At 36.3% G+C, this 72089-nt stretch overlaps 1 protein-coding gene across 8 annotated transcripts; it reads right to left on the bottom strand.

Annotated features, from left to right (window-relative positions):
- Window positions 1–15217: 15217 nt before the first annotated feature.
- Window positions 15218–53102, bottom strand: ITPRID2 (ITPR interacting domain containing 2). Of its 8 annotated transcripts, none has more exons than XM_026492395.4 (18): window positions 52586–53102; window positions 52178–52223; window positions 49182–49231; window positions 48303–48359; window positions 45787–45826; window positions 45602–45700; window positions 44211–44419; window positions 42642–43339; window positions 35707–35779; window positions 31437–31525; window positions 28846–30054; window positions 26302–26379; window positions 26096–26223; window positions 25544–25694; window positions 24386–24451; window positions 23219–23683; window positions 17130–17247; window positions 15218–16361 (listed from the first exon to the last, which is right to left on the bottom strand). In XM_026492395.4, exons 1-17 carry the CDS (start codon window positions 52794–52796, stop codon window positions 17143–17145), a joined length of 3774 nt encoding a protein of 1257 aa, XP_026348180.2. In that variant the 5' UTR covers window positions 52797–53102; the 3' UTR covers window positions 15218–16361; window positions 17130–17142. The 8 variants fall into 8 exon arrangements, with proteins under 8 accessions (XP_026348180.2, XP_026348181.2, XP_026348182.2 ...); XM_026492396.4 differs by having other exon boundaries at window positions 15218–16356; XM_026492397.4 differs by having other exon boundaries at window positions 24398–24451.
- Window positions 53103–72089: the final 18987 nt, after the last annotated feature.

Raw genomic sequence — 72089 nt, 5'->3', positions numbered from 1 at the left:
GAGGTTTTTGTTGTTGTTTTTTTTCATTAGAAGCCATGTTCTATATAAGTCATCAGAGTTGAAGAACAGTGGTGTCTGGTCTGAGAATACCCAGCCTGCACCATACCCACTTCTCCAGGGACCCTGCTGTAGAAGAGTTGTAGTTGCTGTCTTGTGTTGGTGGTGTCTTTTCTCCAAAGCAGTCCAAAAAATAAGAGCCAAAATGGAGTCCTCTTAAGAGCAGAATCCATGATAGCAAGCTCTCCTCCTTTAGTGTTGGAGAATCAGCCCTGCATCACAACCCTCAAGCAAGGGATTATAAATCTTGGCTACTGTCTTCTAACTGGAGTGAGAAGAATACTAAAGAAATATGCATAAATTAATAGGAAAACAGTCTGTCGGAGTAAATCAGGAATAAAGATCTGACAGACAATGACTGTTAAGCCATAAAAAACTGGACTAATCAACTAACAACTAAAAAATGAGATTCCACCATTACTCACCATTGAGTCTTGAATTAATAATTTGATCAAATTGGGTTTGTTTCTTTGTAAGTAAATGACTTTGGATCCAGAAAAAGTGACTAGTTGTTCAAACAGTAGAAAGCCATTTGTATAGAACTTGCATAGAAATGCCAACTGACTGGGCCAAATTCTGTATATGTCTCTATGAAACTGGGCAAACACAAATGAGGGAAGCTCATTCACATTTTTAGATTTTCATAAACAAGGATGGCAGAGAAAAGGATGAGCAACTGATGCTTTTCCATTTCATCTTGTGAACATTTCATTCTGGAAATTATCACCAGGGCTAAGGTCTTTGAGTTTGCCATAATTAGATTGCTTTACAAGGAATGCAGCTCAACTGGTACTTAGCTACTGTTGACATTGCAAATGCATGCTGCACAGGGAAGGACATACTTCACAGAGGGTCTGAGACAATTCCAAATATGTACCTGCTGAGACACTGGCTTTCAGTGCCAAAATGCCAAATGCAAAGGGAAGTATTTCAGATATATTTAAACTTGAGTTCACCTCCATAAACTTAACATAAGTGAAATGAATGAAAGGAAAAACATGGAATAATCTTTTCTCACTATTTAAACAGGATTCTGCCAATATTTACTATTTCTATGGACTACATTTGAGGTGATATTTGCTTCCTACTTTATTTCCCATAATCCATGAATTGCTTCTCATAGAGGCAGTTGACAACGCAATCTTCTTGCTCGGGGATTTATGGCTAAATATGTTTAAGAAAATTTTCAATCACACCAGATTTAATAAGACAATATTATCTCCATGATCACCGAGAAGAGTATTGTGGTAAAAAAAAAAAAAAAAAGATACAACCTTGTCCTTTGACAAAAGCAGCATGTCATCTGCTCTGAAACATTAAGTATAGTTCTGGCCAATATACTTAAAGACAGAGAAAAGGCAGAAAATAGGTAAAAGGGAAACATAAACTTTTGAAGCAATGTAGATGGTGGGTAGTAGGTGGGAGGAAGCTACATTATGAGACAAAAATCAAATTCTAGTGTTTTTCAATCTTAAACTCTGTGTGACAGTTTATTCGAAGCCTCCAAAACTTATTAAATTAATAGAGTAGGGACAACATCTTGTTCTTCAGATTCCAGCAATATTAGAGATAAGAAAATGTCTTTTGAAATATGAAAATTTAAGACATGTAAAAGAAAATAATACATCACCCAAGCAAGGCAATGGATAATCTGGTGTAGCAAAAAGGTAGTGTGAATTAAAAAGGCCTGCCCCCTGCCTCTAAGTTTGGGGCTTGAAAGCCCTCTTTATTTTATATTGTTTTCAGTGGAAGGTGGTATAATTCTTAAAAAATCCTTATAGGTTTCTCAAGTATTCATTTATAACCAATTTCATTAGACAAAAGCCAAATTCACAAAGCTCTTCAAGATAAAGTTGTGTAGTTAGGCCTCTTTAGAGACTGATGTGAGAGAACACCATTAAGAATCTTAGAAGCCCTATTATTTAACTGAAACGATGTGGCCAGGCAGGCATTAAGATCCTGAAAGGATTCATTACTTGCATAAAACACCCAGTGCACTATGCAATACGTGCCCTCCTCAACACCCATCACCAGTCCATCCCATTCCCCCACCCCCTCCCCTCTGAAGCCCTCAGTTTGTTTCCCAGAGTCCACAGTCTCATGGTTCATTCAACCTTCTGTTCACCCCCCTTTTCTTCTTCCCCTTCTTCTCCTACCGATCTTCCTACTTCTTTTGTTCCATAAATGAGTGAAACCATATGATAATTGTCTTTCTCTGCTTGACTTATTTTGCTTAGCATTATCTCCTCCAGTCCCGTCCATGTTGCAGCAAATGTTGAGAAATCGTTCTTTTTGATGGCTAATATTCCATTGTGTATATGGACCACATCTTCTTAATCTAGTCATCTGTTTAAGGGCATCTTGGCTCCTTCCATGATTAGCTATTGTGGACAATGTTGCTATGAACATTGGTGTGCATATGGCCCTTCTCTTCACTACATCTGTATCTTTGGGGTAAATACCCAGTAGTGCAATTGCTGGATCGTGGGGTAGCTCAATTTTTAACTTTTTAAGGGACCTCCACACTGTTTTCCAAAGTGGCTGTACCAACTTGCATTCCCACCAACAATGTAGGAGGGATCCCCTTTCTCCACAAACTAGGGATGTACTGTATGGTGACTAACATAATATAATTTAAAAATATTATAAAATTGAAAAAAAAAAGAGTCCAAATCTAATCTTAATCTTCTACAATTGTCTTATCTTAGGCACATTAGTTACATAAAGTTTAGAATTGTCATGTCACTGACCCTTCTCCTGTGTGTATCAGTCAACATGTGTTTTGTGATGATACCTTTAGCATACTCCCTATTGGTACATTTTCCAAAATTTGCTTGCATGTTTTGTTTTTACTGTACTTATTCTTATTTGCTTAGTTCCTGTTTTGTATCTGAGTCTCTTTAGTAAATATTTTTGTATGTATTCCATGGATTTGAGAGAAAGGAAGAGAGAAGAGAAGAAAAGATTGGGAAAGAAAGAGAGAGAATAGGAATTTTTTAAACAGCAGTCTATTTTTGGTGATACCCCAAAATGCATTAATCCTTTTTATACTGTTCATTGATGTCTTTATAAACTACTTTACTAATATAACAATTCAAACTTAATTATGCATTTTTTTAAGATAAAAAAAAATAAGATCCTGAAAGGAGGGGCAGCTGGGTGGTTCAGTCCTTTAAGTATCTGCCTTCTGCTCAAGGCTCAGGTCGTGATCTCAGGGTCTTGGGATCAAGCCCCTCCCAGGGCTGTCCACTCAGCAGGGAGTCTGCTTCTCCCTCTCCCTCTGCCCCTGCTCGTGTGCTGGCTCACTCTCCCTCTCTCTCTCTCTCTCTCAAATGAATAAATAAAATCTTAAAAAAAAAAAAAAGATCCTGAAAGGACCTTTCCTCTGTTTGAAATGTTCTATGAGTAACTGTCTTAAATCCTTCTGAAATATTAACAAAGATCTTACAGGCTTATACTGGATTTGATCTTTTCCGGAAGCCATTGTTTTCAACTTGTTTTTAAAGAAACTGGATATAAGAAACAACTTTATTTCAAATCCAGCAAGTTCTGGCTCTTTTATATTTAATAATTTATTCTTTAGCTCATTTCTTCTCACATTTTGTCATAGGCAATGAAAAAAAAAATCAGATGGCATTTTGAATATTCTGCCTGGAAATCTCCTAGCTCGATCTTTGAGTTTATTAAAGGTACATTTACTTTTTGCCACATTATCACAAATGATTATGTTGGCAAACTCTCTGGGATCACCTAACAAGGGTTACCCTTCCTTCAGCTTCCAATAATTTTTCCTCTGTTTCCTTTAAAGTTTTGCTTCAAGGCCTTTTAGGCTTCCACTAACACTCTACTTGAGACCCTTTGAATTTCACTAACAGCCTCCTCAACAGCATTTCAACTTCTTCTCACAGTACAAGTCCAAAGTCAGTGCCACATTTTAGGTTTTTGTTACAGCAGCACCCCACTTCTAGGCTCCAAACTTAGTAGCAGTTACCTGTTGATGCATGAACTATCCCTAAAATTAGTGGTTTAAAGCAACATCTATTATTTATTTTGTTCATGAATCTACGATTTGAACAAGCTTAGCAGGGACCATTTGTCTCAACTCTATATGACATCATCTGCGTTGGCATGACTGGCAACTAGAGAATTTGCTGTCAAGGTAACTCATTCACGTGGTTGGCAATTTGGTGCTGTTAGCTGGGAGTTCAGCCAAGACCAAAGGCCGGAGTTTCTGTTCTTTACATCGGCCTCTTCCTAGATGTTTTGGCCTTCTTACCAGCATGGTGGCTGGGTCTGAAGAGCAAGCATCCTGAGAGAACCAAGTGTCAGTGCATGGCATTTTTTATGTCCTGACCTTGAAAGTCATAGGTCACTTCTACTATACTCTGGAGTTCAAAGCAGTCTTAAAGTTTCAGCCAGTTGCAAAAGGAAGTGATATAGACTCCAGCTCTCGATGGGGAAGTGGCAAAGTTTTAGAAGAGTATATGGAACAGGATGATATTATTGGCCCCATCTTTAGAAAATATGATCTGCTACACCAAGTAAAAAATGATTGCATAAGGAATTAATATGGGGGGGTAATGTCTCTTATCACTGATACCAGAATTATGGAGAAGAATTAAACATTTTATAATATAGCTCTTGTTTCTCTGACAGTAAACAATATCTGTTGAGCTGGATTATAGATCTAACCCAGTTTGGGAATCTTTTAATGTTCATCTAAAATAGGCATATCCTTGTAAAATATTACTATCCTAAAAAATTAAATAATTTGCATGTTTCAATAAAAATAACTTAGTTTTATGGTAACAATAAAAAATGATCAATATTTTCCTCCCAGTTAAGTTCCATTTAATAAGTATGTATTGAACAACTACATGCCAAGCACTGTTCTAGGTATACTATGGCAAGTAAGGCATGTTCCTGTCTTAATGTAGTTTGAAAGACATACACTAAATAGTTAATTACACCATAGTAAGATAAATGAAAAATTAACAAAGGTCTGTACTATATCTCCATGAAAATTAATGAAGTTGGATCCCTACCTCACATATATAAAAATTGAAACTCAAAATCCATAAAAATCTAAATGTAAGAACTTGAAGTATAAAATGCCTGAAAGACAACAGTAAATCTCCATGACTTTGGATTAGGCAATGATTTTATTCAAATCAAAAACTTTTGTGCTTCAGGAACATCATCAAGAAAGTGAAAAGAAAAGACAGGACACAGAATAGGAGGAAAATTTTGCAAATCATATATAAATCGTATATCTGATAAAGGACTCATCTAGAATATAAAAAGAACTCTTACAACTCAATAATAGAAAAGTGACCCAATTTTTAAAATGGCCAAAGGATCTGAATAGACATTTCTCCAAAGAAGATATATAAATGGTTAATAAGCACCTGAAAAGATGCTCAGTATCATTCAGAAAAAGATTCTTCAAAACCACAAAGAGATACTACCATCCACCCATTAGGATGGCTAGAATAATAATAATAATAGTAATAAAAGACATGTGGAGGATGTGGCGAAATTGTAACCCTCATACACTGCTAGTAGGGATGTAAAGCAGTCATATAATAACTCTATTTAATCTTTGTTAACTCTATGTTTGACTAGCTACTTTGGAAAATAGCCTAGCAGTTCCTCAGAAGGTTAAACATATGGTTACCATATGCCCCAGAAATCCACTTCTACCTAAGATAAATAAAAATACATGTCCATACAAAAACTTGCACATGAAAGTACTTAGCAGCATTATTCATAATAGACAAAAAGTGAAAACAGCCCAATGTCCTTCAAATGATGAATGAATAAACAAAATGTGGTACATTCATACAATGGAATATAATTCAGCAGTAAAAAGGAATGAAGTACTGATATATGCTACCTGGATGAATTTTGAAAATATTGTTGTGAAAGAAGTCGGTCACACAAGGTTACATATTATATTATTCCATTTCTGTGAGATGCCCAGAATAAGCAAATCTTTGTTTATTTTTTAAGAAAGAGAGGTGGGGGAGGGGCACAGAGAGAGGGAAAAAGAGAATCTTACGCAGGCTCCATGCCCAGCATGAAGCCTGACTTGGGGATGGATCTCACAATCCTGAGATCATGACCAAAACTGAAATCAAGAGTTGGGCACTAAACCGACTGAACCACACACATCACCCCAGAATAAGCAAATCTATAGAGATAGGAAGTAAATCGTAGTTGCCTAGGATGGGGGTGAGTCAAAGAAGAATGGGGAGTGACTGCTAATAGGTACTGGGTGTTTTGGGGGTGATAAAAGTGTTCTAAAATTAACTCTGATGATGGTTGCACAACTTTGTGGATATATTAAAAACCATGGAATTTACACATTAAATAGGTGAACTGTATGGTGTATGAATCATATTTCAATAAAGCTGATACACACACACACACACACACACACACACACACTCAAACATAAAGTTATGTACTCTGTAGAGTGGAGGCATAGACCAAATGGTGATCTCTGCTGGGTAGATCACAGAGGGTTTCCTAGAGGAAGAGATGCTTAAAATGGGCGACATTGGAGAAGAGGGAAAGGACTTCCCAAGCAGAGAACAGAACATGCAAATACAGGGAAGGATGGAGCAGCAAAGTTGAGAATGGCTGAGGCACAGCTGCATATCATGGGCTTTCAAGAAATAGGCTTGAAGATGCAAAAAGGGATGCATTTGGACTTTCACTCAATCACTGTAATCATATGGAGGAATATAGGCAGCAGATGAACTACTGTAGGCAGAAAGGCCAAGGTGGCACATAGTGCCATAATTGCAAAAGGGCCTAAGACGCAAGAGGGCCTGAACTAAGGTATTAGCAGTGGAGATGACTGGATATGCAGGACTTAGGTGCTCAGGACTTGTGAAGAAGCAAGGTACCCGAAAAACAAAGACAATTCATATTTTGTAAGTGGAACTGGAACTTGGTGGGCCTACTTCGCTATTTCAACAAAGGGAAAATATAAGAAGTAATCTGAGACGCTAAGGCTTCACATATAATATTTTCTTGAAGGGAAAGAAATGACGTATGGCACAATCTACAAATGGATTTTTATGTGCTTAGAATCTGTAAATGTGGGCTTGAGTATTTAAAACCACTTATACATTTCTTCCCAAGAACAAACAACAAAAATATGCATTTTAATAACTATATAACCAGGGACTTAAAATACTGGGAAGTTCTTTTATAGTTATTTTTGTAGATCATCATTGTTAATTAGAAGTCCCATAATCTTTGAGAAATAATTATGGTATTTTGTCCCAACAACCATAAAAATAGGTGGGCGGGGAAGAAGCACCTGCTGCATGTGCTGTGTTTTTCTAGTATTGTACCAGAATCTAAGTGTTCCTTGTTTAAAGAAGAAACCAGGAAGTTGGCAGGAGCCATAACTTCTCAAAAGTGCCTCTTCTTTTTCTTGACTGTCATGAGATATCAAGGTCATGAAATACTGATGTGCACACTTCCTGATCTTTAGTCTCTAAGATATACAAGTCATGGTGAAGTAACTAACTGTTCCTCCCTTAGCAATCCTTGTGACCCAGAGCTGTAAATTCTCCCGTCTAGATAGGAAAGGTCAACTCTTCCATTGTAGTGACTTTAAAATTGTCAAAATTGTTTGCAGTTTCTACCAGTTGAATATTTTTTAAAGTTTTAATTGTATGTCCTTCAGAATTATATCAATTTGAAAATCTCTTAGCTATTATATATCAGTTAGAATTATAATATTCTGAATAGTAGAACTCAAAAGTGAATCATCATAATGCACTCTGGGTGTAGTACATCTTATTTGTAATATTCCTAATTGAAAATAAATTAGCTTAATTTGCTAGTTTTTCTCATCTTTTTAAAACCCATACCCCACCCTTTCAGAAGATTTTAGAAGGTTGTGTTTTCTGTAGCTTGTATTTCAAAGGAATATTTCTCCAAATACAAAATTATAAAACAATAAAAACATCATGCCCATGCATATGTGCATAAATGCACACGCACACGCGCGCGCGCACACACACACACACACACACACATATTCTGTAATTACTCTTGCCCCGCTGAGAATTGCTATGCTTAGAGGGTTTTTAAAAGCTTAACTCAGTTGTTCATTGATTCATTTTAGAAAAAATGAAAGAAAAGAAACAGGAGGTTTATGCTAAGAAAAAGTTGTTGTCAAGGGCATTCATAAGAAAACAATAAAGGGCTATCAATAGCCAAAACTAAGGATTCCAATTTTCCGAAGCTCCAAATCCTTTAAATAAATAATACAGGGTAAAGCATCTCACCATTGGCAATTATCCTAATTGATCTTTTATTGCAGTGCCAACTGTATTAAAAATAACAGAAAAGATAAACTTGTGACAAATATATCTAACACTGAGCTTTTCTTGAATTAAATAAAACTTAGGCATGACAAATCACACAATGTTTGTGGTGGTTTATTTAACGTAAAGTTAGAATAACTTCAGCTGTATTTTCACTCCGTTGATTAAGATAATACAGTATATTATCTTGGTATCTTAATACACTGGTATGTTTTTACTTTCTTTTCTATTATTATCATTACTACCTCTTGCTAATAGTAACTATTTTTTGAGCTCTTACCATATGCTAGGGAGTATACTAAATATCCTTATGTTATTGTACCTTATTAATCTCCCATAATAAACCAAAGAGGTAGGTACTGATGTCATTTTCAGGAGAGTGAGGCTAAAACAAGTAAGAAAGTGGCAGAGCTAAGCCAGGAACTGAGGCCTGTCTGCCTCTAGGTTGGACCTCTTAACGCTTACTTATGTTCCTCTACTCACTTCAGTTGTGTATGTTTTTAGCAATATTTTCTTGAAAAATAAATGAATATACATGTCTGTGATTTTTAGCAAATTCAGTACAGACTCAAACATGCAGGACAGATCACATGAAGACTTAACTTGCTTTATACAACCTGAAGTCTCAAACTCAGTGTTCAGACTAGAATGATACTGAAAGGGACACTTGTTGGCAAAATGTGATATTTAATCCAGTTCTATCAACTACTATAATGCACAGATTTGAAGAAGAAAACAATGTTCTCAGAGCAGAAAAGTAGGGTTCAAGAAATCTCTCAGTAAGGAAATAATCTCTAGGTCTTGAAGGGAAAGAGGTGAAAAAAGAAGAAAAAAGCAGAAAGAAATGCTGAAATTGAGAACATACTATAAAAGAAATCTGTATTGCTCAATAGGTGTCTGTGGTTAGGATTTTTCCATCATAGAGGTATTTCCTCACCAAATGACTTAATCCAGGCAATTCCTAATTCCCCCAACTGTCTCTTCCTCTGTTCCCTTTATTTTTATTAGTTGGAGAGTATAAAGAAATTTGCTTTGTTGCTGGCTTTGCTATAATTCAGCTAATTCATAAACCAAGCGTAGATAGACTGTTGTCAGTTTTGCTGATGTTCCATATTGCGTTCCAGATTGGTTTTAATGAAGCCAGGCATTCTGTTACTTGGATTTCTTAAAAAAAAAAAAAAAAAAAATAATAATAATAATAATAATAGTAATAGGGATAATTTATTTAGGAGCAGACACAAATCCAGAACCCTTGGAAGGTTAAACCTATTTTGAAAAACTGTCCCCAGGGGCGCCTGGGTGGCTCAGTCGTTAAGCGTCTACCTTCGGCTCAGGGCATGATCCCGGAGTTCTGGGATCGAGCCCCACATCAGGCTCTTCCGCTGGGAGCCTGCTTCTTCCTCTCCCACTCCCCCTGCTTGTGTTCCCTCTCTCGCTGGCTGTCTCTCTCTCTCTGTCAAATAAATAAATAAAATCTTAAAAAAAAAAAAAAAACATTCACAGGAAATTCTTTTGAGAAGGCTGGGTTATGGCAGTGCTGCTTTGCTGCCAACGGAGTAAGCAATGATCTAGCAAGAGAGAGGCTCTCGCCCCTCCTCTGTGCAGCATGACATCATCACGGCTTTGGTCAGTTGAGGACCCCAATAGCAAGGGAGCACTGTAGCCTCCAGTAAAGAAAAAAGATCGACTATTGTGAAGATATATGAATAGCTCTTGAGGACTTTCCAAATAAACACTCTTCTAGGAAGACGATATTCTTCAGCAGTCCTGAGGAGGTGATTGGAAAAGATAAAAGAAAAAAAAAGTCTATCATCATTAATATAATCCCATTTATCCTCATAGACTGAGGAGGCCTGGGTAATACATATAATTAATATAATATGATATGATATAATATAATTGATTTGCAAAACCTTAAGGAATTTTTTTTTAACCTCAGGACTTGAGAAATAATAAAAGGAATTACTTGAGATGTACCAAACAAAACCGTAATCATCTGCGGATGAATATACTAAACAACTCAGAAACATGAATAACATATTACAATGTGTTTGACACAGTTGTGATTGTTTTTATTCACTAATCCCTTCCCAAAAGGAATGGTAGATTTCTCCAAACACCACCGAATGGAACAAATACCACACTTTAGAGCTCATGTCCTCTTTCTACGGTAGCATCTCCAGAGCTAGTTCATTCCTTTTCGGGTCTCATCCTTGCTCTTGAGTGGCAGAGTTCAGGAGCACTCAGACTATCTGCATTTGCTCAATGTCCAGTCAACATAGTATAAAGACTTATCACCTGCTATCATTAACAGCAGAATAGCTCTCTGCTTATGCTGTTAATGTTGCCAACAGGCCGGTCTTGACAATTGTGCATTTGCACGTGGCCTTAGGTAGTTCCCCTCATAGTTTCCTCCTTATGTGCTGTGGTTATCTTTGTTCTCAATTTTGAACTTTGGGCTGTAATGAAAAGTTTCCTGAAGGGAGCCTCTAAAGTGACATCTCCTTGGAGATAAAAAGTCCTTTTCCTGCTTATCAAATTTCTCCCTTCAAAGCATTTGGCATACAGGCAGTAAGACCTACTAATCTAAATCTTTGCTATTAAAAGTACAGTTCATAGACTAGCAGCATCAATCTCACCTTGGGAACTTCTAGAAACACAAAAATTTGGACCCCAGAAATAGGACCAAGGCCTACTCCATCAGAACCTTCATATCTACAAGATCTGTGGTGATTTGATTTCTATGCATATGAAAGTTTGCAAAGCATTGCTCTAAGTGGTAGTCCCTGAGCAAAAATTTTTGCCCCAAAGAACAAAATGTCTTTTGTATTGTTTTGAACACAATAATGTTCACCCTTCGCAAAGTAGGAGAATCAAGGGTCTTTTGTCAATCCCTGGTTCTACTGCTTGAAAGATGATGAAGATGAAAAATTCGGGCCCAGATCTATAAATTCATGTTCTCTCTTCCAAATAAAGCATAATTTGCCAAACCTCATTACCTGTCACCCTATTTCTACCCATCGTGACCACCATCACCACCACCACAAACCTTATTGAGCTGTGCCAAGCACCGTGCTAAGTGCATTTACATTTGTCTAACAATTCTTTAAAGAGGCACTAGTATCACCTTATTGAGCTGTGCCAAGCACCGTGCTAAGTGCATTTACATTTGTCTAACAATTCTTTAAAGAGGCACTAGTATCACCTTATTGAGCTGTGCCAAGCACCGTGCTAAGTGCATTTACATTTGTCTAACAACTCTTTAAAGAGGCACTAGTATCACCATCACAGTTCTATGTAGCAGAGATTTAAGGCCAGCTTGAGTCTTAACCACTAGAAAGGTATACATCCTTGTCAAGTCACTGATGACTTGAATCTCACATATTCTAAATCGTCTTGCTTAAAATATTTTGTTACCTTTTAATCTAGTAACTTGTTTTCTGAGGAAGTGCCTGTAGAAATATAATGTTTAACCTTTTATTTCACAAAAACACTCCTTATGACTAGCTGTAAGCTTAATTACACTGGAAGAAAATAGGTGTTTTATTAATATGTGCATTTGTTTTGAAAAAAGAGTAGCATTTACATTCCTATATCACATGAAGCAAAATATATGACATTTAGCACTATTTTTAAATGCAGAAAATCATAAAAAGGTTAACTTTGTAAAGTGTGTTACACTGCTAAATTGCTTTCTTAGGAAAACTAAGATTTATGCACATCAGAATTAAGAACAGAAAATTTAGCATAAAACATGAACCTCTGTTTTAAAACATTATCATCGTTAATGATGCTAAGCCTACCATTTGAGTGTCCAAGTTGAGTACACTTGTCATTCGATACTATTTTTATTGATTCCATAAAAGTATATTTATGACACCAAGATTGATTCAAGGAACATTTTTATAAATCTAAACCAATATGGGCATCATAACAACAGAATGTAGGTTTTCCAAAAACCACAAGAACATACAAGTATTTACAAAGTGCATGCTTTCTCTGTAGTTGTCTGGCCCTCACGTAAGTAGTATAGTTAAAGTAACGTCTCAAGTTTCCTTTAATTTTTCTCCTTAGCTTACAGATAAACCACTTATTTTCCTTAAAATATTTCATCACTAATTCAAATATTTTTATTTCTAAAATAAAGCAACATTCTTTTCTCAGTTCTAGTTCTAAGTCGTTCTGAAGTCTACTCTTCAAAATTCATTTTTCATATTATTCCAACTCACATTACCTACAATATCCTTAATATGTTTTTCTATCCATTTGAAGAACCCACTGGATTTTTAAAAAATGGACAAAAAGGAGACAATCTAATTCCTAAATGTATTGATTCCTTCAAAGGTCTAAACAATGTACTTGTTTACTTGTCTTTAGAATGTGCTTTTATTCATTCTTTATATATCCATCTTCATAAGCTCAGAGCCTTGTAAAGGGTGGGTATCCAGCAAACTTTTTTTTTTCCAATATTTTATTTTGAGAGAGCGAGAGCATGCGTGAGAGTGCATGAGTCAGGGGAGGCACCAAGGGAAAGGGAAAGGAAGAAGCAGACTCCCCGCTGAGCATGGAGCCCAACAGACTTCAGGGCAATCCCAGGACCCCCGAGATCATGACCTAAGCCGAAGTCAGATGCTTAACCCACTGAACCACCCAGGCGCCCCTCCAGCAAACTATTATAAAGTGAGTCAACCCTCTAAGTAAGCAAATCATTGTTCACAAGATTTAGTCTCCTTTGGGGTACCTGAAAAGACCCTTGTGAGGGAAATGGACACTGTTTGTTTGATATGTTTCTTTGAGTACATTTCTAATTTATAGCTAAGCACACTGACATTCTGTATGTAAGCTATTACTCAGTGAGAAAGAGCATCATTTGTCAAAATGAGAACAAAGTGAATAAGGTAAAGGACTGGATTTAACAGTAATAAACAAATAAAAAAAACATAGAAGAAGAGCTATTAATTAGATATGACATCTTAACTTTCTCCATTTAGAATGCAGCCAGGATAAGTGCAGATTAAATGATTTCAACATTTATAAAAGATTCAATAATCAGTCATACGTAACTTATTACAACTTAGATCCTCAGCTTTAATTACAAGATAGAATATTTCCTCTTGCCACTTCTTGGAAGCTATCAATTCTTCTTTTCCAGGAGAGGAAAACAGAAAAAAGGAGCGCCTGTTTTGGTTTTGTATTCTTCTTTCACTAGCAGCACATTCCCATGTGGACAAGTGAGGAGCATGGGCAGTGCACCATCTCTTCAGGAACCCCCAAACAGACTCTATTATTTTCCATGTACTTTACTGCATCCTTATTGTCCTCTAAAAAAGTTGAAGTGTGTTGTAAACCTAAACTGCTCTAAAAACATGAAGTGGTTTTTTTTAGAAGTCGAAGATGGCCAGCTGAACAAATAGTCTTAACTGATGTAATGCATATTTTAAATGTTACTGAAATTCAGTCAAACATTTGTAGAGGAACAGTATGTACTCAGGTCTGATCACCTGCCCAGTTTTGTCCATGGTATATCATTCATGGTGACTCTCACATTCCAAACCATCATTTCAAGATTTTTTTTTTCTTCCGTGCCTTCTTTCTTCAGGCTCTTAGCACATGTGCAAGCTACAGACAACTTGGGTACTTAAAAACAGTTCTTAATCATGCACATAGGAACTCAAACTCAATTTATACATTCTGAATAACCTTTACTAATATTCTTGATTATTTGAACCCCATATCCTTTCCACTTCCCATTTTTTAAGACTTTACACAAACCACATCTTCTTGGTAAAGACTTCTCTGACCACCCAGGCTACACTCTCTCAAATTCTTTTTATGATTCTTCTTCATATTTTTTCATTTGGTACTTGTAAACTTACCCATATAAAAAAAGATGCCTTGTTCTCTCTCTCATTCATTTCTACATAGCAGGAGCTAGCATGGTGGCTTTTAAACACAAAGGTTTAAAATGGAGAGAAGGATGAAACTCTAATACTGAAGTTCACTTTATTTCATTTATATACTCTCTAGTGTATAGTCCTCTAGTGTATAGTCTTCTCTAAATGATTTGCCCATTGACTTAGTCTATTACTGCAACTTTTTTTAAAGATTTTTTTTTTAATTTATTTATTTGACAGAGATAGAGACAGCCAGTGAGAGAGGGAACACAAGCAGGGGGAGTGGGAGAGGAAGAAGCAGGCTCATAGCGGAGGAGCCTGATGTGGGGCTCGATCCCATAACGCCGGGATCACGCCCTGAGCCGAAGGCAGACGCTTAACCTCTGTGCCACCCAGACGCCCCTATTACTGCAACTTTTAATCTCTAATTTTGATTATCAAACTCCGGGTATCTTGTATTGTTAGAAATGAACTGTTAAGTGGCTACAAAGCTGAACAGTTAAGATCATCGATGCCTGTATTACGTTTAACATGGGGTCACTGGTTTACAACATGTATCATTACTATTATTAGAATCAACTAAATTGAATAATTTGACCAGAGAATAAAATAATACTTTAATGTCTGTTCTTTGGAGTTTAATAGTACATTTTAAAGGAAAGTTTTATTCAGCTTCAGATGGTAATAATTAGGACCAAAAAACTAGATGAGACCAAGAGGAATCAGTACAAGCTCTTTCTCCAGGGTGGTCTGGTCTTAACTGTATTTTTCAAAGCATCATAGAAGCCTCTTCGGGAAAAGAGAATATCAACCTATTAGGTTATATCTAATTCTTTTGGACCTTATTTGTTACTTATCAAATCTAATCCAAATTCTTCACATTGTAGTTAAAGAAAAGAAACTATTAAAAAGATGTTAGGCAAAATAAATACTTTATTGTTTTATTTTTAGAAATCAGCCTTTGTGTGATAATTCAAACATTTATAAACCTTTTAGATATTCTTTCAAAGAATACTGTTAACATCTCAACCACTTTTGATTAAAATTTCACACAAAGAAATATAATAGCTGAAAATTATAAATGCTAAAGGAATAATTCTGATAAATTTGGTTGTTACTTTACACATTTATTTAATACATACAAAACCAAATAGGAAACCACCTTCCTTTTCTTTCCCCCCCTAAAAACAAACCGTTCTCACTGGTTAAAACTGAATTAAAACCATCTATTATGAGGAGAACAAATCTAAATTACTTCCATTTTGAAAAACAAAACCAGCTTACTCATTTCTATCCATTCAAGTCAGAGGTCCCATTATTTTGGCAATACTCTACTATTTAGTCTAAAAGAAGAAGAAACATCTCCTTATAAGAAGTCTGGACAATGCAAGAAGTATAGTGTTTAACATAAGGCATGTCTCCAAAAGAAAAATACTACATAAGCTATAATAAAATTACATTTGTCTTGGTAAAGTAGCAATGCTTACAGTGTAAGAACATTAAGTAGTTGTAGGTAACCTCATACAATTCTATCCTACTGCTATTAGTAACCTCCTCAAGAATTAAGAGCAATTTTTACAACAGAACAATTTTTCTCCTTGGAAGTGACACTAATTAACAGCAGTGGAGGGCAAATCATTGGTTGCTTCAAGCTCTCAAAAAATGAATCAGTTATTGCACAGTAAATACCTCATAGAGGTCAGTGTTTTAAGAAGTTAGTCTGAAGAAATGTTATTTATAAGTTGGTTAAGTCTGAAGTTTTCAAGTTTTAAAATTAATTCTACATAGGGAATCAATTGGAAAATATTGACATACAAATAAATATTAGGCTTTTCAAATGGCTACAGTTTTGGTAGTTTAGAAAAGAAAAAAAGTCAGCAAAGTGCCTAAATTTCTATGTACGTTTTTTAAAAAGATATGTATAGGAGAAATAAACATTGTACACTGTATACAGTAGCCCAGCTCAGCAGCAAGTATCTTCTGAAGCACAAGTAACACCTCCACCAGTGTATATCATGGATAACTCCAACATCGCACAGGCAATAGGATCCATGCTAAACTTAAAAAAGAAAGAGAAGTGAGCATTAAACATCTTTCAAATATTAGTGTTAAAAGTTCTTTAAAAGGAGGATAAGAATCTTCTCTAAAAATATATATATACAAATAACATCCTTTATATATTATGATATGATTAGATATGGACCTATGGAATACTTTATTTTTTTAAAGATTTTATTTATTTGAGAGGGAGGAAGAGAGAGCGAGCAAGGAAGTGAGAGCACAAGAACGGGGGAGATGGAGAAGCAGACTCCCCACTGAGCAGGGAGCCGGATGCAGGACTCAGTCCCAGGACACTGGGATCATGACCTGAGCCAAAGGTAGATGCTTAACTGATTGAGCCACCCAGGTGCCCCAGGATACTTTTCTTTAAAAGACAAAAAAATTAAGAAAGATACTAATAATTTGTGATTAATTCTCAATCTTGGTCCATAAGTCGTACATCTGAAACACCATTATAACCAATGGCATCAAAATAATGCTCAGGTTTACAAGCCTGATTTCTTCAATTCCAGTATTTATTTGCTATAATGAAATTTGAGTAAAATAACATACTATTGATAATCCCTTGGAGGTAAATATGAGATTTGACTTGCTTGCACTTCCAATGGGGCTGTGTGAGTTTTTCACACTGCAGGATAACCTATTATATACATTCTAAAAATCAAAAATTGGCCAGAGAAACAGTCCTGGGTACTACGAAAACAAAGCATTAAAAACCAAGTAGTTATTTATATTTAGCAAACCAAAAAAATTCAGAAAAATTTACCTATAAATTCCATTTAATGACCATCTTGCTTAGAAGTAGATGCTTTACTTGAAGATACTGCTGCCAAAAGTCCACTTACAATTTCCCGTCTGATTTCACCAACAATAGACTCTTTAATCTAGAATGGAAAAAGAGAAAAATAAGCATTTAACAAAATGACTATAATCTACTTTTTCTGTTTTCAGAAAAACAAAAACAGCATTTAATTCCTACAATCAGCTAATCCATAGAAAAACCCTCATGTAAACCCTCATGAAATATAGAGAGGTAGTGAGGAATCATGTCCTTCTGTCCTCAAACCCAGGTCAGTGTATGGTCTGGTGTAACTCAGATAATTCCATTATAAAATAACATCACAATTCTTAAGTTGAGAACATTAAAAATGTTATTTTAATAAAGACTAAAAAACTTCATTTGCTTCAGGACACAAAGTAACCCAGAAGAACTGATTAAATGTTAGATTTACTTTTATGTTTTTTATCAATGTCTATTTTTGTATGGTCATCGACAGTTTACTTAGTGTTCTTACTGTTAAGAAAACTCAGTAGGAGCAAAAGAATATATCAGTATACTGCCTCTTTATACCAACTGAAAACAAAGTATCTAAAGAAGTTATATATTATTCAAACCTAACATGCACATTTTAAGTGGAAAGAAAAAATAATTTGGTACAATTTATTTTAAAACATGAAAAATATCCTCTAAACAACCACAAAGTCTTAAGAAATGTTTTTCCTTAGTGGTACGGTAGAGGTTTGTAACCTGTCTGAAAATTTTGCTTCAGATAAGGATATACAATCTTATTTTATTGTTGGAAAAGGCAAAGACTTAGGGGCAATGATAATTCCATCAAGATTTTCTTTTCCAGATGCCCAGACACTACACATGCCTGTCCACGCCTTTTTCTCTCTAATGATACAGCATCACCTCCAAATAGCTCTTTGTGAAGGCTTTAAATGTGGATTTCCTGAAATAAACTGATAATGTCTTCCCAAATTAGAACTTGAGACACTTTCAACCAGCTTTTTAAAATTCTACATTTCCACAGTTTCCTGTCAGCCTGATCTATTTCCTAAAATTTTCCTAAGTACATCCTGAACACATCTCAATTGAAGTCTTTCCAAAAATGGCTCTGTATTAATCTGTCATGCAAAACTGGTACATAATACATAGATTTATACAGAAACAAATGCTCCTTAGCTACCAACCATCTGTATTGGAATATATTTAAATAAATACAAACTTCTCTTTTTATCTTGTACCAGTATTTCTAAATTTTAAACATCAGGAAAAGTTTTTGACTTTCATAGTACTTCAGATTTATTTTTAAATGAATATGTGTTGGATACAAATATTATGAGAGTCAGAATCTCTTAGCCACAGTGTATTACAAGTACAAACACAATGTGTTGAATCAGAACCTCTGCAAATCTGTATTTACAGAAGACAATGAGTAGTATAGTCTTCCCAGTCCTGTTATTCCATGAAATATGGCAATTTTATTAACTTTCATCATTCTTTATCATTCAAAAAATAAAACAGAAGCCAAAAAGTATTCTCTGCAAACCAAAACTGTGTGCCAACATTTTTTGAGGGAACAGACATTACTGGAATAAAGCATAAAAGAAGCGTGTCCAAGGAGGATGTTATAATCTAGATGGGCACAAAATGAATATTGTTTCATAAAATATTAAGAGGAAAAATAATGTATTAATTCAGTAAAACATAAGAAAGAGAATGAGAGACCAGTATGGGCTACAAGAGGAAAAAGTAAAAACTTCTCAGAGAATGACAGACCTTAAAATCGTAGGTCATGAAAAATAAGGGCAACTTCAGGTCACAGTGAGGAGAGAAAACTGCAGCAGGAGCACCTCAGATGAGAGGGGAGCAAGAAGGAGAGTCACTAACAGACTGTTCCCACCAGGGAAAAGGAGCCTGGAATAGGAAGGGTGAGGTCAAATGGGGTGTGCTGTGCTATGAGCTACTTCAGGGAGAAAACTGGGTCGCACTTATCAATGTATCCTGGCATAAAGTAAGTGCTTGATAAATGTCTGAACACAGTGCACTAATGAGAGAGAGAAGCGACACAGAGTGAAGGTATGAGAGGGAGAGAGACACAGTATCTGACACAGAAAGTAGAAAAACAAAAGATTATAGACAGACTAGCCTGAAAACAATAAAATGCCTTTAATAATTTATTGAAGGAATAAACGTATGGACAAATACATTAGCTTCCAAGTCTTGGATGCTACAGGGAGGATGGAAGGATCAGGAGTGAGAAAACTCTAATGGGATGGATGGGAAAACTGCCCTTACGAGCACATTTTCCAAAAAGTGGTAAGACTGAACACATACTTGAGTGAGATTAAGAAAAGAATGCTCATTGGCAATAGAAGCAGACTGTTGCAAGTCTGAAGTGTGGGGTAACAGGCATCTACTCGCTGATGACTTTGTGGCAGCCATTAGAGCAAGTGATCACTGAAAGAAATTGTAGTAAGAACACAGAGAAGCTATGTATTTACCAAAATACATGATTAAAGCATGTCAGATGGACTGTAATAAAAATACTAAAAGGCATGAATCAAGCCTAGGAAATTCATTAAACAAAAAAGAACCCTCTAAAAAAGAAAAGCAATCTATGTTTATTCTTTGATGTTTAATTCTGTTGATTTGCTTCTATGGCACATGCTCATTTACTCTATGAAGTAATCTTTTTAAGTAATTGTAAACAGGTTCAGGCCACTGATTACATGCATCACAGACCACCTGGACAAATTCTAAGAGTGTAATTTTTCCCCACTACAACATATACAATCTGTGCAAAAGTGCGTTACCGTTAATCTGACAAAAGCTTTGTTATGGAATGAGTATATTAAACATTTGTCTGAAAGGACTTTCAGAGTTCTCTTTCAAAAGAATTCTACTGTATTAACACATTATAATGACAGCATACTTTTTCAAAACTTCATAAACGGTGAAATGATGAGAACAAAAACCTGACAGACATCATTGTTTTCATGCACCCACGAGCGCAGTAAGAAAACTTCCCTGAACGTGTCTGCCAAACATGCTTAATCCTCACCTGCAAAACGTTCAACCAAGGCTTAAATCCTGCCATCCTGAGGAGTGGCTTTGTTAATGGTGTCAGGGGCACAGAATTTACTGGAAAGGCAGAGTCTAATTTAATTTTCTCAGTAACTGATATAATAGCTTTAACAAGCTATTCAGTACCATGTGTATTTAAGCAAAAAGATTATGGATTTGAAATGAATGGCATCAAGACTAATCTGAATTTTATATATTTTGTAAACAAAGTTTAACAGAACACCCTTATAACTGAGCTAAGATAGTATCAACACACTATTTTTTTCAATTATAAATGGCATTGGACTAACTTATCTAATAATGTATATTTTTTAAGTGCTTCAAAATAGTTTATTTTCTTAAGTACATCAAAATTCCTCTCAACACCTTGTTTCACCTGTATATTTTGCTTGCTAAGTCCTTATCTGTAAACAGCAAAAGGGTAAATGTTAGGCCCAACTTCCTCCAAACCATGCCAAATGTTGAATTAGGGAGTTTCTAATGAACAGGTTTAGTTACAAATTCAGAAAAATTCCTCAAACATCTGCCTTGCATGTCCATTTAAATGTCTTCAAAATTATAAAATCTTTCTTATTTTATGGGAGGTTCTATGTAAATGATCAAATACTTCTCTAGGACCAAGAAACAACCATCTTTTCTGTATGCTACGTTCTATCAGCCAAAGAATCAAAATGTTCTAGTCTAGGAATGCTTTACTCCTCGGAAATTACTCACAGCACAAATCAGGCCACCTATTAACAACTTTAAAAATGAGGACCTAAGTGTGCATTAAGGGAATATTTACGTCAAACAAGCAAAATTAAGTCGAGTTTTCAAGGGAAACTTTCAAACTACAGCAAGCTAAAGGGAGCAAAAATATCACATTTCTAGGGGAAGAAAATGTACCTTAAAACTTACTTCTTCATATAAAACTTCTTAATATATGGTGTGGAGAAAATTACTTAATTTCATGCAACAATTAATCTTTGATATGAAACATATAAATAAAAATGGGTTGTAATCATCTGCACCTAACTGAGCAAGACGGATGTACAGAGCCTGCTCCACATTAGCTGGCTACATACAATCAACTTAAAAAATTACATTTGTAGAACAAATAAATTTATAGAATTAAGACCTTTTAAACTTTAAACTGGTAATTCAAGTCATGAAAAGAAATTATAAACATGTAGTCTCTTTTGCTATAATGCTGGTTTTGAAAATGTAAATTTGTCTCAACATGACTGAAATATTAGGAAACAACTTGAGTATAATATAAATTTCACATCTGCTTATGTGCAGCTTCATCTATAAGAATTACTGGGTGAATGCAATTAACTGCATTCAGCTGAACCTAGGAGCACAGTACACAAAATATCTACCAGCTTTCTCAGTTCACTGTGTCACGAGCCACACCTACTCACATCTGGTATTAAAACTTTCTGCTGGATTTCATCTTTCTCTTCTCTGCTACCTTGCCATACTTCACAAGCTGCAACCCTTCCAAAGCCCAGTTCCACAAGCAAATTTCAGGTATTTTTCAAGGTCAAGTACCATATATACTGCAGTATTTATGTATTTCTTAACCATTTAACATGTGTAAGATTGTGTTATTTTTGTTAGGTTTCTATCCTCTTTTAAATATGTCGCTTACAAAGTTTTGGTTATGCTTCTAATCCTATTTCCCCCGTAAGCCCTGTGGTTATTACTGCACCAATGTGCACAGCACAACAATTTTTAGGAATGTGTATATATATATATATCATACCATAGTAAAACTGTATTTATTTTTACTGTACTTCTCAAGCTACTGTTATGCAGCTATGAATGACGGCACCTCCTACCATGAATTAATCTCTGGACCCAGAGGATCAATGGCCCTTTGAGAGAAGATTCTGGTCTGCTGCCACCATTCTTGATCTATAATCACTACAAATTTGTTCTATATTACTCACAAATTAATTTCAAAAATACATTAGGTTCATATAGCTGCATTTATTAGAAATATGCAGATTAAAAATAGGGAGCCACTAACCCTAATTTCTCTGGCCTATTTTGACCGTTTCAATTTCTAAATTCTTGAATACATTATACTGCATGTTTTTCTGTGTAATTTTTTGATTGTTTCCTGAATTAGTCTTATTTACCTTTCTACTAGTCTTTAAACTTAAGGATTTCATGTCTTATATGTATTTTTCTTTTATATCTTATAGAGCAACATACTCATTAAGACTCTTATGAAGTGACTTTTTTTTTTTTTTAATGTATAGGATATCCCTCTTTTTAACCAATGGAAAGATTCTTTCTCATCATGGGTTTTAGTGTCAGTGGGAAAGAGCTACAGATAATTATCATTCTTCCTTAGTTACTCTTAAGAGAATAGATTAAAAAAAAATTCAACATCCGTAATTTTTATCCTGTGCAATCTATTACATTTTGTACCCAGACACAGTGCAATTTGGGAAGAAAAGGAAAAAATTAAAAAGCTATCAAAAATTCTGATCTGTACTCTCACTTTGTAAAATATATTTATTCCTTCTTATTGCCTGATCTTAGTGTCCAAAACAGCTATTTTACTAATTTTCTCAATGAAATTTTGACCCGTGACTACTAATCTTCCTAATTTTTTGCAATCCTTTTGGTAACCTAGAACTATGGTTAAATGCTTCAGGTTTACACATTGCTATCACCCAAGGTAAACCTTTTTCTTATCTTTGAACAACTCATGTATCTTCCATTTATCTCCACCACCCATCAAGCCAAATAGATCAAATTCTTTAATACTTAATATTTCACACTGGAGTATAGAATCTGCAGAAATGCCATTAGAAACATATCTTAATAGACGTGAGCTAGATCAATGGGAAAGCTCTCTGAAAATTTAATTTAAAAGCTCTCTGAAAATTACTGAATACAGTGAATCAAAGGAATATCTTATAAATAACGTTCAAATAAAACCTCCTGCAACACATACTGCCAAATAAATAAGCATAGATTTTACTCACCTCCCGTATGACTTGCTGCAACTCATCTTGCTCCACATTTTTATGCATTTCCTCAGCAGCTGGCATTAATGGGATTTTTCCATTCCCTTCTTCCACTTGAGATTTAGGTCCTACAGCCTCCAAGCCTTCTTCGGCTGCTCCAACTTCCTCAGAACTTTCCACATCTGGAGGTGTCTGCACAGAGCCCATTCTAGAAGGAGCAGTGGGTGTTAGAGCCACTGATGCTCGGAATACTTTCCTGCTTGGTACCAGATGGGTCTTGGGTTTGCCCACTGAGTCACCAGAAGGTATTCCAGTTCTTCTATTAGCATGAGATGGACCAGAACATACAGAGGATGACTCTGATGTTGCTTGGGAGAAAACTGATTCTGAGCTTTCTCCAGGAGGAATTTCAAATCCCATTTCTCCAAGTCCCATGCCCAATTCAGACTTCAGATAGGACTGTTCCCGCATCAGTTCAGTGACCTGGAAGTCAGAAAAATTGCATTTCTTCTCTCTTGAAATTAAGACTAGTGGTTAAAAGATTAAAATTCTAGTTGTGATTACTGCCAAAAATCACTTAACTTGTAAAGACATGATTCTAATTCATTCATTTAATAACTACTCAATTTCATTTGCAAAAACATCGGAAAATGTAAATTCATGGTGAGACAAAGCCATAAAATACATAACTAGACTACATGGTTGGACGAAATTTTACTTGTTACTGCATGGGTGTCCAAATTACTTGTTAATGAACAGTAACTAGTGAAAAACAAAATAGCTAATCATAATGTTTTGGCACCAAAATTAACCAGTTTCTTTAAAATATAGTAAAAATCAGACTTTTGTTCAAAAAGTAGTCATCTTACAAATCCAACTACCTAAAGGACCTGGAAACAGACTGTGAAAGCACATTTCCTCTGCAGCATAAATGAAATACTTTTTATATTGTATTACACTTCCTTTACACCATAAAGATAAATCACCATTGCAATTAACTGGCTTTCTAGTGGCCTAAGATGGCAAAAGACTTTCAGAAATGCCAAACTCACTTCCAATCAATTTAGCTACCATCTAATTCTGTATTTAAAAACAAAAACATTTCATCTACACTGGGAAAACTGTGTGTTTATGAAATGTTATTATCATTCCCTTCCCCAGTGATTTGAAAGGAGAGAGGCTTACTGGTTCCATTACATTCAATGGAGAAGGGCATGACAAGTTATCAGCGCTTCTACTGCCACACATTCCCTGAAAAAATAAGAACAATATAGATGTATGTATGTATGTATAAATTACTTCTTCAAAATGCACGTGTTTCATAATAAAATGAATTGGCTAATTATTGCCCTGAAACATTCTTTTATGTCACAAAGGTCACTCTCAACTGTCATGGGATCCTTTAAAATGTGTTAATTCTGACTGAAGGTTCATAGCAGATGTTTTGATTCTCTGCTGTCACCAACACATATTTCTCAAAATAATGGACTGAAACAGTTTACAGAAAAAGATACTCACCAATGAAAACTGATAGTCTTATTCTATGCTACACACATATATGTGTGATACATATTCTTATTCTACTGATTGTACTCCATACGGGGGCACATATATGTGTGTATGGAGTCATCTACTGTTAACAAAATCAAGTATGTAGTTCAAGTAATAGCAAAGTTCACTATTTCAACATTTCAAAACAATTTATTTCACAACTGCAAAGATAATAGCAAAAATAATCAACTGCTGAGGTTTAAATTTCACTCAAAGAAACATCAGAAGTTTGAAAACTGATACAAAAGAAAGAGAAGGTATTTTATTCTCTTGGGTGTTTACATGTTTTCTGCCTTTAAAAAAGATCTCATTTGATTCCTTAAAAAATATAGACTGGCAAAGAATCCAAAGTAAAGGAAAAATTTAAAAGAAATAGTTATGTATTCAAAGGCAAGAAGGGGAAAAAAGACTGAGTAAAGTATATATTTACATTCTTGGCAGTTAGTTACAGGCAGTGATTAAAATCTAAATTAGTCACATATTAATCCACTATCATTTTTCCTTTAAAACTCCTAAAACTTTATATTTCTTTATTGTAAATATTTGTATTTCTCAATTTAAAAAAATATTATTAACATTTCTCAGTATATTTCTAAATATACTAAATATTTAAGAAAAGAATCACAACTTGCACATTCAACTGATCTGTGGGAGAGGTTCCTTATACATTCTGCTTGCCTCAATGCCATTAAAATAAGTTGTTTTAAAATTAAGGCATTGGTCCTAAATTATGTGGAACATGATACATGAAGTCCTAAGTGAAAACCGCTGACAAGCCCCCAGGTGCCGTACCATGAGGGCAGAGGAGCGGAAGGGAGAAGGCATGCGCACGGCGCGGAACTGCTCCTCCAGGGCCAGCAGGCGCTCCTCCAGCTGCAGTTCCAGGTCCTGAAGTTCCATGCGGACCGAATTTCTCAAACTCTGAAGCTGATCAACTTCATACCTATTGGTTCGATGACAGGCACAGGGTTGAAAAAAGCAGTTTGGAGATTCACATTCACCACTCTCTCACAAGCCATTAGAAGGTACAGAGATGGCCAGTTCTAAAAATTAGCACGACAGCAACTGCCACAGGTGTGACCAGTAGGACAAATGGTCTTTCTTCCTCTACCCACTCTCCCAAATATTCCAAACTAAAAAACAGATTACAACCACTGTCTTTCTTAATACACTGAAAGCAGTTTAATTAGTAAAACACTATGCCTAATTTTATTTACAGTGATTCACAAAATAAAAGGTACACAACACTAGACATAAAACCAAGCTTTAAAAAAAAAAAGGTGACAATGCTTTTTTGGAATGAAAAATATTTTGAGTTACATGAAGACAAAAAAAACCTTTTACCTTTCCTCCTCGGTCATATGATGATAAACCATGGTTTGCTGTCGCAGCATTGCCAACTCTAAATCCATCATTTGCGTTCTAAATAAATTCAGGCTCCGCCTCATTACCTGGAGCTCCTGAAAAGTATTCTAAAATACAGTATGACAAAATTATACTTCTAAATAATATAATTACTTTGTAACACAAAGATCTAAATAAGAACTTACTTCATATAGAGGTAGAACAGATGATTTCTGAGTACTATATGGAGCAGCAGCAAGATCAGGTCCTCTCGTCATAGGGTACTTTAAAAAAGTAAAAGTATGATTACAAATTAAAGTGGTTATTTCCAAATTATCTAAGGCGTTAAAAAGGTAGAATTTAGGGCCTATATGTTTTTCTCTTTAAGGCAAAAACCACCACCACCACCAAAAAAAATCCCACTTCATTTTGTAAGCAGGAACCAAATCAGTCCCCAATGCCACCTAGATTACTCCTGTTTCAGGTATAAGTCAGCCTATTTGGAATGAAGAAGAGGCCAAGAAACATGTATCATTTAAATCTTTGTCTTACAAGACTTCCCTCTTGCCTTAAGAAAGTAGAAAAACAAAACTCAAAAATGTAGAAGTGATAACAAATTCTGAGATTACAGGAAATTACTGAGTTGGCTGGAGAGAGTAGCAAGCAGTCATCACACTTGTAGACATTTAAGCACCTACTGTATTGTCACTATTTTAGACAGTGAAGAAAAAAGACAAAAGAAGACAAAAAGCATTCCCAGCCTTCAAGTGTTCTCAGTGTAAGAAAAAAAAAAGTGAGAAAAAACTTAAAATGTTGGGGGGGGGAGGGGAGTGCTATGACGAAACAGAAAAATCTAGATTAGGTGAATAAATGATCCCAGCACTGGTGACACCTGAGCTGAGCCTTAATAGTAAACAGCACTTGGTCAGGCAAAGAAAGGCAAGGGTGGGGCATTCCAGGTTAAAAAACAAAAAACAGTCGCATTTGTAAAAACAGACACCTAGGAATGCACACTTATTTAGAGGCCTGCATGCGGTCCAGCACAGCTGGCGCACACACACACAAAGAATGAGCCTGGAAAGACAGGCAGAGACCAGGTCAAGAAGAGCATCTGTCTCTTGGGGGTGGCGGGATGGTGAGAAGATTAATTAGCTGTTACTAATGGGACATCCAAGAGGAGATGACCACATCGAGAACAGAACAACAAGCTGGTCTAGAAAAGTACACCATTAGGGTGTAGGAGGACAGAGCCCTGCAAACGCCGTATTTCAGATAATTACAGCTGAAAGGTTGGATATCTCGCTCACAGATAAAAGTAACTATACGATGTATAAGGAGAAAGAAGAAATACCCACATTCTGGTTAGACTGGAAATCATTAGGAGACAGTTGTCATGAGGATAAAATCTATATTTAAAAGAAGGTATACTTGGGGCACCTGTGTGGCTTAGTCTGTTAAGTGTCAGGCTCTTGGTTTCGGCTCAGGTCATGATCTCAGGGTCCTGAGATCGAGCCCCACGTTGGGCTCTGTGGGGTCTGCTTGAGATTCTTTCCTCCTCCCTCCTCCTCCCTCCCCTTCTGCCACTCCCCCCATGTTCTCTCTCTCTCTCTCTGAAAAATAAATACATAAAATATTTAAAAGAAGGTATACTTTGCTACATAACTTAAGAAGCTGTGACCTGCGATGCCTGGGTGGTTCAGCAGGTTAAGTGTCTGCCTTCGGCTCAGGTTATTACCTGGAGCTCCTGAAAAGATCAAGCCTCATATCGGGTTTTCTGCTCAACAGGTAGTCTGCTTCTCCCCCTCCCTCTGCCCCTCACCCCCACTCATGCTCTTTCTCTCTCAAATAAATAAAATCTTAAAAAAAGTTGCAACTTTCATTTTTACTTTCCTAGTGGCTTCCTGTCTGTTGTGTCATCATAAGAGATATATTACATACATTCTAAGCTTCCTGACTCCCAGCTGAACACTGTGATCATTACATTACACTGTCATTTTTATTTCCTCAACTGTCTAAATACAAGTAGCTTGGAGAGAGATTCAGAAAGGAAATGTGAAATGCAAACCTAAAGACAATTTAGTTATTTTCAAAGTTTTGGGGAATTATTTCCAGCCCACTTAACGTATCTGAGAGCAATAATTTTAAAAGTGACAAGACACACAGACTATTTTTATTCAAATTAACACTTTACCTGGTTTTTTTCTTTTCTGGGGTAGTTCCAGTTTCTGAACCCAGTGGAAGCAGACTCATTCTGTGCCAGGAGACCAGCACCAGGAGTCAGGAGATGGAGGGGAAAGCTTAGAGAGCTATGAGCAGAACCAGGAGAACGCACGGCGACACAGAAGCTGAGGGGAGGGAAGCTTAGAAAGGAAAGAGGTGGTAAACACAGTCAAATGGTAGAGAAAAGGAGAGGAAAGTATTTGAGAGTGAAGATTTTTTAAATAATAGGGACAACCTCGCTAAGGAAAAGACCAGGGAGAAGAGGCTAAAGAAGGGAGGCTACCTAATGAGCAAAATCTCTTCTCCAGAAGGGAGGGAGATTATGAACAGAGAAATCAAGCTTGTTCAGGACTAATTATAGCTTCTCCCTTGAGACAGGAAGGCAGAGTATAGGAGAAGGGCAGGTACACGTAAGTTTAGGCATGTAAGAAAATGAAGCTGAAGTGGATCCTGCCTGATGGGACTTAGCTTCTCAGTGAATTAAGAGGTGCTCAGATCAATAAAAGAAAAAAAGATCTTTTTTCTCATACCTGTGAAAGATTCTGCAGTGAGTTTCTAATATCATGCAATACTCTTCGCAACTGCATTTCGATGGCAGAAGGAGGGTTCACAGAGCACGCTCGGTAAGGGTAGGCAGCATGTCTATGGGAGTTAGGACACCCGAAAGGGGCAGTGAAGGCACTACAGGTGGCGCCTGATATGTTGGGAACACTGTGAGTGCTCAGAGTTCTCATGTGCTCACACAGGGGCCTCTCCTGCCACTCGGAGTGGACAGAGTGAAGGGAACAGGTGGACTGAGATACAGGTGCTGGAGCATACAGTGAACAGGCAGGAGTCCTTCGATGATGGCATTCCTCCGACCGGTTCACCTCGCTCTGAGGAGCTTCTTTCTTCACAGATGACGGAGAGATGAAAATAGTGGATTTAACTAAAGACTGACCATCGTGCTCAATTGCCTCTTTTCCTAATCCCTGTTCCTCTTCAGGTGTGTACTTATAGGTGAAGGAAGGTGGACTGCATCTGGTCTCCTTTCCTGGGGACAACCGGACATTGACAGAGGATACAACTCTTACTGGGCTCAATAAGGTGGTTGGTAAAGACTGAGACCTTCTTAGAGGATAGCCGGCTTTTGCAAATAAGTACCTCTGTTTTAAGAGATCTTTCGATTTTATCAAGCTACGTCCTACTCTTTGATGAGACAGACTGCAAACCTTCATTTGAGCTCTTTGCAAAGCTGTATTAACTCTGTCCACAGAAGATGGAGGCCCAGTTGTATTTTCGGAGCCCTTCTCACTGCATCTAGCTTCAATAGAAGCCAGTGATTTCAGAATATGGTGTGTGGTATAGTGGGCAAATTCATATTCACTGCTTTTATCCACATCACTTTCAGCACTTGCTTCCCTCAGCAGGTCCACTGGCTGTGCTGGAGACAAATCCTCTCTCATTTCAGTAATTTCAGTAATGTGATCTCCTGTGCTACGGGTGGACTGTGTGTTTCCTGCATTCTCCACAGCCTCATTTTGGGGGAAATCCTGGCTATCTGACCTTTTCTTATCGGCAGCTGTTGCTGCCTTCTCTCTTCCCTTTTGAAGAGGGATGAGAGACTCCTCCTCTGACTCATTAAAATAAGGCTGGTCTTGTGCTGTTGGTGTGACAAGGTCTTCACCAAATGATGTGACTGTTGTCTCACTGTCACAACTATCAGCACTACTCCCCATGGCTTGCAAGGACTCAGGAACCTGTGGAAGGAAAACAGGAAGACGGAAAATTCAAGTAAGAAGTATCATTAACAAAAATACCAAACTGATGTGATGCTTCTATATTTCAGGGTCTCCCACCTCGGTTAGGGCCCTGGCACTACTCAAAACTGTTTTCACTGCCCCTAATTGGCAACCCCTCCACTTTTCCATAAAGATTATTCCAAATCTTTACTATTTTCCTTAGGTCCCTTTTTCAGCACCCATTTCCTTTTCTTCCAACACATGACACTGAATCACTGAGAAGATGGACAAACGTTTCTTAACTTTCTTCCCCAACGGCTACAAATGTTCCCATATCTCTCCCCACCATTCCTTCCTCTCTATTCTGAAAGAAAACTATCCTTTTTTTCTAAGCTAATCCTCCAATCTGTGTGTCCAATCACATCCTCTCCAGGACTAGGTTATCTCTTCACAATTTCATCCCAGATTTTCCTGCATCAGACTGTCCTCTTAAGAGCTCTTTCCCTTAGCCAAACAACTTCCCTGAGTCATTCCCACATGAAAAAGACACAAAGACCTATCACCCTTATTTGAAAAAGGAGTCAACATTCATATCTCCTCCTCACCATTGTCTCCATTCATGTTTCTGCCTCATTTACTCCCTCAGAACCACTCACTCAACCACTCACTTTCCAAAAAGACAAATTCTTATCTTCCCATGCTCATGTCCACAGATTTCCTTTTAAAAAAAGACTCTCCAACTCCCAGTTGTTCTGCCCAATGGATCATTCTTTCTGAGTCTCTTTCTCCTGTCCATGTACCCCTCAGGTACTAGGCTCCTAGAGGCTCTTTTAAGTTCTCTTTTTCTCTTACTCCACTTTTCTTTAAAATTTGCTTATAATAGATATTTTAAACACTTTCAAGATACTTCTGTACCTTTGCATACAAGTGTTCCATGTACTATACACAAATTGTGAACTCCTTAAGGATAAAGATGTGCCTGTTATCTGGGTTATCTAACACACTCTAGCATAAAAGTCATATAATATTTAGCAAGCTACATAACACACTTATTGTTAGTTATTAAATAAACAAAATAATTATGGTAAAATACAGAAGCAATGATTGGAAAACAGAAGAATTCCAAACAGAATAATGATCAAAATAACGTCTTTTAACTGAAAGCCCAAAAATAAAGGAGAAGCTCTCTTTGTTTCTAAATGTTCAGTCTGAAAAAGATATATAATTAGTGAAAACCAAAACATGTACTCAAATGCTTAGATAACATCCACATCCTGGCATTTTTATTCTGTCATTTGAAAAATAAAGATTAGGCTGATTCAGTCTTGAAATATATAGCTACTGAAAAATCACCCAAATATGAAGTTAATCACAGAGCCTACTACAATAGAAATTTTTACCTGAAGATGATTAAGGGAGAGGCAGTCTGTCGAATCTTCAGCAAAACCACTGCTATCAGAGTGCTGACTTGCAGTACGTAATAGATGATCTACCGAAAGAAATATCGTTAGGCAAAACTGCTAAATATGACTGCACTGAAAGGAAAATAGTACAGATATATGATTCTTAACAGATACACATATTGATTCCTTCTTAGAAAAATATGCATCACTTATGCAAAATGTGGCTTCAAAGGACGGGAGGTTAACTTGAATTCGTCCCAAAATGGAATCAGATCTATTAAAAATTCTCAGTGTTCAGTTCCTAATTAAGTTCCAGTGTTAATATATTTTGGTAAATCCAATTAATATCTTATCTTTGGAGGACAAATGGCTGAAATAAAGGATCATACTAAATAAAAACAGAAATCCCAAAGTAAACCACTTCCATTAGTAGATATGTAAAGATATTTAGCAGATAAAATGAGAAGTTTAAATGTAGTATGTAAACAGTTCTATATCTTCCTAATAAGAAAATAAGAATATAACTAAGGTGCCTATAAATTAAATAATTTGCATGACAGTACTTAAATGCTTCTGATAATTTCAAATGATGCAAACATTTTTAAGTCATGAAACAATGAATTCCTAACAACTGCATGAAATTCAAATACATTCAACTGGTACATAATACTGTGAATCTTATAAAAACCCCATCTGGTTTTTGGCCTGAAAACTCTAATCCCTGGTTAGTATAACCTAAAAACACTTTTTAAAGTAAAAAATCCTTGGGGCGCCTGGGTGGCACAGCGGTTAAAGCGTCTGCCTTCGGCTCAGGGCGTGATCCCGGCGTTCCGGGGTCGAGCCCTACATCAGGCTCCTCCGCTATGAGCCTGCTTCTTCCTCTCCCACTCCCCCTGCTTGTGTTCCCTCTCTCGCTGGCTGTCTATCTCTGTCAAATAAATAAATAAAATCTTTAAAGTAAAAAATCCAACAAGGCACAGCAAGAATGATCACATGCCCATCCACACTGTAAGTACAGGAGAGACTTTACAGCTATTATATTTACTAGGGGAGAAGCTTCATGAGAAGGTCAAGTTCTGCAGAACTTCAAAGCACCAAGCTAAATAAAGTGTGTTTACCAAATCCACATTCAAGATTTGAATGATAGAACCTGATAATATGTTTGAATAAAATCCAAAATCAATTAAAATTCACCTGACTTTGAAAACTATCCCACTGTAGCCTCAGGTTCAATGTAGAGCAGCACAGAACAACATAATTTCTTCTCATTATAATTTAGAATAATTCTGTAATATTGTTTTGAAGTTAACAAAACTGCATAATGAGATATAAGAAACTGATCCATACCTTTGATAAGTCTAGGTAAACTGGAACAGTCGTGAAACTGAACTGTAATAAGGTGTCACCATAGGTACTAATTACACACTATAGCAACTGAGAGAATGATTAACATCTTACATCAGAGCAGTTATCACCCTAATTATGTGTTTGCATGTCTTTTTTCTTTTTAGACTATGAGTGTTCAGAAGATAGAAACCTCGTTTACTCTATTTTGTATCCCAGTACCTAGAACAATTGAACAATAAAAAAGGTTTGCTGAATGAATCAATGATAACTTTCTCCGTAAAGCAACAGTAAAATTAAACAGTCACTTAAAGGATTTAGAAGTGATACTGCCTATCTGGTTGGGCAAAGGGCAACTGCTGGAGGGCCTGGGCAGGCCACAGTGACCAGCTCTGCTCAGGTTCTCTCTGCTGAGATCTGTTTCATCTGCAGTGGAATACAGTCTGTGCTGAGTTCACCTCTGTGGTCAGCCTTGAGTTCACATGCACTAGGTCAGATCGTAGACGACGCAGGCTTCAGAGCAGGTGTTGGGCAGTGGAAAGAACAAGGAGGCCTGGGTTCAAGTTCCTACTTTATCACAATAAGCAGTAACTTCTCTCCTCCACAAAACAGAATAATTCTTCTATCTCACAGGGTTACTTCAGGAACTAAATAGGGTGTAAGCGAAACTATTCTGTAAACTGTAAATCACAATCGATGCTCTTTAGTCACACATTTCACAAAAAACACAGTTCTCCACAGAAAAAGGTAGAATTAAAAACAATCAGACCTCTGTCCTAGCTGAAGAGATTAAACATTTTTTCTAATTAAAAACCAGGAAGTTAGAGCAAAACATTAAAGTGAGAACAAAACAAAACCTAGAATTTGTATTTGCCCAATATCATAAAGAAACAAACAGAATACCTGTATACTCAACAAGACTAATGAAAATCTGTACCTCTCTAATAAGGAAAATGTGAATTGCTCTCAATATAGTTTACTGAATGTCAGCTGTGACAAAAGTTGAGTCACTAAACCTCTCTGGGCTTCAGAACTTTTTTTTGTAAGAAAGAGAGAGAAGGGGTGGGGGGTGGGATGCGGAACAGAGGGAGAGGGAGAGAGAATCTTAAGCAGGCTCCACACCCAGCATAGAGCTCAATAAGGGGCTCAGTCTCACCACTCTGAGATCATGACCTGAACTGAAATCAAGAGTCAGATGCTTAACTGACTGAGCCATCCAGGCATCTGTACGCTTCAGTATTAAATCCCAGGACTGGATATGAGTTTAAGATTACTGTAACTTCAAAAGTCCTAGGACAAAAATGCTAAGTATTTTTATGTATGTACTATATGCATTTTTACTAAACTTGTGAAATGAATATTTTACCAGTGGTTCTAATTCTGTAATCACAACTAGTCTAAGATATTTTCATATCATATTATCAGAATGTGACAGGTTATATTCAAAAATGATGAAAACACTATATTGTTCCCTCTCCCGCTCATGCACATACAAAACCACTTTACTGTTAATTTATAAAAATGTGATTCATAGAAATGTTAACATTTTTACTTATACCACCAGAAATAAGAGACCTCTTCTTATTGGTAAGAGGGAGAAACTCAGATGTGAACCACATTCTGTCTTTTCTACAAGGAGCTTGCTCTTAAAAGATCCTGAAGTATTTATATACTGTTTTTAATTCCTTTTTTTGATGCAGGGCAAGCAGCTTTTTCCAATGTATCCCATGTCAACCTAACTACAGGAAAAATGTCTTGATGGCTGTGAACCATGCCTTATAGCTCAGAAACACATGCATATATTTATGGACTTAAAAAGGTAACAAAATTAAACAGGAAAGTTCTTTTTGTGTCTGACCAGAACTATAGTGACCTACCTTGTTTCTTAGTACCACAACACAATAAAAGAAAAATTATATGCAAATTGTCCCTTATGAAGTCATTTCAGAGATCAGAAGAGAACAAACATGCAATTTCCTATTCTAGGAATGTACATATAAATCCGTGTTTAAAAAAAACCAGGGTGGTTCAGCATGTGTAAGCTGTAAAAATAACAGTCCTACCTTCAGTGGTCACTTTAACTTCTTTACTTCCTCTCTTCTTTTCTCTAAATCTCAAACGCTTTGTGACTTTAAACATCAGACATGTTTTTCTTGTTGCAAATTAAAAGTGAAAGAAATGGATTCAAAGGTTCTTTGGTCAATAATTAGTAATTCAAGAGAAGAATGGTATCTACAGCCAGTCACCTTTGATCCATAGTTTGAATTTAACTTAACTAGCTTTAAGCAGTACTGAGCACTTGGTATTTTTTGCTAGAGGCATATTCATGTACATATTTAGGAGACATGTTTAATGAAAAGCAGAGGTGGATAATACAAGTATGTATTTTGGGGCGCCTCGGTGCCTCAGTCAGTTAAGCATCCAACTCTTGATTCCGGCTCAGATTACGATCTCAGGGTTGTGAGATTCCGCACTGGGCGTGGAGCCTGCTAAACATTCTCTCTCTTTCCTCTGCCCCTCCCCACCTGGCTTGCACATGCACTTCCAAAAAATAAATTAAAAAATCCTTAAAAAAAAAATACAAGTGTGTATTTCAATCATAACCATGTAAAAATAAAAAGTAGCCCTCAGTCTGTTGCTCTATCACTTCCCATCCAGCCCTTATGCAGAGTTGAAAAATAATTAAGAGTACAAAGAATTGCATTTCAGGATAAGCAAACTAAAATTACATTATGAACACAAAAGTCTTCAAGAGGGTACAAAAAAATTCTATGACCAAAGTATAAGAAAGCATGCATACCTCTGACTTAACCTTCTTTTTACACTTATAGATACTCAAATACTGATAGATAATGCCCTTTTCCAAATCAGTTAATGACACTTGGTAATGTGCCTGGGAACTAGTGGATATTAGTCTACTTACCTCTTTTTGACTTCGTGAGACCCAGCTGGTAAGCCGCTGGAACGTGAGGAGCTTCTCCCTCCGTACTTTGAACCTAAAGAATGGTTTGAAGCAATTAAAACCTGAAAAATCTACTGCAAAAAAGAATACCTGTTGATAATTATTAAACAAATCAACATAAAAAATGCAAAGCATCTTATCTCAAAATTGTGAGAGCGTCCCACATCTTTATTTTATGACCTATTTTCCAGTTAACAATAGGACTGCGAGTTTGTAGCTAGTAATGAAAAGTGACTACATATATAAACTACTTCATTAAAAAGAAAGTTGCTATTAAGTGAAAAATTGATCCCTAAGAAAAAGTTCTATAAATGTTAAAATTCGAAGTGCAAGGCCAATTCCAGGACAAATGCCATGACTTTGTAGCAGATCATGACTGACGCACAGCTGAGGCAATTACAAGTCTTGCATCTTTAAAAAATTGTATATCATGCTCCCATTACAAAATTTTATAAAATCCCACAAATTTAGAGTGTCTCAAAAACCACACTTGTATTAAGACTGCTTTGTCCTAACGTAAGTGGTCTTTTAAGACGTAACTTGGGAGTTGTAAATAGAAAAGCATGTTTTGTCACAGAACTAAAATGTTGAAAGATCTTAACCATAAACCCTCCCTGAAAATATATTCATAGAAATTATCGAATCCAAAAAAGTTATTTTTTTATGATGTTTCCCCCCCCACCTGCACAACTACATAATTTAGGAATTTTCAGATTCTTTATTCACCACACCCATCCCATTCCCCAAATACTCTAACTCCATATTGAGATTAAACATTTGGGGAGGGAGAGACACTAATTCCTAACACTACTTGGTAATGATTAGTACTTAAAATAACAAATAGCATCCTAGCAAAGTAGGCAAACTACCCAAACAGGGTTTTCAACCTTGAACAAATGAGAAAGCAGTTAGCAAACAGGTCTTAGGTAGAACCCTGGTAGTTCTGAGCTATGAATCCATCGATGAATAAGAAATATTCCACAGGGGTGCCTGGGTGGCACAGCAGTTAAGCGTCTGCCTTCAGCTCAGGGCACGATCCCAGCGTTCTGGGATCGAGTCCCACATCAGGCTCCTCCGTTATGAGCCTGCTTCTTCCTCTCCCACTCCCCTTGCTTGTGTTCACTCTCTCGCTGGCTGTCTCTATCTCTGTCAAATAAATAAATAAAATCTAAAAAAAAAAAAAAAAAATTCCACAGGAATAAGAGTGGAATGAAAAACATGAAAAAAATCTCAAAGGTTAAAGATATTATTACCTAATTTAAAAACTGCTCTGATTTGTGGTATCCTTGTTCTATACAGTTCCACGAATCCAACGTTTATGAATCTTTTGAGAACTAAAACACACTGGTCATTTAAAATTACCACCCATAAATTACTATATAAAATAGTTTCTACCCTCTTTGTTATTACTGAAAAATTATATTTTTCAAAGCAGCAGACATAACTTCAACAGGAAAACCTTTGTTATGCGTGCAAGGAAACAAAATGCATTTTCTTTTTATATTCAACAAAAGGTCTATTATTAGTCTCTATTCAGGCCTACCCTACTTCAAAGAGTTTTCTGTTAAAGTAAATATCAAACAGACCAAATAAGTATAACAGAAATCCGAATGCCTCTTTAATTATATTCTAGGAATCTCAGTTTTGGCAGGGCATTATGATAGACCCAAGTATACTCTCTTATTTTTAAACGTAGAATTATCACGTATTTTATTCCTTAGATTTATAAAATTAGTCACAAAATAACATGATTTTAATGAATATGTATCTTTAATATACTATCTTTCAAGATGCTACTCTATAGCAAAACAAAAATAAAAAAACTACAAAAACTACAAATGCTATAATTAGTTCAAAGAAAAGGGCCCTTAAAGAAAAGCTGAGAGGATCATATTTTACTAATAAAATTACTAACATCAGGATTCTTCTTCCCACTTACTCAATAAAATCATTAATCACTTGTTGAAGACAGAAAACAAAACGACATTCTAGTAACAACAGTTAAATTTCATAGCTTAGTATGTGTTATTACTGGTCACAGTCGTGCGAAGGAAAGCAGTCAAATTTGAGATGGAGTACAGCACAGAAAATTATGAAGCAAATAAAACTTGAATTTATTTGTGTGGCAGGACACTAAACAGTTTCAAATCCTCAGTGGTATTCTCGTCATTTGCTACAGATTGCCTTTCATTAAATTAACTATAGCTAAATATTGATAACTGAATTGAGTAATCAAAAATGGGTGTTCACTATACAATTTTCTTTGATCTCTGGGTAAGTTTGAAACTTTGCATAATAAAAATTACAAAAAAAAAAAAAAGACCCTAAAAAAAAAAAGATAAAATAGCTTGATCTCAGTGTTTTGAGATTTAAAACTGTATGAAAATAGCTTTAAAGTAACCCTGTATTTGAGTTATTTCATTTTAAAAAATGTTTTACAAAACATTTATTAAAACTGTATCTTTGTGAATCAGTGTCCTGCTACCATGGCAGGCACCTACTCTGGTGGTGGTATTTTTTTTTTTTAACATGTCACATTTTTCATAATATACCTCTTCCAGGCACAACACTATTGTGCTGTGTTCTATATAGCATCAATACATGGAATGTTCTAACTCAAATAACCCTTCCTCTAAGGTTTAAAGAGATAGGTATAGCAGTTTTTTGAAAAAAGAAAATCAAAATTGGAGTTTTAGAAATTCTACTTTTTAGGGGCGCCTGGGTGGCACAGCGGTTAAGCGTCTGCCTTCGGCTCAGGGCGTGATCCCGGCGTTCTGGGATCGAGCCCCACATCAGGCTCCTCTGCTGGGAGCCTGCTTCTTCCCCTCCCACTCCCCCTGCTTGTGTTCCCTCTCACGCTGGCTGTCTCTATCTCTGTCAAATAAAATAAAATCTTTAAAAAAAAAAAAAAAAGAAATTCTACTTTTTAAGGACATCTCAAAAAATTCAAATGAAAGCATTATTTTTCTAAAAAAAGTAGTATGGGACTATGCACCAGATGACTTGAGATCTTGTCCAATGTCTTGACACTATCAGTGAGTCTGACCTTTACCAAATGGTATGGTACAGTCAAAAGTAGCAAATTTATACAAAGACCCAAATTCAAATCTTATTCATGCCACTTACTGGCTAGATGACTTCAGACAGTTATCAGAATTATCTGTGACAATTATGTCAGTTTTTTTAAACTGAAAAATAAAGACTAAAACTTCTACCTCACAGCTCCTTAGGATGATCAAATATTTTGCAACAGTAAAATGGTAACAATTTACAACAGATCTCTCTCTGCTATCATCCAAGGACTCCCTACCCTAACATCCCCTTAGCCGTCCCCCAAGTAAGGCACAAATATCAAAGGGAAATTACTACATTCTTCAGAAAGATGACAGAGAACCACTGCTGTCAAGTATTATCAAATGTTAGAGGAGGAAAAATGCTTCCTCATCTGTAAAAGGAGGTAACTGGAGAATGAATTCAAAGATCTCTTTCTGTGCTAGTTTATTATTCTGTATTTGTTGCAAATTTTTATTTAAAAAAACCCTTCAGGTTTTACTTACAAGGTTTACTTTACTGTCAGGTAAATACTTATATAACAAAAGTTAATTTAAGTCTTTTAGATAAATATCAAATAAAATTTGGTGGTTAACTGGACTTCAATTGAAACAGACAGATATGGGGTGCACGTATCATGTGTTTGAGTTCATATACTATTGCAGTCTATTCTATCTAAGACACAATGCTTGTCTTCAAAACACAGTCAAATTTGAAAGGCCAAAGGAACAACTTAACTGTCAAGTATCTGACTGACTTCAGATTATTTTAACTCAGGCCAATAAATAAAACGAAAAAGAATTCTGAAACTCAATGACTAAAAATAAGGAGATACACTAGTTAAATCAACCATCAGTGTAGAGAGAGAATTAGAAACACTAAAACTCCAGTAGCTTAAAATATTATATACACTTCCAGTAATACCTCTACTTGAATATAAATTCATTTGTACAGTAAGACACAGAACAACCCATTTACAGAAATAAACAGCTGAAAGTTCTCTTTCTTGTAACATTTAAGTATGAGAAATTTTTCCTTTATACCTACAAGATGAACAATTGCTTACTGAGTAGGATCATTCTGGTTTAACTGTGGATCCTTCATACCACAAATCTGTAGCTCTAGACTGTTACCATGATGTACTTATTAAAAATCAGTTACTCTGAGAACACAAGAATTATCTAGGAAAGTCATTACAAATTAGAAAACTCGAGAGGAGGGTTTTACAACTTTTAGACACACTCGAACATTTTAAATAGTGTACAGAACATTTTTTTATAAGGCAAACTGATTTTAATTGAAAATAGTCTCTGGCCTTTTATTTATTTTTTTCTTAATGTGAGAAATAATCACTCTCACTCTCCAAGGACTGAGTCAGTCTTGTCATCTATTTAATTCCCCTTATGTTGAAATATTTCCTGTCTTTGCTCCTGGTGACTGTCAGAGCTTACCTTTGCTCAGAGGGATTAGGCAGCTTCATGCACAGAGTCAGGTCTGCAACATTTTCTCCTACCTCGCTACCCAAAGCAGCTGGCATTCAGTTAATCTGTCTGAGAACTGGTTTACTGAGAGAGAGAAAGGGAGTGTCCTCTAACTTAACATTTATTTGCTGTTTTTACAGGAAGAAAGTTCCCAATACGAATCAAACCTCAAGGGAAAGGAGTCTAAAAGAAAAACAGCAACAACCTACTTTGAATGGGACCTAAAAGTTTGCTTCAGTAAGATTGTTCTCTTCATTTGTCAGTATAATTCAAGTAACACTTGGGAGAAGAGGAAATTAAAGAAACACATTATTTCCTTTCTTTATCCATTGTTCTACAGGCTCTCTTTAAAGTTCCCAAAGGGATAAAAACAGTTCTAGGAGGTTTTTATCCATGTTTTAATTACATCTGAAGAACCAGGATTCATTATCCTTAAAATCCCCCATATTTACAATGCAGCCATGGTTGATCATATCCATGTATTCTTTTTTTGAAAACAAAAATCTTCTACTATTCTTCAACCACCAATGCCTGTAATTTTCTACTAAAAAAAAAAAAAAAAAAGTTCACTTCAATGTGGCATTACTTTCTTCATTAATTGCTTTTGCCAGCAGAGGGAGCAAAACAAAAACAAAAACAAAAAACAAAGCCCCACACATTAACTCATTAAATGTTAACCTGCCACCAAAGCAGATCTATCTAGTACTTTCCAAATGTTTTAAAGACCTTTTGTTTACGATAGCAATAATTTAAAAAATATGTAGTTTAAAATTCAGGAACTCTAGGAATTAAAAGCAAGTCTTCTCATCGGAGTCACCAGTATCAGATTTGCAAATATCTAACATAATTTGTTTAAATTTTCCTACTCTGCTATTAAATTAAAACAAGGAAACCAGTTGACATATCTGAGTGTCATAGAAGAGGGGCCCTAATGAAAGGCAAGCAGTTACACTTTATTTATTAATGGTAGGACAAGTTTGGACCAAAACAGTGTCAAAAAGGAATCAAATAGTGAAAGAACAAAAAGATGCTTTAATGTATGAAGTAGTCATCTTATGACCTCATTATAATGAGAAATATATTAGGAATTAAATAGAAATATAAAGAATATATAAAGAAATAAGGGGGAAAGAAGGTTACAAATAATGTAAACTATTTCAAAGGGCTGCTCTTCTCCCTTTTCATTTCATTTTTTAGTTAGAATTAAAATATTAAAAGATAAATTCAAAAACCACAAAAAAAGATAAATAGCTATGTCAGCAACACAAATTTTGCAGTAAGTGAAAAATCTTCACTAATGTGAGAGATAGGTACTCACCAAGAGGACATTTATGGGCAGAATCAATTATCCTACTCTCCAACTCCCTAAAATAATGGCATGTGATTCTAAAATTACTGGGAGTTGCTACTATATTACTAATGCTATTCTATAATAAATTTTAAAAAGAGAATTGCACATTACGTAACTTCCAGCCATAACTCTTCAGCAGTATACATGTGCCTCAGTTTCCTCATGTGTAAAATAAGACCAGCACTACCTGCCTCACAGACTAAAGAGAAAAGTACTTCAAAGGCCTGGTACAGTGCCTGCCACAAGGTAGGTGCTTGATAAACTTCAGTTTCCTGTCTCAAACTACACAGCGCCAATCGTAAGTATTAGCTCTAGCCATTCAAAAGTAGTTTTAGTTGACCTCATCGAAATGAATCTCTTTGTCTTGCCCAATTTGAAATTTATGTAAATGCAGTAATCTCTCTAGGTAGGAATAAAAAAATAACCCAACATTGGTCTTCTGGGCTTGCACAAAACATATTCGGTGGCGTTTCAAACCTTCTTCCCTGAGGTTCCCTATCCCCCGCTTCAGAAACAGTATCTTCGGGTTCTTTCCAGTCCCATGCCAAAACCTATCCTTCTGAAAGCCTTGTTCACACTTAACTACCCTTTCCACTACAATACTTTGAGAAAAGTTTGCCTAAACACACATAGCAATTTAGTGGCAAAAAAGAACTCTAACTTCTTTTTGATTTTAGAGACTGTGTTTTTAACTGTTATGCAATACTGATTTTCATTTAAATATACTCTCTCAGGGCTTTCTCAAAGCATGAAAATCTTAAACTGAGAAAGGGGGTTAAAGTTCAGGTATTATCAGTGAATGACAGAGGACCTAGAGGAGCTTATGGACTGTCACACTACCCTGGCGATGCATAGTCCTGCTGAAACACAGAACTAAAACCTGAAAAGTCAAAATTAGGATGATTTTCTTCTAGTATAAATCTATTAGCCACCTTTCTTTTAAAAACATCTTTTCGGCATTTTTTTTTTCCTAACTCATTATTTGAAACAGGTCTCAGTAACATTTTACCTACCTCTTCCATTTCAAAGGAGTCCTTCTGCTGCGCCATTATATTTCTTATGGATGGGATCGTGAGCGGTGCACATGGCTCTTTTTCAGGTGTGGACACATGGACGCTTTTCACCTCATTACCATTTTCTGGCTCATTGTGCCTGGACATGTTGAAATTGTTACCTAAATCAGATTCTATAATACCAGATTCCTCACCCAGTTTATTCGCATAACTTTGAGTTTCTTTACTTTGTTCACTTTCAGTTTTTTGGTTAAAACTATTTGCTTCATCACAAGGTCTATCAATGTCAGCATTCTCCATAACAGCTACTGAACTACCTGATACTTCTTCTTTAACTGTAGCCAACATAGAAGATGAGTCTTTCTTCTTTACAATTTTTTGAGACTTTTGATCATTTTTATTGCCACTTTCTTCCATCACTGAAACATTTGGGATCTTTCCTTTTTCAGTTGCTGGGGAAGGACTACTACCTTCTCCTTTCTCTGTTTTATCAACACATAAATTTAGTTTTGATAGTGTTTTCATTAAACGATTTGCAGTGTTACTTCGGGTTAAAGGTGGAGGTGAGTCTGTCTCCTTGTTAGAAGTCACTGAAGACATACTTCCAATTCTCTGGAGGGGAGTCCCAGAGACTTGAGAATATAAAGAAGAAAATGCATTGGCCACAGTAGTAAGCACTTCAATTTGACGAAAACGGCCTACAAAAAGGAAACAAAGTGAATTATACATATATATTTTTTATCTGTTTATACATATATTAAACGATTACTACTTTTTAGAATGCCAATAATTGAACTTAGATCACGAAGATTATAAAACCAGAACTTTTTTCCTTATCCAACATTTAAAAGTTCTCTACATTTACTGGGGAGAGGGAGGAAGATTTTTCACCTTAAGCACTAGAATTTATGTTTTAAAAATTTACTTAAGAATTTATGTTTTATGATTTAAAACCAGAAAGAAGCACAAAGCATGACAACTCTGGATAAAACAGAAAGGACTATCTATTGATCTACAGCTGTAATTCTATTTTTATGTCGTTGACTCCATTAAGACTCTTGCAAATGTTCTCCCAAGAAAATAACGTAAGTTTATATTTTATACCTAATTGTGGGGAAGGAGGGGGTAGGACTGGATTTATAGATCTCTTAAAGCTGTTCCAAGGACCACCTAGGATCTCATTTTTGGAACTTCTGTGCAACAGAGAAAAATAAGATATAAATAAAAATTATCAAATTAGCCATGCTATTTTAGATTTACAGAAAAACATCTAAAATTGACTGACTTTATTTAATAGTAACAAGCCTCTCCCCTACTTCTTTCCTTTTTGAACATCAGCAATCTGGAGTGTTTAAGATAAGTACAAGGTTCTACATGTCAGTTATATTAACACTTAAGAATGAGGAGGGGGAAGTTAACTTCTATAAATAGAATAATAAAAATTCAGAATAAGTAAAATAGCTATTGTGTTAACTTCAATAATTAAGTTCCCAGTGTTATTCCTAAAAATCAGTAAGACTTTTTAAAAAAGACCATCTCACTGTGGATGCTAATATTTAAAAACCTTACTTGTTAAAGCGTAATTTGGGTTTTCTACTTCCATCCGTTGCATTTGAGCACTCAAAAATACTTTAATATCTATCCCTCTGGCAAATGATGATGAATTAAAAAATCTGGAAGGAATTTTAGAAGCAATATCTGGTTCATCTCGTCCAAATCCAAGATTATAAAGAATTTCTTCAGGATCTTCCTCATAAAGTTCCAGCAATTCTGAAACACTACAAAAAAAAAAAAAAAGAAAAAAGAAAAAGAAAAAAACAGCATGAAGATAGAAAGTAAGTTTATAGTCCACATCACATTATAAAAAGGAGCTTCTGCTCTTTACACCATTATGTATTTTAGCATCTTTATATACTGTGTACCAAATGTGCTATATAACTCTTAAAAAGAGTCTATTCTTCCAAACTCTTAGGACTGGGAAAAAGAGCTAGTCCCTGAACAGATACTCAGCAAGACTCCCAAAATGATTCCTCACCTTATTTTTTTTGTCATTTTAAAAGAGTCCCAGTAAAGCAGGTAAAACAATTAGAGGACAGCTAGCGAGAATAAAGAATAAACAAATTAAGAAAGAAATGAAAAGGGAAAACACACTAGGAAGTTGGTAGCACAGGACACTACAGAGTTTTCTGCTCTTTGGCTGTCACTGAAGATGCAATACAGGTAACAAGCTGAATTCAGAAAGGGAGGGAGGGGCCTACTTTCAAATTTTCTCTAACCACTTTCACTCAGGAAGTAGGAGGAGTAAGGTATGGAGAGAATGGGTTACTCAAAGGTAAGTTCTTGCTCTGATTCTATTGGGAATTAAACATTTCCTATCTCTTCTTCCTCATACCAGTGATAATCCACCTTCGGAGATTCACTGAGGAAACTGATAGAGATGAAACCTGAACTGAAGAAAATTTCAATTTGTTTCAGAGAAAATGCTCAGATTCCAATACAATAATCTGTGTAACAATTTAAACTGGTCCCATAGGCTCACATACTTATCTATTTTAATATATATTTTGAAGAACTTTGATTTAATATGTTGAAGATAAATCTATGCTTAAATATCAAACTTTATATTAGAAAGGTTTATTCTGATTTTTTATCTTGGAGTAACTCAAGACCCTAAAAAAAAAAAAAATGGAGAATTTTGGAAGAAGTTATTCCACTATGGACTTCCTCTTTCAAGTTGTTGATAGGGCTCAAAATACTCATTATAACAGGAATTCCAGCAGCATTATAAACACATTTGCTGCTTTTTATTTAATCTTAATTTTTTTTAAAAAAGGAATGAATGAAACATTTTGGATTCTTTTTGATTTCATACTATCAAGCCAAATCCAACACTGAAAAAGTGGTAAGAGTAGGTCATCTATAACACAATGTAACTGTAGTGTAATTTTGGAATAGGTTACCTTGAAACTGTCCCACTACTTTTCCCAGATCCAGTGGAATTCATACTTCTCCCTTTCTGGTGAAACTGTAGTCTTCTTTCTTTGGCCAAGATATTATTGCTATAAACAAAATTAGATTATAAAAAATCTTATTTTCATAAATGTTCTTCATTTTTGAAAAGAGAACAAACAGCACAGCTACGTACCAGTTTTCAATTTGAGTATCAGTTTCATGGAGGTGGTTGGCTATAGGTAAAAGAATAAATGCAGAGCAGAACTGTTAGTGGGACAGTAACTACAGTTATATAGTCATCAAGAAAGTAGATTAGCCAAATATTACAGCTAAATGCCTAATATCCCAAACTCTTGTCTTGGTTCATTAAATCTGCATTACTAAAAGTAATATACGGATCAATATGAACAGAACCAGCAGCTTCAGGAAAGTATTTTCATTTGTTAGCAATGTAAAACTACTCCCTTCACTGAATGTTTAAAATAAAAGACATATAGATAACCAATTAAATTTCCTTAATAGTAGAAATAAATAGTAAGAAGATATACAGCATCTAGTAAACGTGGTTCTAACTAATAAATTTAAAAGCTGTTATTAAAGAAGACCTTAAGAGCAAAAACATGATTTAGTTTTATTTAAGTGTGGCAACAGTATCCATAAATTCCTACTGTGGTTTTTCAAAGGCTAAAAATTCATCCCAGTTACAACCAATTTTTCATGCATCTACTTTGAAAATTTCTATTCATTTCAAAATAAGTTTTCTTAAAAAAATTACTTTTTAGCTTTATCCTAGACTTACAAGTTTTAAACACATTATTGTTAAGTTTAGAGTGAGTTCAACTGACTTCATTTAACTTTTATAGACAAATACCAAGAATGAAAATAATTACAAACATCTACTTCAGTATATCAGATTTTTTTTTACCTTTTTTTTTTTTTTTAAGATTATTTATTTATTTGACAGAGATAGAAACAGCGAGAGAGGGAACACAAGCAGGGGGAGTGGGAGAGGAAGAAGCAGGCTCGTAGCAGAGGAGCCTGATGTGGGGCTCGATCCCAGAATGCCGGGATCATGCCCTGAGCCGAAGGCAGACGCTTAACAACTCTGCCACCAGGCGCCCCCCCAGATTTTTTTTTACTTCTGATCTGCAAAGTCATGGCAATTTGCTATATTTCTTTGTACATCCACTCAGAAGGCTGCCTAACACATACCATTCAATAAATATTTACTGAATGAATGAAAATAATCTTGAAATAATTTTCAGTAAAACAACATAATATTTCCATTCTTCTCTGGGACTTCCTTTTAGGTTCTGGTTTCCAATAAACTCACTCAATATGGATGAACAGGCAGAAGAGAAGTGAGTTTTAGGGCAGTGAAAATACATTTCTGATATCATAATGATAAATCCAGGACATTATACGTTTGTCTAAACCATGGAAAATACGTGACCAAGAGTGAACCCTAATGTAAACTATGGACTTTGGGTATTGTAACAAATGTACCACTCTGGTGGGGAACACATTGCTAATAGGGGAGGCTATGCATATATGGAAGCAGGAAGTACAGGGAAAATCTCTATACCTTCCCCTCAATTTTGTGAACTTAAACCTGCTCTAAAAAAAATAAAATCTAAAAAAATTCCATATTGTGAAATTAAGGCAGATATCAAAAGTGCTATTTACAGTAACACTGAAATGCATTTTAGTAAGGGGTTGACAGCATGCTCAACTGTACTAATTGGGAAGCAGTAAGTTTAACCCCTTTACAGAGTTTATTCCTTGAAAGCACATTAACTGAAATAATAAAACCTAATATATATATGTATTCTAGAGTTAGAAGGTTCTAAATAAGTAATTTACCATACAGACTGATTTAAAACAGCAAAAGATCAAGGAAATTACATTCAATGGATAAATTCACCATTCATTATTATAATTTAAAAGATTTATATTTTATTTTTTTATAATTTAAAAAGATTTAATAAAATCCTTAATTCTTTTTGATAAAAAGCACACATTCAGAGCCCAGCTATACAGCTACTAATAATCTTCTAATACCAGTAAAATAATAAAATAATAAAAATTTTTATTTTACATTGTGGAAAACTTTACTGTAAATCCACTGGACTAGATAATAACATCTGTGAAAATTTAAACATGGCACAATGCACTTTTAAAATATTAATGCAGTCTGGAATAGACATCAGCATAATGATTTCTAATTAAATTCTAATAAATGTTATTTTATTTTTGTCTCTTAGCGTTCTAAAAATCTGGAAAAAGAGAAAGGGGAAAGACAGGAGACACTTGAATGCAAAGAAAAAGACAAGCCGCAGCTGTTAAGTCTGACATAAGGCTACCTCACACTAAAAATAAGCTTCAATTTAGTCTTCTCATGTATAAATATTTAAGTTTCCTTCCTTCTGGCGGGGCAATTTTTCCCTCAGTTCTATGACCATTGTTTGCCCCGAAACAGTTCCTTTAAGCAATTAAGTCCAAGGAAGACATGGACATTTCACAATGGTTTTCATAGCCATTTCTACATGTATCCTACAAGCTCTGACTTAACATATAAAGGTTCTGTAAAATGTGTCTGAGCCATTTTCAAGACCTTTAACTTTGGCTCTGAGGACTGTACACCTGAAAGCACTCAACTCATTTTTTTTTAAACCTGTATGAAAATACAGTTCTTCCAAACAAATGTACCTTCAGCTCCCAAAGACAAATCATCTTCAAAACTGCCTCCATTTCTCACAAGCACACCTGAAAGAAACATTAGAAGACTCATCCTGGTGTTCTGTTCTTCTGGACCCCCATATAAAATCATAGTTTTAGCTGAAGCAAATTGACCAAGCAAAAAATAAAATACAGTAAAGTGTTTCAAACCCGAATGTACTCATCATTCTATCATTTCAAAAAGCAAGTATAAGCTTTACTTTATCGCAAACAAACCATGATTCGCAGCCAGGTAAAGTTGTTAAAAGCCCCAATATAGGCTATTTTATACTTACGGTGTCTTTGAAGATATTCATTTAGCTAACATCTTATCCAAAAGTTTCATGAAAATTCAGATCCCGAAGCAATCATTCCTTTTACCTCCCTTAACAGTCAGGAGCTCAAGCTAGATTTTTCTAATACTATAAATGTTTTTTAATATGCCTTGCCACTACCTGCACATTCTTGTTGTACTTTGAACTTTAGAATTCTGTCTTGCACAGGTAGTAAAATTTCAGGTGTGGCAACTTCGGTTAATATAAGCAAAGAAATGCTGCACTAAAGCTGACCCAGTTCACTTAATATTTTCCTTATGTTTACATATATTTCTACATTTAATTAATCTTCATAATATCTAGCTAGACAATAAAAATATGAGTTTCACATTGTGTAAAGGTTTAGTAATTTGCTTAAACTATTCATTGTTTTATGGTTTATGACAAGATTTCTTTCTTTTGGCTTTTCTCTCAGAATGGCATATTTTATAAAATGAACATTACTTTTATAATTTATATATGTATACATTCACTCAGAGGACAAACAAAGTAGGGCGCTCATAAAGAACAAATTTAGAAAGCAACTTTCTCTTACCCTTGAGCGTATTACTGCTTTGCTCATCCAGTGAGGCTCCCAAAGGGGTACTGAAACCACATAAACATATAAACCTTAATCTTAAAAAGATATCTGGAGAGTTGTCACTGCACAACTTTACACTTAAAGGATCACAGCCAAGCAAGCTTCTAATCACAGTTTAACTCTCCTCCCCAAACACAAAAGGAATTCAAGTGTATTACATAAGTAATATCTTACTAACTAAGCAAACACCTATCCTCAAGTCAGTTCACCAGGAATGATTTAATCACACATCTGATCTGCCAGCAATTAAGAGCAAGAATTGTAATTACAAATGATATGAATTACCATTTTCTTTACAAAAACATAAAAAGAGAATGTCAGCAGGCAGTAAGAAAATGTCTGCTCCCCTCAGTCCCTTCCCTAGAAACACGAAACAGAATTAAAAGAAAACAAATCTTTACTTTAATAAAATTTAAAAATCAGAATCTAGTTAGAAATAGGCTCAACAGTTTTTTTAAACCTCATCTGTTAAACCTATCGCCAGCATTTTAGAGCATCATTCAGTGTCTCCCTTAACCCAACTATCTTTTTTGGTCTAAATGGAGAAACTTGAGAGGTTTTTTTCTGTTTTTAAACTATGAAATACATATATCTTCATTTAACTCTAAAAACTAAAAAGTCGGCTTGAGAATCAACCTTAAGAACCAGCCATTGCTAAAATTCTTTCACATTCTTCCTGTTCAAACACAGATAACTTAGAAATCTTTTTACGTGAAAATGAAAATGTTTTTCATTTCCTTCTCAAAACTAAATTATATTAAGACACATTGTTTTATTTTGAAAGTTCTGTTTTGTGATTTGAACCTTTCATAAGTAACAGTTTATACCTGTTACAAATTCACATCAGATATGGGATCATAAAAATATGAGTCTCAAAAAATATTATTGAAATAACAATTTAATGTTAAAACTTTCTGCAAGCAAATATGCAAACAGTGGCAGTTCTTTGAAAATTAGTGCTTTTGAAATGTAAAAGAATCACAAATACCATAAAGACAATAAAAACTTTGAGCTAAGTTTTTGCATATATTTTAATAAAACTGGAATTTATGCCTTTATAAAGTCCTTCATCCCTGGGCTACATTCTTAGGACAAAACACTGTATTACTCCTTCTGCAGATGTCTCTACGGGTGGGTGCACTAACAGAAAATGGCAAATAAAGAGAATATAGCTGCCATTCTCCTTCAGAAACAAGTTTCTCACTCTCACAACTGCTCTCTTCCAAATTCTCTCAAAAACTATCCTTTCTTAGATGCTAATTCAAGCAATTTATTTCCACTTACTCAAAAAGATGATTATCAAAATAAAGACCCCCCTCCCTTAAAGGAATGACAATGGTATCTTTATTCGGGATATGGACAGCAGTAAGGAAAAAAATGAGAATGTATCAAGGGAAAAAAGCTAGATTTACATCACTTACAATGTACAGAGTAGGCAGATGCCTAACTCTGAGAAGGATCCTAAACTGTTATAGAAAAAAAACCAGAGTTGCAAATATCCTAGCAGTCAAATCTATGATAATACAGCTAACATTACAGAACTATTTGTTCTAGCTTTCCCAGGTACAAATGAATGCCCCTTTTGTACAAAAGAGGTGCAAACTGTAAGGAACAAGAAGGAAATCTATGCAGGAAACCTGTGAGGGAAGGAGCAACAGACTATAGAATCTGCCTACATAAGATTAGCAACAAAACTTTTGGAATTTTCAGCGATGGTATGTCCAATAAATAGCATTTGCCTACTGCATTTATCTTACAAGATAAATGTACTGTCTACTTGATATGATCTCCTATAATCTTAATTCCTATACATTATAAAGTAAACACAAGGTGATTTCTCTCTTGCTGTTAAACATTATTTTTGACGCATCTTTAGAGAGAAGGTCCATATACTTCTTCATATCTCAAAGGATCTATGACACCCCCAATAAAGGTTAAGGGGTTCTGTAGTGAAGAGTGCTTAGTAATTCATCAAAATTACTCAAATATCCAGGTAATTCATCAAAGCAGGACATCACTGGAGTAGTAGCCAATATTTTATCTCTGTTTAGGGAAGAAAATAAGCTGGCATACATGAAAATCACTTCTCCTTCCACCAAAAAACATTTCCCTACCTCTGGTACTTGAACAGAAGATTAAGAAAAGCCCAAAATGAGATGGCAAGGATGTGCAGAAGCAAACACCTTAACCGCGTTAAAAAGTAACATTCTTCGTATAAAATTTTACCAGTAGTAAATAAATTGGAAAAAAATTAAAACATAAAACAAGCCCTTTTTTACTGTAGTAAGATTTACTTGCACTATGATTCGTCTCCTCTAGTACTTTATCAAAGATTTGTACCAGTTGCCAAAGCATGCAATTAGATTTATGCCGTTTGAATGCCTTCAAAGCTCTATTTCCCTTCGTGCATTCCAGTGCCATCTGACAAATGCACGTCCAAAGAGGAAACTACAAGAACAAAGTTAGCTGGTTTTATGGCTGTCCAAACAGAATCAAGGCACAAAAATAAAATTAGAAGCCCAATTCGTGTTAAGTAAATTAACTTCATCTAAAACACATTTGAAAGGGAAATCACTCCATGCCAGATATACAGATGTCAAAACAAAAGCAAAATAAAATACTGTGTGAAATGTGAAAATCCTTTCGAATAAAAACAAGACAAGAATAATAACACTGCATGATTATTTAAGTCTCTGATCTCTGATGCTAACATCATGCACGGGAGCTTAAGTCCTAACTGTGAAGTCAACACGGTCACCAAATAATCAGCGGTCACAGCACTTCCATTTCTAATCTTTTAGAGGAGGAAACTATCCGCCGGCTCACTTTCCGGCTTATAGCTCACAACGGCCACGGGACCCACAGGGACTGCGGCCCTAGTGACTCCGCTTTGGTTGTGCCATCTCCGCGGATCTCCCTCTGAGACGCGAGCGGCGAAAGCGAGGGCTCACCGGCAGTCCTTGAGCCATATCGCGATCTTCTCGTTGGGCACGTTTCCTGCGGGGCAGAGTGAGGGGACATTTCGTTACCGACCCCAGGGGGGCTCCGACGGCAGGGTCAACCTGGACACTCCCATGCAGGAAAATCTACTGGGGGTAAAATGTAGCCTAAGTAGCATGTCTTAGTGTTCATCTGAAGGGAAACGAGATGGCACCGGAGTGTCTATGTTGAATCTGGAGACGCCTCGCCAAGCGCGCGCATTTAAAGGTCCAATGTGTCGCCTCTCCCCCGGCTTATCAAGCCCTGGAGGATCTTCCAGAACTCAAAGCAGTCGCCCAGGGCGCACGAGACTTTCCCCCGCCCGCCAGCCTGCCTTCCCCGAGTCCCCCGCCCGCCGCGACTCGGCCGGGCGCACAGACCTCTTCCCGCGGCCGCTGGCAGCTTCGCGCCCGGGAGGTCCTCCTCGTCGTCCTCGTCCTCGTCCTGCGTCGTCGCTTCTGTGGACAGGTCCTCCGTTTCCGACGCCTGCCAGGAGCCGCGGCACTTGGCCCAGGCCTTCCTCCTGCGACTCGCCACTTGCCACTCCAGTTCCTCCTCCGCCTCCGCCGACGCCACCAGAGGCCGGTCCATGGCCGCACTGGGGGCTCCGCTGCCCCAGCCCGAGCCTGCGTGAGACACGGCGGCGGCGGGGACCCCCGCCCCTGCTGTCAGTGCCCAGCCGGGCTGGGGGCCCCGGGGAGCGGGAGCGGGCGCGGAAGGGGGCGGAGGAGGAGAAGAAGGAGAAGGAGGAGGAGGAGGAGGAGAAGGAGGAGGAGGAGGGGACGGGAGGGAGGGAGGGAAGGAAGGGGAGGGAGGGGGCAGAGGGCCGGCGCTTCACATGAAGCCGGCGCGGCGCGGTGCGGTAGCGCGAGTGGCCCGAACTAGAGCGGCTGAGAACGAGCGCCGGCCCCCGGGCCCCGCTCCCCGCCCCCAGGCCCCGCTCCCCGCCCCCAGGCCCCCGCCTCCCGCCTCCCGCCTCCGCCCGACGCGCCAGGGGCCCGGCCGGCCGCGGCGCGTCTGCGCGCCCCTCCCTCGGCGGCGTCCCACGCCCCCTTCCGGCCGGGGCGCGCGGGGCGGAGCGGGGCCCGGCGCGCGCGGAGCGGGGCGCGGGGTCCCCTCGCTTTGGCCTGCGGAGTGGGAGAGATTTGTTTGCTTGTTCGTTTGTTAGCGATCTTTGTTTCCTGTCAGCTTCTCTCACAGAAAAACTGTGGAAAGGCCAAGCGCTTCTCTTCACCGCGTCAAAACAAGTGTCGGCTTGGGCTTGCTGACTTACTGTTGCTGAAGTCGAAGGAGTTGAGGATGAAGATGAAAGAAAGGCGCCTAATTGGTATTTGTCACAATGTCAAAACTGAAGAAGACCAAACTTCGTGTAGTGCTACTTTCATGCTTAAAAAAGTTATTTATCGTGGTTTTGTTATGTATGAAAATGAGAAAGAATGTTTAATCTGGAAATTCCACGTTGAAGTTGGACATAGAGAGATGAAGAAAAATAGAGCAAGGAATGGCTAGGAAAGTGTAGAAATGCTTGCTTGGATTTTGTTGTTTATAGGATGCTACAAGAAACAAATGTCAAAGTTCAGAACTATAAAAATGCGTTTAGGCATTCCCTCCCCTTTTTAAAAAAAATCTCTTTTAGTGTAAGGACTATAAAACCAACTTCCGATGATTTACCAGTATCTACAAGATCATATCAAAAATCCAGAATAACTTTCCAGAACCACCATTATATTCTGGGCCTATGTATATATACTGTGAAAATAGAAGGGGTGCTAGAACATTGATACTAGCATCTCATTGGCTTGAAATTTCACTTTATTCTTTTTTTGAATCTTAAAAGACTTTTCAGTCTTCAAGAGTTCTATGGCAAAATGCAGCTAACAATTTAATGGCCCTTCAGAATAGGCTAGAGCCTAGTCCCCTGTAGGAAAAGTTAGCAAGAGAGTGAGGGAAGTAGCTGGAGAGGAGGCTGGGAAAGGGGTGGTCAAAAGCCACACAGAACAAAATATGCGGTCTTCACAGTTTTATTCTGGGCCCTGAAAGACCCTCCCCTACTCATCTGGGGCTCCCAGCTTCAACTCCATTATCTCCACATGCTGTTGTTGTCTCTATGTTGTTGCATCTTAATTTATTGCTGTTCTTTCTGTCCAATACCTTCATGAATTTCAAGATCCATCTGAGTCAGAACTTTTCCTCAACCACATCTTTCCACAACTTCTGGTCACATCTCTCCCACAATTCCCTGATACACAACTGAATGTTTAGGTCACTTATGTTGAGACTGAATTGTGCAGTAAGTAATATGACTGGCCTTTGAGGGTATATTTGACTTCCCAGCCACACTGTAAACTGTGAGAGATTAAATAACATTATTCTGTATTTTTTTACCCCTTACATGTTTAGTAGAGTGCTAATCCCACCAGGAATGATGACTTCTGTTGAGGTGAATGTTCTGTTCTTTATGTTCTTCAGGATGGACAAGTGGATAAAATATTTGCTTTATGTTGTTTCCCTAAGGCCTATTATTTTTTTTTTAAGATTTATTTTAGAGAAAGAGAGCACACTCCAGCATGAGTGGGGGGGAGGGTCAGAGGGAGAGTGAGAATCTTAAGCAGGCTCCACCCCCAGCGCACAACCCCTTGGAGCTGGATCTCACCACTGTGAGATCATGACCTAAGCCTAAATTAAGCGTCTGGTGCTTAACTGACTGAAACACCCTGATACCCCTCTGAGGCCTATTATTTTTTATTTAGTTTTGCTGTTTAAATACTTGTAGACAACAAAGAATTTTTGAGAAAGGCGACAGTGAACCATATTTTATATTTAAAAACCAACTACCAGAGTCAAGCTGTAAAGAAAGGGCTAGGAAGTCAAATATACCGTCAAAGGCCAGCCAGGTAACATTAGAATAGAATATAGAAATTGTTGAATCTCCAATAGCACAACTGTATGTTTTCTAATACATGATCATTTTTAATGCAAAATGTTGAGGGTACAGAAATAGTAGGGAAGGAAGTCCTTGAAACAGCAAGTTATTTTGAAATGTAAAGGGTTTTAACTGAGTTCTCAACTTTGAAATTTTAAAAAATGCCCAAGGTGTTTCATTTATTTAGTAATGAATGCCATAACACACATGAGGAGGGTCTAATTATTTCCTTCTTCAAGGATTTTTTTTCCAACAAGTACTGTATTGTAGACCAACTGCAATCCACACTGCAGAAACTCTGCATAAGGAATAATGCCTGATTCATCTATGCTTACAAAGTAGAGGAATAAACAAATTTATATTAGATGTAGATAATTTAATCCAGCAAATTGTAGTGGAAACAGTAGAGTCTTTGGTGTCACACTGAAATTTGAAATCTGTTTCTGTGTCTTTCTAGTTTCATGGCCTAAGGCAAGACAGCTATTATCTCTGGCCATCACATGCCTCATCTGTGAAATAGCAGTCATAACAGCCTTCCCAAACTGATGTGAGCATCACATGGAATCACATGGAAGTAGGTGCTCAGGATAGCTGCTGGAAATGTTAAATTGCAGAAGGCAAAAATCAATTTTATAATAGGGGGATTGTTCTTATACTGGTAAGTGACATATACATGCTTATGCAGATGAATTTTTTAAATGGCATAAATTCAGGCTAGGACAGAAAACATACTCTGGTTAGACAGTTTTAAATGGAAAAGCTTATATCAGAAATGAAACATTATGCTTAGTTTAATTACTTTCATTATTTTCTGCTTTTTCAGACCTTAACAGATGCCTCAAAATTACTAAAACAAGATTTACTATTGGGTAAGCTACGGCATTTTGTTCTAGTTATTGCATTGTTTGTTCAATAATATTTATGTAATCAAAATTTTATTTTATGCATCAAAATCTTAATAATACAGACTGATCAGAAAGTGGTAGTATTGCAGCTTACCAGATTTTCACCCCTTGTTAAGACATAAGGGATCTGGGAGGTATAAGCTAAGTAGAATTGCAGATTAAATAAATAGCAGCATTTTATATTTCAATAAGATTGCCTGAGAAAAGAATTCTGTATGAAATAAGTTTGGAAAACACTATATATTATATCCCCACCTCTCCCACCTCAATCCAGTCACAATGAATGTAAGAGATTTGAGAAGTAAATTCTCAAGATTTATTGGGGAAAAAAAGAAGAAAACTGGTTAACTTCATTTTACCCAGTATTTCTAAAATTCACTTGAACATGAAATCTTTTGGGCCTGCTCAATATAGCTATTAACATTTCCAGGGATACCAGTGGAATAATTTGCAACAGGATAAAAGAGGATGAAAGGAAAATATTATTCAATGAATGAACTCTTTGAAAACTTTGAAGGTTTATTTACAAACCATATAAATGAACAATGAGGAAAGGTGGTTAGTCTGACTTAAGTTTTTTTCTGATATATTAAGTCATTATTAATCATGAAAGTATTTCTAGTTGTGGATATTTTAAAGTAATAAAATTCATTTGTATAGTCTATAACTTGAACATATGACTTATTCTTAGGGTTTTCCCACAATAGCAAAAATTCAGGGAGTATTACACTAGTTTGTTGTCCTCCTAAGTAAGCATTAATATAGCATAATGATCTGCTATTTTGGTTTTCCTTATTTTCTCAAGTGCACACCAGAAGGAGAAGCAGGTGTTAATACTTCTGGAACTTTGCCTTGCAGATTATTTACATAATCTGGGTAAATTTACATATTTTCTAATTTGTGCATGTTGAAGACTTGTCATTTTATCACCCATTTCACTGTCTTCGGATCACAATTTCTTCAGTTTGCCACATAATGCTAAATTTACCCTATCCATGGTAAAACCTTGTAGATAGGTTATTGTCTTTTCAGTGGCTCAATTCTTTGGTGTTTCTGAGCAACAGGTAAGAATAGCTCATCTATTCTTCATCAACAATTGACTGAGGCAAGATTATGTAACAGAATAAGCTTTATTTGGTCTGTTTCATGAATTCATGAAAGTTTAGTTCAGTCGTTTTTTCTTTTTCTTTTTCTTTTCAGTCCTGCCCTAAAATATTGTTTTTAAAGATCTCTGACATTTTGAATCATAAAGGCTTTGGAAGACGTACATCTATCGATATTAAATACTCAGTCTATGCCACTTGATATTAAACATTTTTCTGCGTTACACAACAAAACAAGAGGATGTCATTATTGCACTTCCCAGTTTTAACACGGTCTTATTACATGATCAATGTATTGATAGACATTTTCTTCCTATTTGAAGATTAATTTCTAGCTCATGTCACATATATGATTATTTCCTATTTGAAGCCATTTAGCAAGTTAAAAAGTTTCACAATGTATATATTTGGAATTATATATTCACATGTAAATCTTTCTACCTCATTTTATGAGAATCAGAAGAGGTTAGTGACTAGATGAACAATATCTAATACTGATATATCTTTAAAAGCTTTAAATGGTACTGATCTCATAGATGGTTCTTTAACACACATACACACAATGTCTTTTTTAAAAATAATTCTTATGTGTGCCTGGACCTGAATAAATATAAACTGCGCTGCCTCTCCCACCACATTTCCCTTCTCTAATCTCCTTTCTGCAGCTCCTTCATGCCTGTCTCAGAACAAACACAATCTGCATTCAGAACAGGACCGTTTACAAGTTCAATGGAGTTATTTTGGGTGAGTCATTGAAAACAGTACAAAACCTTTCCTCACTCACCAGAAATGCATTTTTAAAATAAAGCCAAAGTGAACAAGGCTTGGCAAGTTTGAGGGTGGACAAAATGGGGAGAGCACGGGATTTCTGCCAGACTCAGACAGGATTTTACTAAACCATTTTTGTCTATTCTTTACATTCAACTCCACCAATTTTTCTTACCATCACTAACCAAAACGTATAAGATTGAGCAGGTGGGACATCAAAACAAGGACACTTCAATTCAGCCACCACTGTGATACTGAGTAGAACCAGCAGATCCCTTATATCTGACAATCAGTTAGGTCCCCCTTTCTGTCATTCTTTAATTCAGAAGCTATAAGATGTATCCACTGAATAATCTTGTTATTCTAATTAAATCAATCTTGACAAATTAATAATTATAGGCAATTTTTAGAAAGTCGTATATAAATCCAGTAAACAGTTCTTTAAAATTGCTTTTAAAATAAGAGAAGTTCCATGAGAGCTAATTAAAAAATAAAGTATTAAAGAAAATAGAGCTATAAAGACAGAAAATAATAAGCTAGTTCCTAAAAAACCTTTGAAATTGAATTATAATGAAAGTCTATACAATGGCTTGATGCATTTTAGATATTTAACAATCAGGTATTCATGATTTATGAAACAGTGTAGATTCTTCTTTATCTGTCTGTATAAATATTACTCACCCTTTATCCTGCAGAGAACTTTCTAGCAGAAATACAAGTAATTACTGTTCCACAACTTCGTACAAATCAGTTGAGGCTTACATCTCATGAATGAGGAGAAACCTAGAAAGAATCAATAAAGAGAGATTCTTAAACATATAATGATAATTCAGAATTCCTTTGCTATAAAATTTGATAGTCCATGAAAGCCACCTTTAACACAGGTGGACCCAGCAAGTCACTTTGTGGTAATTGACATACCCTGTAGGCGGCCCTACAGTTAGAATTGTTCACAAAGGGTCTATCTCCAAGCTGCGGGGACAAGCCAGGTTCTATTAGATGGAACTATGCATATATTCTCCTTGAACTCCCTGCAAATTATCAGTTTCCACAAGTCAGGGTGACAATTGTTGGTTAAATGGAATGAAAACTCTGTTTGAAAGTTAATCTGGCTGTGAAAGCACTAGGGTCATAATAAACAAACACATATTTCCTGCTGTAGTTTAAGAGCATAGCCAAGAACTCTGGTTTCCCACATTTGGGGAATTTTTTCCTTTTCTTTTCTTTTACGGTTAGGCAATTGTTTTTAAATTATAAAATAAGTACTTATACAGCCTTCAAAGCTTATCTCAACTATCTAAGAATGATTTTATCACATTTAGTTATATTTAAATATAATCAACAAATGATCAGAAGTTAAAGGGACTAAGTATCTATTGATGGGAACGCAAAACTAAGAACTTCCCCACAATCTTATTTCAAATCAAACAGAAAAATGAAACAACTCTCTATTAAAATTTCTTTGGAGCAGGCAAGAAAGGTAGCATATTTGGCGTGGATTACATTAGCACTAAATCAAACAGCTTAAAGTTATGTTTATTAATAGACTGTTATTATATAAAAGAACTGCAGGGTAAAGGTCAACACACAGGTTGTTTTGGTTAATTTTTTAAAAATCCCCTGAGCCTGTGTCTTTCCAATTACTTTACTAGTCAGCTAAGTTGGCACCTTAAAACCTTTGACTACTGCAATTATAATAGTGCTGATATTCAATTTGGAGAAATACTGTTAGAAGAGCAATTATTTCAGTGGACCCAAGGAAATAACAATGTTGAAATTGGATACTTTTGATTGAGCACTTGCTTTGTGCCAGACACTGTACTTAGAGCTGGATTTACAGTGCCTCATTTAATAGAACTCTGTAAGGGTATTGTATTATTCTCACTTTATATTAGGGAAACTGAGCTTCAGCGAGGTTAATACTTGCCCCAGGCCATGTACTAGTAAGTGGCAGGGTGGAACCAGGACTTCTCCCCTGCAAAGTCTATGCTCTCACCTACGATGTGTGACTGACTGTCTGCTAGTACTCCAGATCCACTGTTAGAGAAACATTAGTAATCACTTTGTTTGGACTGAGGAGATTCTTCACGTATAGCTGATGGGCAGAGGCTCAGTATGACTCAGAGCCGGAAGGTATCCTAGGGAGCCAATTACCTACTACAATTCCCTCATTTTACAAAAGGAGGGAAACTGAGCTCAGAAACTTTAAGTAGCCTGCTCAAGGTCAGCCATCTAGTTACTGACGGAATTCATTAGGGACAAGAATCCATATCTCAAAGCCCTACAAACATTGATAAAGGCAAAGGTAGAAAAACTGCTTTTATCTTATCAAATGTTCTAAAAAACTTAGAGAATGTAAAAACAAAGATTTTAGTATCTAGGCTTCTTAAGGGCATATAATATTATAATTTATCAGTAAAGGTAATACCTCTGGCCCAAAATTTGTAGCTACACCTAGCCATCTTTCTGGAGAGGACTCAAGGTTGGGGGCAGTGAAAATCTCTGCAAACTTGAGTATATTATTCAACTAATTTTTGAGTCCTTCTAGGATAACATCCTATATTCTATAAGATACAAAAACCCAAGACTGTAGCATCCCTGGCCCAGCCACATTCTTGTACTCAAAACTTTCTCAGGGGGAATCACACTCATGATCAAGAAGAGATAATTTTTGCTTCTTAACCTATAATCTGGTCTTCCAAGTAAGCTGTAATTGCCCAATGGGAGACCTGAAGTTTTAAGATTTCACCTTTCACCTGAGAACAATTTGAAATTCTATTTTGAAAGGAAACAATATTCAGAAAGTTTTTCTGAAGGGTAAAATTCAGGCACTACTATGACTCATATATACTATATGTGAATATTTCAGTATGTTAATAGTTAGCCATGACTTAAAGTAGACCAGCAAAAAGATGGGTGCCTTGATATTATCAAATGATTTCCAAAAAGATGGTTTTTACAAAAGCACTCTGATTTATAAAATGGCATCTGCCTATATTGATTCTCAATATGAGCAGTGATGTGAAATGAGATGTGTTGTTTCTAATAAAGAGTCTTCCCAGAAATTAAGTACATCACCCCATGTTCTCTTTAGGAGAAACAGAAGAAATACCTTTTTACAATATTTGTTCCAAGAGGAGTTGAAATTACTGAGATATTTTATTCTAATCTCATGGGCACCAGGACTTGGATAACTAACAAAGTTTCTGTTTTTAACGCTGGTTACTAGAAAATTGAAAGCCAAATGTGTGGCTCACCCATGGTAGATGAGTAGGTCATCATGGTATGCATCCTAAACCTTATTCATAGCTCTATTTTGTCCCCACCCTTTTTTTTCTTCTTTTTCTCCTTTTTTCCTTTCTCAAAATAATATTTTTTTTCCTTTCTCAAAATAATATTTTATAATTTTTGATACTCTTTTTCTGCACCATGACAAAGTATTGCTAAATACGTAAGAATATTATACAAAATTATGTTTATTATACAAATACGTATATCCATAGAGGAATATTAGAAGGGAAACAAAGATGTTCCATGACAATGACAATATTATGGCTTTTTTATATTCTAAACTTTTTGAAAGTGTATTTACAATTTAGGGAGAAAAAGTTATTTGAACTTTAAAAACTAGCTATTTATTCCAGAGATAGAAGTAAGGGAAATATTTACAACCCCCTCACACACACACACACGATGTATTTCAGTTTGATTATCTTAAGGCAAGTGAGGAACTGTCATAAAGTCAGTTTGGAATGGTAATTGAGCGCCAGATTTCAAAGGTCTTGGTGTGCTATTCTAAGATTGTGTTATTGCAAGTGGGAAGTTAGAAGCACCTTTCAGATTTTAACTAAGTGCTTTATTGAAAGATAACTTTATTGAAAGATAACTAGTAATTATATAGCTGAAAGGGTCAGGCATGGGAAGTTGTTAGGCAAGGGAGCCAGTTAGGAGGCTTATTAGTATGGGGCTTGGAGATGCGGAGGTTAATAAAGACTCAAGTTAGACTGGTGGGAATGGGGGTGCAATCAGATTTGACAAATTGGAAATGGGTGGGAAGAAAGAAATAGAATGATCTTCAAGGTTTTTCCTACTGTAGATACATACATGTATAGGTATTGGTGTCATTCAAATGATAGAGAATTTAGGAAAATTTGGTATTTGGCATTAATTTGTTTAGGAGTAAGACAACAAGAGAGAGGAAAGGAAATGAGTTCATTATAAGACATATTATATATGAGGTGGTTACAAATCATACTGATGGAAATGTAGCCCCAAACATTCAAAAATACAGTACAGAGCTGAAACTCTGGATGAAAGTTTGACTTAAATACTGTAAGATATGTGTGTGCTTGGACTCACTAATACTACACAGCCATTTTTCTATTTCCCAAGTAAAAGATTTCCCAGTCTACCAAAGCAGTAGTCATCAATGACTTCTAAAGTGCTAAATCCCCGGGTTCCTTTTCAGCCCTCATTTTATAGTTATCTTTATAGCTTTTGCAGGACTGACTATTCCTCTCATTTCTTACTTGATCTTACATTTTCCTCTTCTCCTACTTCTCAGTCTCCTTCACTGGTTTCCATTCTTTTACCAGCTTAATTGTTGTGTTCTTGAGAGTTCCCCTCTATTAAGTTTACACACTCTGACTGAGATGGAGAAGACTAAGGGTGGAGAAGTTTGGGGTGAAACAAAAGTTTATTGAACGTGTTAAGTTTGAAAGCGTAGACATCCAAGGGGATATGTTGTGTAGGCATTCAGTACATGAATATAGAGTTCAAGGGAAAAAGCTGGACTGGAATATAAATTTAAGAGTCATTAGCACATAAATAGTATCTATAGTTAAATAACTAATTGGGGCCAGCAGGGGGGAATTGGTGAAGAATGGTAAGAAGAGATGTCTGAGGATAGTGCTTGGAGTACTCCACATTTTAAAAGCAAATAAATGAGAAGAACCCAGCAAAAGAGGCTAAGAAAGATCAACTAGTGCAACTAGCCAAATGGGAAGAGAACTAAAAGAAACAGTATCTTGAAGGCCACTGAAAAGAAGGTTTTAAAGAGGAGGAAATGGGGGCGCCTGGGTGGCACATACCTATACAGGGCGTGATTCCCGCGTTATGGGATCGAGCCCCACATCAGGCTCCTCTGCTATGAGCCTGCTTCTTCCTCTCTCACACCCCCTGCTTGTGTTCCCTCTCTCACTGGCTGTCTCTATCTCTGTCAAATAAATGAATAAAATCTTTTTTAAAAAAATAAAATAAAATAAAGAGGAGGAAATGATCAACTCTACCAACTTCCTGAGGAGTCGATTAAGATGAAGACTGAGAATTGACCTCTGGGTTTGGCAGTACAGATGTTATTGTTGCCCTTGACAATAATTGCGGTGGAATAGCGAACAGTGAAGCCTTGATTGTTGTGGGACTCTGTGGGGCCGGTTTCTTTTTGGGACACAAGAAACAACAGGGGCAGTCAAACTAAAACAATTAATTCGATAAAATAGAACAAAAGAACAAGAAAACCATTATATAGATATATGGCCATTCAAGAGTATGATTATCTATGTCCAGATAAGGTTGGGGAAAAGCCAGGTTCTAAAGTATTGACTCTTGTGAGTTTATTTCCACTTAATTTTAATATTAGCCCTTCTTGTAATTACTGTCATTTGTCAAGAACAGTCATGAGAGAGGTAAAGATAGAAACAGTAAATGTAAACATCTGATGAAGAGAAGGATGAAGATAGGAAAATAGCTAAAAGGAAAAACAGAGTTGAAGAAGGATTTCTGGTTATTTTTTGAGGAATAAACCATGTTTATTGGCTAAAGACAAAAGCAAGTAGGCAGAAAAAGGTTAAATATACACAGAAAAGGTTAGGTATTTGAGGGATAAGATCTTGAGAAAGGGAGGAAAATTTATTTCATTTAGGTCATGTCTTTCTTTTAGATTGGGAAGAGATACAATGTACCAATGTAGTTAAATTTTCAGGAAAAGATAATTTTTTTTAAAGATTTTATTTATTTATTTGACAGAGAGAGACAAAACACAAGCAGGGGGAGCAGCAGGCAGAGGGAAAGGGAGAAGCAGGCTCCCCGCTGAGCAGGGAGTCTGATGTGATGTGGAGCTTGATCCCAGGGCCCTGGGATCATGACCTGAGCTGAAGGCAGATGCTTAACCCACTGAGCCAACCCAGGCACCCCCAGGGGAAGATAATTTAAAGTAGTTCACACCATAAGAAACAGCAGGAAAGGAGGAGAAGGAAGGGAATAATGAAGGGGGGTGGTAAATAGAAGGGGGGATGAACCACGAGAGGCTATGGACTCTAGGAAATAAACTGAGGGCTTCAGAGGGGAGCGGGGTGGGGGATTGGGATAGGCCAGTGATGGGTATTAAGGAGAGCACATATTGCATGGAGCACTGGGTGTTATACACAAGTAATGAATCAGGGAACACTACATCAAAAACTAAGGATGTACTGTATGGTGACTAACATAACAATAAAGATTATTTAAAAAAATAATAATAAAGTAGTTCACACCTAATGTCGTATATATGCTCTGAGAATTAGGCCAGATCATCTGCTAAAGTAATGATCATGAGCTGGTTGGAGAATTTAAGAGCGTGAAGGTTTGGCATAGCTGTTATTAAAAATGGAAACAAAATTATAGGGGAGAAGTAAAATATTTATTTAATCATTATATAGTCCTCTAAGCACCTTAAAAATATCAGCTCATTTATTCATCATGATATGTCTGTGAGATATGCTGGACATTATTCCCTCTTTGCAGATGAAGATAATGAGGCACAAAGTGGTATGCTATTTTTCTAAGGGTACCCAACTAGTAAGTTGAAGATTCTGGACCTGGGCTTCTGTGGTCTAGCTTCAATATCCATGCTCTTAACTCCTTTACAATGCTGACTGACGGCAGTGGCCTAACTTTACTTAGCAGGTTTAGTACATAGGTGTTGAATTTCAAAAGACAAAATTTAACACCCATCCAGGATAGGAGCTCAGAGGTTGAGTGTGATGGAAGTTGAGATTAGTTGATGAGATAAGCCATGGCATGCAGGGTTAGATGGAAGACATAGGGCAGGAGGGAAAGAATCCGGGTCATGTAGGGCCTCAGAGACTTGAATCTTTGTTCTATTCTTAAGGTTTAGATTCCTTTGAAATCAAATAGTTTGATAGAAATAAGGAAGAAGGATCACTGAAAACAGCAGGAGCTCAGATTAAGAGAGTAACATTGTGAAGTTAATTAAGAGGGATAAAGAGTGGCTGGGGATGGCTTAGGTAGCATTGGAGTGTGGCACTGGTAGTAGATCACTGAAGTCCAAAGAAGGTAAAGGCCTGTGCAGCAGAAGAGGTCAAGAAATGATGAGTCTAGGGTGTTGGGTGGGGCACATCTATAAATATTGAAGTCACTTATGAATCACTCAAGATGAGACAGGAAATGGGGTGGAGAAAACGGCTACAGAAACCAGTGGATTGCAATGTGAATGTGATGAGGGAATGAAAGATGGCATAAGAGAGACAAGACAGACATAATGAACATATTCCAAGCAGTGGAGTCGTATAGGCCAAACTTCCCTGTAGCCACCTGCCTCTGGGAGTATGATAGGGAAACCAGAAGTGCCATGCCACTAAGATGCCTAAACTGGCAGCATTCCTGAAGAGCTTTTTAAAGAGATTGAACTGTTGAAATGATTAAAGTTTTAAATTACCTCAGAGGTCCAACACATTAGTAAAGTAAATATTAACACAGATTAGTTTATCTAGCCCATATAAAACCATTATCATTTAAGTACAAATATGGCCGTACGGATATTTTAAGTTTTCAAAGGTGGGAGAGTGGAAGGAGGAAGAGAACATAGGAAATTGAGGTATAATTTGGCCCTGTGTAATGTGAACAACTGACGTAAAGGAGGAGGAAAGAACCAGCAACCATGAACATGGAGAACCTCTTGTATGTGCCCTAGGGATAATGTGGAAAGGGGAAATGTGCAAATGAGCCATACTCTTCCCTTAGTTCAGAATTCTCAATAAAAATTGTTATTTTTGATGCGGTGAAAGGGGCTTTCCGAATTCCAATGAAGAGACTCAAAAACAAAAAATAAATTTTTACAGAAAAGAAATCCTATTCCTAAATCAGGCAGGCTGAACTATATACTTTGAGATAATTTAACTACTTAATATTAGAGGAAATTATGTTTCAATCAACAACAATTCAGATATTGTTGGTTACCTACCAATACACCACTCCTCCACCTTCTTCCTTACCGCAGAATCCTTGTTATGCCACTGGATATTGGCATCTACATATGACACCAAGAGATAAGGCAGCCATCTTGTGACCGTAAGTGGAGCTAGCCTAGAAAGAAAAACCAAGATGCTAATAAGTTTCCCAGATTTAGGAAACAGTAATGCAGGGACCCAGCTAAATATGAAATTTCAGATAATGAATAATATCACAAGGGATATATATCATTTAACTAAAATTCAAATTTAACTTGATGTCCTGTATTTAATCTGACAAGCTAGATACTCAGGATGACAAAATGGAAAGTTAGATAGATCCTGTCATTGATGAAGTAATTGAGCTGCTGAATTAGCCAACTCTGGGACCACCTTAACTCAAAACATTTTAGTATCAGATAAATCTTCTTTAGTGTTAAGCCAGTTCTTATTGCATTTTCTGTTACTTAGAGCCAAAGGCATCCTAACTAACACAGTTTTGTCAGCCCTCTTACTGAGCAAGTCAATACACATATTGTTCATCCCTAAGTATTAACTTACAAATTCTAATTAGTATTTTCAAAAGGTTTCTTTCTGAAAGTTCTTTAGTATGAAATACATCTATGTTGTCAGAATTCAAAGTTTTCCATCTTTGTGTACTATTCCATGAAAGTTATTTTCGTGAAATGTGTAACATGAAATGCCTTTCTCTGCACAGTTTAGCTGGATTAGATGATCTCTAAGATCTATTCTAGTTCAGAAAATACTAGTTATTATAGAACAAAAGTAGATGTGAAATAAAGATAGGCACCTAACAATAAGGCCATACAACAAAAATTATCCAGTGTTAAAGTTAATTATGTAACAAAGGGCTGCTTCTGACGGTAGTTGATTGTTTAAAGAATTAGCAGAATTATATTCATAATACCACCACTATGAAAAACAGTAATGCAACAACTTTGATGTTTTTGAGTTTCTTGAGTTACAAATAGAAATTAGAATGAAGTCTTTCATCCATATAAATATATAGCTTTTATTCTTAATATCCCAAAAGTACAAAGTAATCTTGGGCAAAAGAAAACAAGATAAATGATGGAAAATTTCTAAATGATTATATTCACAGGCTGTGTGGCTCTGGAAGCCCCAAAAGTTGGCATTTTCCATCTGTTTCCAGTGGGTTATCAGAGGCTTGAATCAGTTTGTGCGGGCTCTTAAAATTCTATTTTTTTACTCTGAGTCTAACTACAGTGATTGGAGAACAGAGCGATCTTTACATGAATTGACCTCCCCTGGTCAATGGGAAAATGGCTTATGCTACCAGGCAGGAACTTTTTACATGGTGAAATTCGTTTATGTGCATGTGTGCACAGTTCTGCGAGTGTGTGTGCACACTTACGCTTGTGAGTGAGGCAGAGGTTATTAGATCAAGAAGCCTCTGCTTTTTCCCCCATGCTCATGCACAAGGCAGTTGTAGCTGCACAAAACCAGAGCAGCACAAGTCAGTTTTCAGAGCTGTGAAATGAAGCGAGGTTACCGAAACATTTATAATCAGCATTATCTGGCATATCAGTACTCTACAAAATTATGTTCTGATCTGAAACCAGCCATCTTGCCACTCTCCTCTCCTCCCTCTCCTAACAGTCTTATTTAAATGCAATTCATCTCTCTTTCCAAGCCTGCTTTCTAAGAAAAACAAAAACACTGCAGTTATAGAAGCCATTCATTTTAGAATACTGTCCAATTACCACTATTCTCCCTCAAGCATACCTCCTGACAGACTTCCCATGCCTACCTCTCAACAAGCATATCACAGTATTTATCCAGCAAAACCGGGAACTCCCAAGAAGGAAAAAAATTTGCTCCTTAAAAAAAATAATTTTCTCTGTACCAGATTTTAGAAAGGAGAACCATGGCATGTGCGTGCATGCATAGCCACAGACCTCCTCAATGAACTTGGGAGAAGAAAAAGAAAGGAGGGAAGGAAACATAACATTTTCAGCTGGGTGGTCTGAAGACACTAGAGTTGAAAAAATATATTTAGAAGTTTAAAAATCTTTTTTGTGAGATAATTTTCATTTGAGATCTGTTTTATGTATATATAGGATGTATTACTTTTAAAAAAAGGTTTATGTTTTCCCCTAAAAATTAGTAATCATACTATGAACTATTTCCAAAGACCGTTCATTGATTTGACCTTGGCAGGATATTTCCAGCTCATTGATTAGTTTTTTATATTACTTGTTTTTTTGTACTAGGTAAAATTTTGTCTCCACATCTTGCATAGTGAAGAAACAACTAAAAGCTATAAATGGAAAAGAACACTTCTCCAGGGACATTTAATTCAGATTTTCCTAAGGAATGTTTTTTCTTCAATTTTAATTGTCTAATAATATCCATTATTTTTCTAATGTATACAAATATTTCTACACTACCCTAGGAGAAACTATTTTAAATATTTCTCAAATCCAGAGCACTTACTATTAAGCAAAATTTCTCATTTTCTAAATGCTATAAAAAGGGATGATGGGGGGCACCTATGTGGCTCAGTCAGTTGAACAGCTGCCTTTGGCTCAGGTCATAATCTCAGGGTCCTGAGATTGAACCCCACATTGGGCATCCTGCTCAGAGGGTGTCTGGTTCTCCCTCTCCCTCTGCCCGCCTCCCCCACTTGTGCTCTCTCTCTCTCTCTCAAATAAATAAATAAAATCTTTAAAAAAAAAAAAAAAAGGTGGAGGATGATGGGGCGCCTGGGTGGCTCAATCAGTTAAGCATCTGACTCTTGATTTCAGCTCAGGTCATGATCTCAGGGTCATGGGATCCAGTCCCGCATGGGGCTCCACACTGGGCATGGAACCTGCTTGGGATTCTTTTTCCCTCTCCCTCTGTTCTTCCCCTCCCTCCCCCACCTGCTCATGTGCACTCTTTCAAACAAAGAAAACTAAAAATTATATATAATATATAAATCTGATTTGAAAGAGGTAGATTAGTTCATGGTGTATGCCTAAGTTACTCTTTATTTTTTATTTTTTTGCCAGCACAATTGCAAAAGTATAAAATGTCTGTGTATGTCCATTATTGCATATGTGATTTTAAATCTATAAAAATGGGCACCTAGGTAGCTTAGTCGGTTAAGTGTCTGACTCTTGGTTTCAGCTCAGGTCATGATCTCATGGGTCATGAGATTAAGCCCTGTGTGGAGCTCTATGCTGAGCCCCTGTGTGGAGCTCTATGCTGAGTGGTGAGTCCGCTTGAAGATTTTCTCCCTTTGCCCCTCCCCTGCCTTGCATGCATACACACACACACACACACACACACACACACACACACACTCTCTCTCTCTCTCAAATAAATAAATCTTTAAAAAAATAAATCTATGAAAACAATATAGCATCTTTCGATACTTCCACCACCAGAATTTAAGGCAGTAAAAGAAAAGTGCCTTAAATATTCAGAATACACTGCCAGCTTATTAGCACAAAAGCACGTGTTGAGTACCAAAGGTAGTACCCATTGCTCCTTTTGCATACTTTAAATTCAGTGTCCTCTTCTATTGCCTTCAAAGTACTTCTTCAAAATAACCGCATTCTACCCATTCGAGCTTATATATCACTGGCACAAACACTCCTCTCCATTTAGATCTATCTTCCTCTTCAAAATACATGCTTTCCCCTCCTCAGCGCTGTCGTTCCCTCCACCAGGAATGTCATTTCCTTTACCTCTACTCTTACTTGAGCACCTCATTTCCAGAAAGCTTTTTCAGAGTTTTTTGCCCATATGGTGCTCTTACTGTCAGTGTCCATACAGCATTCCATTGTTCGGTTTCTGTTAGTTTATTCTTATGTTTTTCTGTAGACTCCACCTGTCCTTGTATTCTGAAACACATTGGAAGTTCCTCTACCAAACTTTATTTATTCATTGTTCATTTCTGTAGGATTCAAATTTCTAGAACCACCAAGTCAATAACCAAAGTATAAAAAAAAAAAGAATAAAGGTTTTACTTGTACAGAAACTACATTCAAAACCCCTTTTCCCTTATTTTGAAATGCAATTTCTAGGTGTTCCTCATGGTAGCTACTAACAGTGACATCATTTCAAATTTGGGTCCCCATAATATCCCCACTCTTTTCTTCCCATGGTTCACAAGATAATACAGTGGTTTTCAATTTTTTTTTTTTTTTTTTTTTTTTTTTAGGAATAAAATTTGTCTTTTCTTTTCAAGCTCATTCTTACCCAGGATTTCAAATATGTCAAAGAGATGCAAGCTGAGCAACTCTTGTTAAAGAGAATGTATTGTGTACAGGGAACATGAGGGTCCTGCCTGCCTAGCCCTTATGCAGTCCCACCACTGGCCCCTGTTGCTCCTCGGAGGAACTCTGGAGGCCTTTGTAGAAGGGGCAGAAACCCTAGCCTTGGCTCTGCTGTCTTCTCTCTGTTCAGCTTGAGCAAGTCCCTTTCCTCAACCTTAAAAACAATGAACTTGATCTTCAGAGACCATTCATTGAAATTACAAAGCACCACACTCAAAACAAATGAAAAAAAAAAAATCATGCCTATTTTGGTGTTCTATTGTTGTATTTGGTCATTGCTTTTAGATACTTTCTTAGGACAAAAACTGGTTGATGTTTTATAAAAATTAGTATTGAGGGTTGGTTATAGATTTGAACTATTTTTTTTTTAATCTAGATTCTGCTTTGTGAGTACCTTTTATTATCAGCAAATTTCAGTTTTGAAAATTCTAGTTTGTGGTAGCATTTCAAAAAAAGAAACCAAAGTTTGCATTCAACATTCACAACTTCTAATCTTTTGTATTCCTTTAAGAAAGCAAGCAGTGTAACATAATGTTCCTACGTAGAAGCAATCTGGTATAAATATCATAGATATTTGTTTTGGCAGGTGTTCATTTACAGAATGTGTGAAGAAATATGCAAACTCAGTATCAGGAAAATACCATTGAATAGTACTGTCATTCTAGTTAATAAAATATATTGGTGAACTTGGGACATTTCATTTTGACTATATTTTTAGAACTATTTCTATGGGGCACTGATTCATTTGTAAATGGAAAAAGTCAGGCAAATACCAAAACAGTAAGTACTACTTGATTCCAGGCAACCTGTTAAATAAACTGTTGCTGCTTTTAACTGCAGAGTACTTAAATCTAACTGCTGTCTATAATTTTTTAAGAATTCCGGCTTCCCCAGCAGATGAACTTGACGCAGCTATCAGTATAAAAGTCCCTTACCTGTTAGTTTGGCTTATTCAAAACAGTTTTTGACGCTACTAATCTTTCTACCAAAATTTTTCATTTTACAAAATGAATTTATACCATGAAAAGCTCAATTAAAAAACCCATTCGACTTACGTGTTTGTGTGTATGTGTATATGTATATAGACATATAATTTTAGAAATATTTATTGTTAAATAAAGTTTCTTCTAGTGAATTAAACTTTGCAAATAAAAGTAGTATATTTAGACAAGTTATTGAAAATTTAATTTGTTTTTACCATAGTGCCCTCATTACTAAAAGGTTACATAAAATTTTAAATACACTTAAATTAAGAATCATTCAGTCCATGCACATTTTTATTCATTCAATAAATAGTTATGTTGTACTCTGACCCACATAGGAATTGAGTACTGAGATTTTGTTTCTGATACGCAGGAACTTGCAAACTAACGAGGATCATAATGTGGAACTACAGTATAATTATCATTTTAGTTAATCAGGCAAGTGTTTTAACATACCACTTAAAGAAATGTCAAAAAGCAAATGAGGTCTGAAATGAATCAAAGGAGAACTTTTTTGCCTGGAGAAGCAGTGAGAGATTCCTAGTCATACTTTCTTTCCCTCCTCCTGCAGAACCAACATCAACCAGCTTTAAAAGCATTATTATGGGGGGGTTGGGGGTCTGGCAAGGGTGAGAATAGTGATTTTGATTTGAGAAAGTCTGAAGTAGAA

The sequence above is a fragment of the Ursus arctos genome, unplaced genomic scaffold (assembly GCF_023065955.2).
Source record: "Ursus arctos isolate Adak ecotype North America unplaced genomic scaffold, UrsArc2.0 scaffold_1, whole genome shotgun sequence".
In the NCBI taxonomy this organism is placed as follows: domain Eukaryota; kingdom Metazoa; phylum Chordata; class Mammalia; order Carnivora; family Ursidae; genus Ursus; species Ursus arctos.
This window is presented reverse-complemented; position numbering and strand designations above follow the sequence as displayed.

What these genes read in the sequence shown, in the direction of transcription:
- ITPRID2 (XM_026492395.4), bottom strand. Translation starts at nt 52,796, where the DNA reads ATGGACCGGCCTCTGGTGGCGTCGGCGGAGGCGGAGGAGGAACTGGAG. An exon ending in ATATGGCTCAAGGACTGCCG is followed by an intron (nt 49,232 to 52,177) that starts GTGAGCCCTCGC and finishes ATGTGGTTTCAG; the next exon opens with TACCCCTTTGGGAGCCTCAC. An exon ending in CTGTTCTACCTCTATATGAA is followed by an intron (nt 26,224 to 26,301) that starts GTAAGTTCTTAT and finishes ACTGTATTTTAG; the next exon opens with AATACTTTTCAGGAGCTCCA.